The sequence below is a fragment of the Indicator indicator genome, chromosome 12 (assembly GCF_027791375.1).
Source record: "Indicator indicator isolate 239-I01 chromosome 12, UM_Iind_1.1, whole genome shotgun sequence".
NCBI classification, from domain to species: Eukaryota; Metazoa; Chordata; class Aves; order Piciformes; family Indicatoridae; genus Indicator; species Indicator indicator.
This window is the reverse complement of record NC_072021.1, coordinates 22,419,204-22,491,292: the sequence shown is the minus strand read 5'-3', so window position 1 is coordinate 22,491,292 and position 72,089 is coordinate 22,419,204.

Genomic DNA, 72,089 nt, shown 5'->3' with positions numbered 1-72,089 from the left:
GCACTTGCAGGGAGGAGTAGACAGAGCAAGTGACCCTAAACTGGCCAACAAAAGATTCCATCCCATGTATGTCTTATTCAGTATAAAACTGAGAGATCTCAAGGGTCAAGCCTCCTCTTCAATGGCCAGTGTCCAAGGAGGATTTTGTCCATTCTGCCTTCAGTCCCATCTGTGTGTTCCTGAATCCACTTTCAGAGTTCAGCTCCTGAAACTGTTTCCCAGCTGTCACTGAGTCCACTTTGGGCCTTCCCCAGTGCCTGCCCCTGGCATCAATTGTGTCACGGTGACACAGTTGCCATTGGGGTGTTTGGTTTGATAATGGCTTTGTATCTATCTGCACGTATTTAATTTTATTGTTAGTGTTTTCATTACAGATGGTTTAGTTTCTTTCACAGTCCATCAGTCTCTCTCCCTTACTCCCTTTCTCTTCTCTTTGGGAAGACAGGATTTCATAGAGAACCTATGTGGCTCGCCCACTTCTAACCCTTGATAGTAAAAACTGCAAGTATATTGCAAAGTAGCTAAATCAATTCTGAGGCCCTACCTTCTTACAAATGCATTCATTTAGGATACTTTGCATCAAACAGCTAAAAAAGAGGTGTTCCAAAAAGCTAAGCATTTCCTAAATGGCTGAAAATCATTCTGACAACCCACTAGAAGTCAAAGTTTCAGCCAGGAGAGATATCAGGGACTTTGCTCAAGACATGATATGAGCTACAGAAAAAAGGAATGAGAAGTATAGTTGTACATTTCATTAATGCTTCCTAACATGCAGCAATCTCTTAAGAACTGTCCCTGGAGGTGTTCAAGAAATGTGTGGACATGGCACTGCATGACATGGTCTAATGGCCATGGTGGTCTTAGGCTGACATTGAACTGGATCTCGGAGGTATTTTCCAGCTGAAACAATTCAATGATTCCACAAGAAGTAGCTCTATAACAACAATATATTCATTTCATATTTTGGCAGCTTTCTTGGCTTGGAATTGTTTCTTGTTATGTGTCTGTCCTGTCAGCACAACAATCTGTTGCCATGAGGCTGGCAGATCTGATGTCCAAAGACTCCACTGAATAACAAACACATGCTGAGTTCAGTGGCAGAGGCTCATCCAAGTTTACTGCCCATAAGGTACAGCCCCAATTCTCATGATTTAGCAGGCAAGGTGCTAAAATACCTGGCAGGAAACAGACACAACAGTACCCACCTGTATGATTTTACAGGACTGCTCATCAGGTACCACCCTCATTAGCACATTTGTGTGTAGACAGCACATCTATTGCTCACAGCTTCTACAGAGCTTGTTGGGATTGATGATTTCAGCCAAGCTTTTCTGTAATTATAGGGACGAATCAATGCTTCAGGCACAGCATGCAGAATAGAGGACAGCACTTTACTGCAAAAGATATTTTAGGGAAATACCAGTTCTGTGAATACATCATGTACTCTTCTCTAAAGTGAACCCTACACTGCCTTCAAATATGCCACTAAATTATAAGGAACTGTTTAAACCACTAAGGTGGTTTAAACCCAAAGCACCTCATAGGGAATGCAATAAATTGCAGACCGGACCAACATCATGAGGCTCAGCAAAGAAGACTGTAAAGTTCTGCATTTAGGACAAAATCATTCCACACCTCAGCGTGTAGAGCAGCTGAAGACAGTCCAGCAGATGGCTCAGGGGTCTATAGCACAGATCCAAATGAAAGAGATTGAAAGTTTGGTTTTTTTTCCAGCCTCACAAAGTGTTGGCTTAAAGAATGACTTAGTAGCTGTCCGTAACTGTATGAACTGCAGCTCTATGGACAATGAGGACAAACTATCATGGTAGTGCTAGATGATAGAATGGAAGACAGTGTCCCCAGACTGCAGCTTGGAGAGCTTGTGTTGGACATATGTAAAAAAAAATAAAATAAAAAAAAAAAAAAAACCAAAACCAAAAAACCCACAAGAAAACCAAAACTAAACCCAAACCCAACACTAACTCCCTCACTAGAATCACAGAATGGTAGGGGTTGGAAAGGAACTCTGTGAATCATCTAGTCTAACACCTCTGCAGGGTCATCTAGAGCAGGTTGCACAGGAGTGTGTCCAGGTGGACTTGGAAATTCTCCAGAGAAGGAGACTCCACAGCCTCTCTGGCAGCCTGTTCCAGTGTTCTGTCACCTTGAAAAGAAAGGAAAAAAAAAAAAAAAAGAAAAGAAAAGTAGTGCAACCCAAGAACAGTTCACTAGAGAGGTCACAGAGTTCTCAAGACTTGACTAGAATTCATTGTTGATTTGATTTAATGTTGGCAATAGTCCTGCTTCAGTCAGGAGGCTGCACCAAATGTCTTCCATGAATGTCTTACAAGCAACATTTCTGTGAAATTCTCAGGCAATCCACATCTGAAATGGAGGCAAGACCCTTGAAAACCAAAATTCTCTCAAAAAACACAAATCCTGGGATCAATTTCATAAGTATAGCAGTTAATGATGTGGAATACTCAGTAGATGTATCCTGGTATTTGGTGTCTGTATCTTTAAAAATTGCTCTTTTTAGGAATTTTCCAGATTTCAGCCTTTAGTATTTGACACAAACAGTTACCATCCTCACTCCTATGTCCAGGAGATGCTAACCACTTTATCACTTCTGCTCCCCACATCACTCTGGCTTCACAGACACTTGCTAGCTTTCCTTTTATAGCCTTCAACTGGTTACCATAAGTGAGTTTAACTTTGAAGGATGATTCCCCACTTCTATTTACCTTGGGACGCTGCTGATTCTGTTCTGTATTTGAAGAAGACTTTGTGTCCCTAAAATCTTGTGAGGTTTGCATTTCTTTCTTCCCCCCTTCATTTATGTCAGATTGTCTAGGAAAAAAAAATTACCTCTTACTACAAACTTTGCTTATTTCATATTTTCAGATGACTCCAAGCCAACAACCTCACTTGTACCATGATCATGTCGATGTTAGCTCTACCATCTGCAGAAGACACATTCTGAAGACGATTTAAATACACTTCTTCCATTTTCAAGCATTTCTAATGAATTTTTCCTTTGGTATTGAAAATAATTAAGCAGACAATAGATCACTTCTCTTTCTGTTGTACAGGAACGAACATCTGCTAGAAACATTTTAACATTTCCATGGTTTAAAGCACCAGTAGCCACAGAGGGAAATACACCCTTTTCAACCAAGCTTTTAATGATTCTTTTGATTGAAAATGGAGCTAGCATATTACCAGAAATATGTAATGCTTTTATTCTACCAAGATATATTATTTAACAATGAGTGAATTTTGCAGAACAACTCCATTTAATTTGTTCTTTCAGTCTAATGACCCATATGAATGATTGTAGATACTGCTGTGGCACATACGTTGCTTCTGTCAAAGCCAGAATATGTAATTTTCTTCCCATCTTTGTCAGGGAAAACACTTCAAATGCTTAGACCTCCTACAAAAAAAAAAAAGATTTATAAGTTATTTGTTCGCATTGTGCCATGCATCTTGTGGTCAGGTATGAACAATTAAGGAAAGTCTTCTGCATCAGCTGCAGTAGTCACAGTAATAACCACTACTGCCGATAATCCATGCAGATTTGTGTCTCCAGTGAGTGTAAAGTCTCTTCTTTATAGGTGCTCAATCTCTTTTTGTTGGAGGAGTGTTACCATCTAAAGTGCTGTTGAGTTGTGGTCCATATAATTCATTGAAATCCACACAGAAGGAATAGGCAAACATCACTATTAAGATGGATCACACTGCTAACTTCTGACCAATTGTGGTGGAGGTCCTGGATACCCCTGACTACCTTTGCATGGAGCCTCCATTCACATCTCTAGAATTATAGGATGCACTGGATTGGAAAGAACCTTAAAAGGTCATCTAGACCAACCTCCCTTCAGTTGTGAGTAAATCTGTGTTCATCTGGGCACCTCACTGCCCTTGGACCCGTCTCATGACTGTGGTTCTTGTCTAGGGATCTGGGCTCTCAGCTGAACCTGGTGACTGTAACTGTATGCGTTTGCTTTCCTTGAGTCCTGTGGGCCAAGGTTCCCTGTTGAAGAGGGGACAGCCTACCTTGCTGTCACCCCAAACTCCAATTTGCCTTTCCTTGTGGAGGAGCCCTAGTCTTGCTTCTCCCTGACAGCTCTGACTCTCTGGAGTCCTGAGGCAAATATGATAGAGCTTGGCTTTCAAGCTGTGCAGGATCTGCACGTCATACACCCCTCTAGCCTCACACTGACCTTCACACCCTGAGAAGATTATGGTCAGCACACAAAGGCAGGTTACACCCCTGCAGGCTTCTCTTACTCCAACCACTTGACTAGGGAAATTCTCAAATGCTCAGTCTCAGAGCTTCTATCCAGACCTTCTCTGACATTTAAATCAAGATCACCTTTGTGGTTCAGACATGTTCCTGCTGACCTGTGATGGATTCAGACATGTTCTGTGTTTCATTCACACTAGAGTGAAGACCCATCAGCTGTTGGGCTTGGAAGAATGTTTCCAGAGACTTGTGATATGGCTTCTCTCTAGGACTCATCAGAAAGATCTCGCCACCAGCTCTTGAATTTTCAACTGACCATTAACCACATTGCATCTTTGCAAAGAGACATTCTGGTCTGCGTCTCTGGTGAGCGTCTGCTGCCTATCAAGCTGTTAATGGGTCTTTCACAGATCTGCATCCTTGCATTTATTTATTTATTTATTTATTTATTTTACTTAAGAAAAAAGTGCAAAAGCAGATTTATGAGGTAATAGCATGTTTTGACAGGCAGAGCCCATTATTTTTACTTCAGGAATGTAAATCAGTACTGCTGAGGACAACACAAATGGACTTTTCTTCAAGTAATTTGCAGAAGTTGGGCTCAACTGTGTTAAAAGGCTTCTCAAAGCAGATTTTACAATGAAATGGGCTATAAATAGCTACTCCATTTAAGATCTATTCTGAAAAAGTTTGGTTGATGATCAAGCTGATCTTTTACTTACCTAGAAGAAATGAATGAAATAAACAGAGTTTGCCTTCTTTAAGGAGGTATTCCAGAAATAAAAGATAACACTTTGAAAACAGGATGGTTAGTCAAGGTAACGTTTTCCTTCTCCTTTCCCTAACTAAAGACTCCCTAAGCCTCGAATAATGTCTTCTATTCTCAAATATAATCTGTCTTGGAGGACTTGCAGAAAGTTGCCAGCCTGTTAGCTGGTTTGTACACACATGTTGCCTATCAGAGCCCCACACCAGTGGGCATTCTCTCTAGCTGCTAACAGTTCACTGCTCCTTTGAGTGAGCAATGAGGATACTGTCCTTTGTAGGACCTCCTTAAGCATTCCTCTTCAGCAGTAGCTTCACACATATTCCTTGCATAAGCAGGGGAAAAGGGTGAAGGCACATCTCAGTAAGCAACTAATTCACAGATGCTCCTTTGGTTATGTCTATTTCAGCAGTTACTGTTATGTTTGGGAGACCTTGGCACCACTGGCAGCAGAATGGATATCTGCATGAACATTTCCATATGCCAGTGTCTTACAGACCACCCACAGATGTTGCCAAGGTTCCCCTGTGATTGACCTTTAGAGGAAATGAGGAGGAAGATTAGAATGACCTGAAGCACTTGTGGCTTTCATCCAACAGGTTTACAACCCGACGATCAAATAATCAACAAAGACAAATGTCCTTCTTCAACTTCTCTTTCTTTCAGCTTTTAGATGAACTCAGAGCCCACTCTCAGGCCTCCTTCCTCCAGTTGAAAACTATTATTTTTGTTCTTATTCAATAGAAGCTGTCTTAGGTTGGACTTGATGATCTTGGAGGTCTTTTCCAACCAAAACAATTCTATGATTCTATAAGAATCATAGCTCTGGTCCTTGTTTTTCTGCAATGAAGTTAAATATATTTTTGGAAACAAAAAAAAAAAAAAAAAAGGGGGGGGGTAGGAAATAAGGATAAAACCTGAATGACTTTTTAATTTTGGAGTCAATTAATATTGTAGGTGGAGTGGTTTGGCTTGGCTTCATGTTTTTTAACTCCCTCTTACAACAAACCAGCTCATTTACCAACTATGCTAGCCTGTAAAAACTAAAATAGAAGCAAACTCACTGTTATCATAGCCTATTCTTGTTCTCAATGTGCATAACATAGCCTTTTATCTGTCAGTTTTGAATGTATCTCATGTACAAAAGATCAATTAATTAACATTTTTTTCATTTGAATGCCTCTTGATTGTAATTCTGTCACAAAACTTATTTAAAAAATTATTCAATGTATGCATGCACATAAATCTGCCAGTATGCAAATATCTTCTTTTTTTTTGGTATGCACTTTAAACTGTGCACTAAATATAAAATTATTGCATACATATATATTTTAACTTCCCTGTTTGAGATACAGAACATACACAGTTCTCCCCAGCAACATAGCTGTAGGTCTTCAAAACCACAGGTAAAGTATTCAGGTAGCAATGAGTAGTAAAAAAAAAAGTATGTGGAACAGGTCAAGGAAGGCTTGCTTCTCCCTCTACTCAGCCCTAGTGAGGATGTACCCAGAGTACTGGGTCCAGTTTTAGGCTCTCCAGTTCAAGAGAGACAGAGAACTACTGGAGTAAGTCCAGTGGAAGCTATGAAGATGATGAGGGGACCAGAGCATCTCTTTGAGGAAGAAAGGCTGAAAGACCTGGGGCTGGAGAAGAGAAAACTAGAGAGGATCTTATCAATGCTGATCAATATCTGAAGGATGGGGGTCAAGAGGTGATTGTGAGGAGTGTGAACAAAGCAAGTTAAGGTAATAAGACATCAAGTCTGGTATAAGCATGAAGCCACACATCCCATATAAAACTGATATCCATGTAGCAAATAATTATGATGGGAAATAAAAAGATTGCCAGGTGCTGGAAAGGCTGTACTTGCACTGGACAGAATCAATCTGATTATAAAATTTAAGATAGTGACAATGTGAGTTGTAAAGATGAAAATAAATGTTCTACAAGGTGTTTTTTTTTTTTTTTACTGACATCATCTTACCACTGAACATGGCATCGTGATCTGTGTAACCACTTATGGCTGTTCTCTGGAATGAAAATTTCCTAAAGAAATCCACAATAGACTAACATTATCTAAATGAAGAATAGGAAAAGGGAATTTAGAGCATAAGTTCAGTTTCTTCTGGATTTCCAGCCAACTAGTTAAATTGTGTGGAAAATGACAACCTGGACTGGAGAGTCAAAGGTGACTGAATGGTGTGATAACACTTATTAACTTGAGCCAAAGCTGGTGGCACAAAGCCATAATCTCATACTACAAAGACCAATGCAACTTCCATATTATTTTTTTTTTCTTGATGTGAGTTTTCCTGAGCATTTAAAATATGAAATAATTGACTGGTCTTGGTTTTGGTGACTTCAGAAGACAGGGGGACTGATGAAAAAAGCTCTTCAAAATGGAGATGATAGTGATTTAATTGATGTGCTGGAAAGAACTCTTTGATGGAGTTGTAAAGATGAATATGACATTGGGACAGCATTTTTGGATACTTGTATACCAATATATTGAACTGTCTGGGAGTGTCCCTGGGCACCAGAACATGATCCATTTATATTAGCAAAAGGTTGGAGAGGTCCTTGGTCTATGCCAATGAAGGTCTCCAAAACACCTCCCAGGCACACAGCTCAGGCAGAAGTGTGTTCCAGGGTTTGTGTCCATTTGGCAGTTTGCATGAAGCCACCATGCATCTAAAGAGGTTCCTAGCACAGAGGCAGCTTGCGATGTGCCAGTTGCCCTTATTGCCCAGGAATTTTTCCAAGTACATTTAATTTGTGAGTGCACAGAGTGTGTCCCAGGGTGAAAAAAGGCATATTGCATCTGCAGTTTCTATCTCTGCAAGCTGATGGGAACTTCTGCTCTCATTTTGCTGGTTACAAAAGTCTGCAAGGGGCCCTAATGCACAAAACCCTGTGTTTATGTGCATTGCTAAATCATAGCCCATGGAGATGAAAGGCCTTAGGTTTTAGCTAACATTCCTTCAATATTAATGACAACTTGAATTACTTTCCCACTACAAAAGGTGACAGTGAAAATTTGAGATTGCAGAAGGAAGGCTGAGGACGATGAACACAAAGAACATTTGCAGCCATATCTCTTATTTTACTTCCTCCAGTGTAGGACAGTTATAAAGGGTCATATTCTGACAGCATTCTCCAGGAGAAACTGGCTGCATAAAAAAATGGATGGATGGCCAAGCCCAAAGACTTGTGACTGGAGTTAAATATAGTTGGTGGATGGTCACAAATGGGCTAGACATTGGGTCTTATTTTCTTTAATATCTTTAGCAATGATTTGGACAAGAGAATTGAGAACACCTTCACTAATTGGCAGATGACATTAAGCTAGGAGAGTCTTAATCTGCTTGAAAGTAGGAAGGCTCTGCAAAGGGATTCAGACAGGCTGGATCAAAGGGCAGAGGAAAATGGTATGAAGTTCTACAGGGCCAAGAGCCTGGCCCTGCACTTGGGGCATGATCACCTCATGCAAAGCTACAGGCTTGGGAAAGAGTGGCTGGAAAGCTATCTGCTAGAAAAGGACCTGGGAGGTGTTGGTTAGCAGCTGGCTGAAGATGAGCCAGCAGTGTGCTCAGGTGGCCAAGAAGGCAAACAGCATCCAGACCTGTGTCAGCAACAGTGTGGCCAGCAGGATTAGAGAAGTGATTCTCCACCTAAAGGCACTGGTGAGGCTGCACCTTGAATACTGTGTTCAGTTTTTGGGGGCCTCACTACAAGAAAGTGCTGGAGAGAAGGGCAATGAGGCTGGTGAAGGGTCTAGAGAACATGTCTTCTGAGGAGTGGTTGAGGGAACTGGGGCTGTTTAGCCTGGAAAAAAAGAAGGCTGAGGGGAGGCCTTCTTGTTCTCTGCAACTACCTGAAAGGAGGATGGAGCAAGGTCGGAGGGAATCTCTTCTCCCAAATAACAAGCAATAGGACAAGAGGAAAAGGTTTCAAGCTGCACCAGGGGAGGTTTATTCTGTTTGTCAAACCCTGGAACAATCTGCCCAGGGAAGTGGTGGTATTCCCATCCCTGGAGGGGTTAAAGTATGTGTAGATGTGGCGAAGAGGGACATGGTTTAGTGGTGACTTGGCAGTACTGGGTTAACAGTTGGACTTGATGAACTTACACGTCTCTTCCAACCAAAACAGTCCCTTCATTCTACCATTCTATGATTCTATATACCGGCCTGTCATTGTTGGGTTAACAGTTGGACATGATGATCTTAAAGGTCAAACAATCAGGTCTTCCAACCAAAACAATTCCAAGATTCTATGATTCTACCATTCTATGATTCTATGCATTGAACTTGAGTGGGTCTTTAATTATTTCAGTGAGACTGAGGGTTAAAAAGCACCACTCAATGGATTGCTGTATGAAATAAAAATGAAGAGCTGGTATTTCTGTCCCAGGGCAGAGATAGTGAAGACTTCAGAAGCAGGCATCTAGCACTATTCATGTCCTAACCTGTAGTTTTCATGCTGGTGGAGCCTGGTAGTGACAGCTGTGACTCACACACGCAATAGGTTACAAGACCTTCACCAAAAATAGAAGCTGAAGTATAACAGACTGCAGTAGTAACCTGCTCAGCTTAATAAGAGAGATTTGTTTCAGCATGTGTAACATTTCTCCTGGTATGATTAAAGGAATGATGTGGCAGTAAATGTGCTATGAATGAACTGACAAGACTCTACGCACCAGCCAGCAAATGACTGCAATATGTCCCTTTTATTACAGCAGGCATCAGCAATGAATATTTATTTAGAAGTGGATTTCCAAGACATGTAACAGACCTAAAGGTCATCGACTCCTGAAGCTTTTGGACTTTTTAATATTAAGCTATCTTTCTTTTCTAGGATTGATGAGTAACCTCTCTGCTTCACTTTCCCTCCCAAATTCCCTTGAGAATTAGGTTGTTTTTATCTTGCTGTCCATGTTCGTTTGATGAAAGGACACAAGGAAGATTTGGATTTTTGATGGCTTTCTCATATGGCTTCGAAAAGATAGACTTTGGAGATGGAAGCAGCAAAGAACAAGGGCAGAGTAAGACACTAAGGCTAAAAAGTAATCTTCTGGGGTTTCTCTCCTTCTCATGTACTTTCTTTGTCCCCAAATTGTGAACCTCTGCTCCAGTTCTTTCCTTTGCACCAAGGCAGAATGAGGGATACCTACACCACTCTGGAGCTTGTTTGCCTCAGGTCTTCTAATAAACATCCATGGAGTTTTCACAGCCTCTCTAGACAACATTCACTCTTCATTTTCTTTTATGGCATTTAATTTCTCTTCTTTGCTGGAAGTTGAACAGATTTCTTGTTCTAATCACCAAGGACACAGAACTATTGATCTCCATATCCTGCCTCTTCCTTTGAAGAACATGTACTTGGGTTTCTTTTGGTTTCTCTTTTCTAGGGTAAACAGATCCAACTGCTTTGCTTTTTCTTCACATGTTGTTTTCACATCCTTTGCTCATTTTCACTATTGTTGTCCAGAGGTTTTTCAGTATATGTGGTCTCTTTATTTCCACCGTGCCTTTTCTCAAGGAGCTGCAACTGCTGAAATACAACAGATTGGCTTACCATTGACCAGTAAAAGAAGAAAATAAGAGATACTGACCTTCAGAGCATTCTGAATCTTAACTCCTAGAAATACCTCAAAGGAATGAGAGGATAATTTCGTCTCATTGGCCTAACTGCTCCTTTATCCAGTCAGTCTACTCTGACTGCTGAAAAGCCTGAAACATGACCAAAAGGAGGCTTCATAGTAGGACATGGGACTGAGACTATGGAGAAATGAGCCCCTAAACCCACTAGAAATCAACTTGGACCACCCTCTTAGCTCAGAAGTCTGGAGTAAATTCTTTCCCCCCTCCAGTGAGCAACCTGAGCAAAGCTGGGAGATGGACAGAATTCTTCACTCCAGGGATGGGCAGTACCCAGTGCCCACCACAATCTTGCTCTCCTAGTGCCCTCTGTGCTGAGTGACTGGGATGGCAATTCTGATCCTCATCACATTACTGCCCTGAAAGGCCTCTGTGTAGAGACATTTTGGCTCTGAGAAAGGTCTTCCTTGCTAAGGGAGTAGCAGGATTTACAATGGCAATGACCTGTGGCCTTAGGCTGCCCAGAGGTGGGTTTCATGTGAAATGGAGTAGTCATCTGGGCCATCAGGTCAATTAATGCAAGGAATTATTCTGCATTTTGATGATCAGGTTTATAGCTGCACTGAGACACAAGTATTGGCCAACATAGCACCTGCCAAAATCAAAAAGTTCCCTGCTTGGCAGCAGCAAACAAAGTAAAAGACAGAGTCACTTGGCACTTCAGCTTAGACCCATTTCTGGCTTGTAGATCACAACAGAGAACCCATGGGAGAAAAAGTTATTGCCTTGCACATTTGAAGCACTTCAAAGGGGAAAAGCCAAATGCAACATCCTGCCACTGTGAAATCCAGAAACACTCATGTTCATTGTCACTGCCAACAGAAGTGTTGTGTTACAGTGAGGTCAGGCAAACTGTATTGCAGGTAAAGAAAGATTTTTCTTAGCAATACAGGTTTAGAAGAAATCCTTAAGTGCATAGATGAAAACGTTGAGGACAGACATAGAAGATATTTTTTTTTTTTCAAGACAGGCATTTTTTCTAAAGCATCTTGTTTAGTGTTGCCTTTTGGATATAATAGAGAAGGACCATCCAGAAGATGGTCAAAACCCTGAATACCTTTTTCAGGTTGCTGGCTCCAGTCTGAACCTTGTTCTTGGTGCCTTTTGTGAGTTCCAAGAGCTAACGAAGAAGATGTGAGTCTGAGAAGAGTGATTTTCAAATGAACTCCCTATTCTCAAGAGAAAAGAAAAAAGAAACAACAAATGACTTGATGGGAAAATCTGATCATGGATGGCATGGAACTTTTCATTCTTAGAATTAAAGAACTGTTTTAGGTGTAAAAGACCTGTAAGATCATCGACTCCAACCATGATCTAACTCTACCAAGTGTGGTGATAAACCATGTCTCTCAGCACCACATCTCTGTGTCTTTTAAACACCTCTAAGGATAGGGATTCGACCACCTCCCTGGGCAGTCTGTTCCAGCATTTGAGACCCCTTTCACTGAAGAAGTTTCTTCTAATGTCCAATATAAACCTCCCCTGGTGCAACTTAAGGCCACTTCCTCATTCTTTCACTTGTTAGTTGCAAAAAGAGACCAACCCCTGCCTGGCTACAACCTCCTTTCAGGCAGTTGTGGAGACTGAGAAGGTCTTCCCTAAACCTCCTTTTCTCCAGACTAAACAACCCCAGTTCCTTCAGTTGCTCCTCATAAGACCTGTTCTCCAGAAGTGTGCAACATAAGTCAGGTAAAACCAGTCAGCCTACAGGTATGCAGAGGAGGAAGAGCTGTTGTGTGAAGCTCTCTGTCCAAGCAGCAAGCCACAATGCTGTTATACTTTGCCAAAGACTGAGATATTATTATTCTTTTAATTAAATTCAAGTGTGCTCTGCAGATACTATTTACATTCTCTGCTGACTGCACACAGACTTGTGGCAAAGACATTAGGAAGCACTAAGTGGGGATGGTTACCAGCACAGCTTTCTAAGCCAGCAGGGAACATCTGGATCATGAATGTTTTAGGGAGATAAAGATCATGAAAAGTGACGGAGTTAGAAGCTAAGTCTACATCCTGAATCCAGAGAGGACAGCTCTCAGTTCACAGGAGAGGACAACAAGGCTGTGATTCATGAAGCTGAATCATGGGGAGCTGATTTAACCCTTTTGAGGATACCAGCAAGGCAGAACTGTGAATCAACCTGTCCTTCTTCCTGCTTTTCAAAAGACTGGACAGTAGGACATCCTTTGGGGCTATATAACTCTAAAATCTAACCATCATCATCATGCTTATGGACTGGAAAAGAAAGCAGGGAAATGGTGCACGCTTTTTCTGATGGAGGAACTTCATAGAAGTGGAGTAGGTAACAAGGGTAACAAAACCAAAGCAAAAGACAGGCATGCAGAGATCCTAGGAGAAGGTGGGGTGATCTAGACCCTTGACTGAACATGGTCATGATCTGTCCTGCTCCCTTTTGGGGATTCTCTGGTGAAGCTCCTTCTGGGCAGCCAAATTATGAGATCAGCTTCCAGCTACCTATGCTTTAGGGAGTATCTGACCTCTGCTTGCTTCCTAACACTCTTGTTGAGCGAGTTGCTGAAGGATGGCAAGTCGGATGTCACGGATGCAACCGAAAATGTCATTTAATTAGCCACTAAGAGACAGTTAAGAAATTAAACCAAGACACTTGGCTGAAAGAGCAGAGCCCATACTCTCCTCAGAATAAATACAGATGTGTCATTTAACAGGTCTTCTACATCTTCAGGATGGATGCCCAAAGAAAGATAGTAGTATCTAAGCCTTCTTTACAGAAAGATTCCTTCTCCTCTGGCCTTGTGCACAGAGGAGCTTTCACAGCCCTCTCCTGCTCCCAGGGTAGGACATCAGGACATCCTTCACTGGCTTGTCTTCACACTCTTGCTGGAAGGCAGTGAAGGATCAGTGAGAAGTTAAGGGCATTTAATCTCAGGCTTCTGTCATGCTGGGACAGCTGAAAGAAGCAGATGCTTGCAAAGCAGATGATCGCCCTCAGGAAGGTCTAAGAAGACCCTGCAGAGGCCATGGAGCAGCTCCCAGGGCTTGTGATGGGCAGGAGCTTCCTTCCCTACCCAGTTTATAAGGGGTAAAGATGTCCCTGGTAAGTAAGAAGGACAAAATTGCATCTTTCTCTACAGAGAACCTTATAGCAACCTTCCAGTACTTACAGAAGGCCTACAGGAAAAAGAGAATGACAGAATGAGTAGGTAATGGTTTCAATCTGAAAAGGAGTAGATGGGATTAGATGTTAGGAAGAAATTTCTCACTGTGAGAGTGATGAGCCACTGAAACAGGTTGCCCAGAGAAGCTGTGGATGACCCCTCTTTGAAGTGCTCAAGGATAGGTTGGATGGGGCTTTGAGCAGCCTGGTCTAGTGGAAGGTGTCCCTGCTTGTAATAGGAGAATTGGAACTAGATAATCTTTAAGGTCCCTTCTAACCTAAACCATTCCATGACTCTATGACCTATGATGCCTTTCTAATAAGCCAGTGAATATCTGCATCTGGTGTAAAATTGCTGTTGCCTCATTAACTCTTAGTAAGAAACAAAGCTTATGTGATGTGCACCAGTCACAACCTGGCTACACAGCTCTCAAAGGCTTCCCTTGATTTTTATGGCAAATCCCACAAAATCCTTTCCTTGAAACAAGAGCTAGATTTCAAGTTCAGCAGGTCAGTTTCTTTTTGGGGAACTTATACTGAGCAGTGAACTTTTAATGGGAATCTACAGCCAGCCTAAAAGTGGAGCCAAAAAGACTGCAGTTCTGAGAACACTTCCTGCTGACCTTATAATTACCAAGAACAAGAAAAGCACAATTGAAGTCAAACACTTCTGCCTCTTTACAAAACATGGAGAACACAGTTATTATAAACAAAGACTAAGTCTTAAGCTTTCCAAGAAGCATGTAATAAATCAATGTCTTTTCCCTTGTTTTAATTTCACACACATGATTTATGAACCTGTATATTTAGGCTGTTTATTTAGTGCTCTGGCGTGCAGGCTACTCTTGGCACAATAAGAGAGCTTTCTCTGAATGCATGCTCAGATACTATTTTGATTTGGTTTTATTTTAATGATTTAAAGAATCCATCACTGCTTTTCAAAGATCAGATCCGAGTTAGCAAGGTCAAAGATATGTTTTGTGTTAGTCTCAATTCTGCTGCAGCATCATGTTGGAACTAAACCTGATTCTGTGAATGGCAAAATCTCTCCTTCATAGCATCTCTTTGGTTCCTTTGTTAAATCTCAGCTCTCTGTTGATCTTCTGCATCCCTCCCCCCTCACCATGTGCTCCTATTTCTTCTGTGTGGAATTCTTGGCTTGTAATCAGGTGCCATTTTGGAGCTGAACCAGGGAGAATGCAATTGTGCTCTTCAAGTTATCCCACCAAAGAGCATCCTTCTGCTTGACCCACCAAAATGAGAATAAATATAGATGTGAGTACAGGTTTTGATTCTTTTTGAATTGCTAGATTTCCCTTTAAACTAGTAAATCTCTCTGATAGCAGCTCTCAACCTTCTGCATATCAAGATTATTCCTTGCTTACACACACCATGGATACCACAAGGACTGTCCTCTCTTGTCACTATGGGAATACAAGGGAGTTCTGACAGTTTTCTCCTCCACATCCCTTTTTCCCCAAACTAGGCCTGATGTTCTGCATTTTTTTTTCAGTCTGATTGTTCAGTGGATCAGTTCTCATGGCATGGTCCATGTACTGGTAGAATTTAACATCACTGACTGTCACTTGAATGTGGGTTTCTGAAAAGCATTAATCATATGCTAATATTAAGTTGCATTTATTATTTTTGCTTTCAGTATTTTCCTTTTTGCAATCAATGTTAAAAATGTGTCAGCTTTTTTGACTGCTCTGTAAACTGTTCAGAAATCGTCCCAGAATGACTACCTTCTCCCTCCTCCACTTGACTCCCCCATGACTGTGACTATTGGGTGGCACCCATAAGAGAGATCGTTTTCCTCAGGATGCCTCTGGCAACACTACAGTCTATTTGTCAAAATGTTTCCAAAAGTGCCATTTTGATCTTTTTCACAGGGAAAGCCTTTCACCTTACTGCTTCACAGCTGATCTCACATGAGGAGTACTCCTTGACTGGGATGAACTGTCAAAAACAAGGACAAATATGTTCCTCTTAGCTAACCTGTGGAATACAACTTTGTTATAGATAAGGCACTTCAGTGTAAGGAGATCTAAGTCTAGATTGTTTAGACAAAGTAAATACGTTTCTCTTATAAAATTGTCTATTATTGTTCATTATTTGACTAGTGAGTAAACTATCAGTGTCTTAAAGAAATGCATTTTCCCCTCTTCAGTGAGGTGAGTTTTGTAATTTCAGGAGGATGCTGAGGAGGTTATGTATGGTTCTAGGTAAGACATTAGACCTTAGATGGCATTTCAGTTCCTAAGTAAACTGAGAAAGGGGTGGGGTAAATTATCCCTCACAACAACATGAGTACAATGTCACTGCTGAATAAGGTCTCCTGCCTGTTTCTGAAGGTTTGCTTTGGATGCATTGTGTGAGTGAACAGGTAAATTGTTTTGTGCAAGTACAGCAGGTTAGCTTTGTGCTGAAGAACTTCTTGCTCTGCTGAAACATTTTGTCAGAGAAACTGGAAAAGGAAAGGACAGCTTGACAAGGACATGATGTCCTCTCCTATTCTTTGAACAACATCTTTTGATTGTGGTTGTCTGTAATGCTTAGTCTCAGTCCAGCAGGTAGAAACACAAAACACAAACAGAAGAATTTTCTCCCCACTTCTGTGGACCTAGCCTGGACATGAATGTGTTTGCTTGGATTTGTTGTTGCTCATTTTTTATCTGACAGCAGTGTTTCAACTAAAATTGGAATCACTCTGGGCTCACAAGATTCTCCACATAGGAAAAGAATTGCCTTCAGACAATGGCTCAGCTCATTTAGCCTCATAGGTATCTTCCCCACCTAAAGATCAGTAGAATCCTTCCTGTCTAGAACAAGGACATTCATGACTTACCCAAGATAGGTTTGTATCATGTAGCATTGCAAAGGTACCAAGATATCAGACACGGATCAGTAAATGAAGTATCATGTAGACCCAGTTCAGGACTGAATGTGACACAGATAAATTCAGTGTATCCAGAATCAAAGCTCATTCTGTACTATGGCTGGCACCATATCTGGTGATATCTTTCAGTTTCTTAATAAATCCACCTGAAAGTAAGGTATTTTGTTCCCATTGTTGGGATTAGGACACTTTCCAAGACCCTTCCACCTCAATTCTTAAGACCTTCCAGACTAAAATAATCCATGCTAATGTATACCAATTTATTCTTGCATCAGGGCTCCCCCTCTCCTTCAAGAGTCCTTCTCTCTGTTCCTTGTGTTCACTTTTATTTAAACTGTAATAATTTTCTCTCTCAGCTTTCAATTTCTAGACTGTGTAAAACACAAACACCTCTAGGCTTTTGTTCTGTGGTAACATCTCCATGCCAGTGATGGTCCTGGATAAACTTTGCAGCACCTGCTTGAAATCATATTGTTTGGTGGATAAGGAATTGCTTGGATGGTTGCATCCAGAGGGTAGTGGTCAAAAGCTCAACGTCCAAATGGAGACTGGTGACAAGTGGTGTGCCTCAGGGGTCCACACAGGGAACAGTGCTATTTAATATCTTCATCGATGACAGAGAGAGGAGGATGAAATGCACCCTAGTAAATTTTTCTTAATGATGCAGTTAACACAGCTGAATGATAGGATGCCATCCAGAGACTAGATACAAGGAAGAAATTTTTTACAATGAGGGTGGTGAGACATTGGCCCAGGTTGTCCAGAGAGTTGGTAGATGCTCTATCCCTGGAAACATTCCAAGTCAGGTTGAACAGGTCTCTGAGCAACCTGCTCTAGTTGAACATTCCCCCACTCACTGCAGGAGGTTTGGACCAGATGACCTTTAAAGGTTCCTTTCAATCCAAACCATTCTGTGATTCTGTGTTTCCTGTTTGTAGAAGCCAAGGATGTTGTACAGTTCTGCAAGAGGCCTCATTTCAGTCTGATCAAAGACCTCTCCTGAGAACATCTCAGCTGAGGCATCTCTGAGATGTTTGCCTTTTCAGGATTGTGTCATTCTGTGATCACCAAACACAACATATCCTTTTTACTCCATTTTCAACAGACAAGCTCCAGCTATCTAGTTGATTCTCTTGTTATTAATCCCTACATTCACAACCTTGCTTTGTCCACTACATTTTTCAGTCCTCCATTCAATTCACCTTACTAACACACCAATCCTCTCCTGAACCGCCTATACCTCCCAGCTTTGTGCTGTTGACAAAATTCATTAGTTAATCCCTATTTTTTAAGCCAGGCTTATCAATGGAAACATTAAATAAGATTAGTCCACAGACAGAACATTGTGAAACTCCACTAAAAGCTGCCCTACAAACTACAAGTTCTCTTCTCTACAGAACTCCAGGTCATTTCTTTTTAGTAGTTACTTACCACATTAGTGTTTTGGAAATGATCCACATTTTCTGCAGTTAATAATATCCCATGTGGCACAATATTGATATTGCTTCATTGAAGTCTAAGTGGATTATATCTAAAGCATTTTTCCCATCCATAGGGACTGGTTATCCTTTTTAAGGAAAGTTATCAGACACAAACAGCCTCTGATAAATCTGTATTTCCTCCCATCTTGATTCATTTTCACCTCCTCATGGTTGTTGTTCTTCTTTAATTATTAATTCTTTTTGTTTGTTTGTTTTCTTGAAGATTTATTCTAAAGCTTGCACATGTGTGGGGCTGGCTGGTTGCTTTTCTGCACTCAGATATGGACAGTGTATTTATTATCTGACATTCAGATGGTACCTCCCCCAACTTCATACATTTATTAAAGAGCTTTGAGATGGAGCACGGATTTCCTGAGCCAGCTCTTTCAAATATCAAAATGCTGATTATCCAGCTCCATATCTCCTTCCTTCTCCCCAGCTAAATGAAACTAGTTTAGAGACTTTTGTTTCCACTTTGGTAATAGAAATTTCCATGTCCACCGTCCTCTTCCCATTAATCATCTTGTCTTTCCTTAGCAGGTTCTGCATCAGAGTCCTTACAGAAAACTGAGCTGAAGTAGACCTTTAACTGTGGGGTCATATTTCCATTCTCTCTAATGTCTACCGTCTATTTCTTACATCACTTTTTCTTTCTATTTTCATGTTTAAGTACTGATGAAATCCTTGCTCCCTATTTTAATTTTCTGTGCCAGGATTAATTTGAATTTACTTTTAGCAGCACCTGTGCTATCTTGGCATTTTTTGAGCTCTAAAATGCAGTTTCTTCTACTGATGATTTTTCAGCCTTTGTAAAGTCTCTGCTTACTCCCACTTTTCTCTAAAAAAATAAAATTGTAGTTTCTTCCGCTGATTTTTTTTTCTTTTTGCAAGGTCTCTGCTTACTCCCACTTTTCTATTAAGGTGATTTCAGTTGCAGATGTTGCCCTTCTCAGAAGCCTAATAAACTTCATTTTTGCAAAACACAGGTTGGTCACCTACAGTTTCACCTGCCTGGAGACAGATTTAGCGGCCCTTGTAAGTCTTGGCCTAAAATGGGAAACATCTCCTTCATCTTCTGTTATGTTACCTTCTGTGTTTTGTTAAAGTCAAATATAAATGTTTAAATTAATTATTTCCGTAGAAGGCATGAAGTCAAAGAGCAACCACTGTTCATACTTATGAACATATCACAGAATCACACAGAATCATAGAATGGTAGAGGTTTGGGAAGGTCCTCTGAAGATCATCTAGTCCAGCCCACTGATAAAGCAAAGTCACCCAAAGCAGGTTACCCAGGATTGCATTCAGGTGGATTTTGAAACTCTCCAAAGACAGAGACTCCATAGTCTCTCTGAGTAGCCTGTTCCACTGCTCTGTCATTCTTAAACAAACTAAGTTTTTCCCTATGTTTAGGTGGAACTTCCTGTGCTCCAGTTTGTGCCTCCTGCCCTTTATACAATTACTGCAAAGAGATTGGCTCCATTCTCTTGAGCTTCACTCTTTAGATATTGTACAACATTGAGAAGATCTCCTCTCAGTCTTGTCTTCTTAGACTAAATAGTCACAGGTGTCTCAGCCTTTCTTCTTCAGAGGTACTCCACTCTCTTCAACGTCTTTCTAGCCCTCCGCTGGACTGTCCTCAGTAGCTCCCTGTTGCTTTTGAACTGGGGAGGCTATAACTGGACAAAACATTACAGATGTGGCCTCACTAGGGCAGAGTAGAGGAGGAGAAGAATTTTTTATTGCTTCTGAAATAAATTAGCAATGCACCATTAAGATCTGTTACATTTCTATAATCATGTGACAAGGCATAAACACATGAGAAGGCACAGGAATACAAAGTCAGAGTCAGCTGAGAAGTGGAAAAAGCAGTTCCAGCTCTTCTTGTCCTGCCCAGGGAAGTAGTGGAGTCTCCTATGGAGACATTCAAAACCCTCCTGGATTTGATCCTGGGTAGCCTGCTGTAGGTGAGCTTGCTTTAGCAGGGGGGTTGAAATAGATGATCTCCAGAGGTCCTTCCCAACCCCTATCACTCTGATTCTTCAGGTCGCAGCCCACATTGAGATCAAATTATAATGCAGAGCAGCACAGGAGTGTTTAAAACACTTTCCATAAATGGATCATTTGGCCTGTGTTCAACAAACGTGTGGAGGTGGCACTTTGGAACATGGTTTAATGGCCTTGGTGGTCTCAGGTTGACAGTTGAACTCAATGATCTTAGAGGTCTTTTCCAAATGAAACAATTCTTACGATTCTATGATTCTGTGTTGGCTTCTACTGCTTCTGAAATGACATCACTTTTAGGTCAAGAGGTCTGGCTCACTCAAGCAGCAGTTCATTAATATCTTATGCCAGTGGACTATGAAAACTGTTTTGCGAAGTTAATCACTGTCCCTTTTGGTATGTATCATCCTCATGAATGCACATATCCTTATGATCATTGCATCTCCAGTACCTAGCCCAAGTACAGTGTTACCTCAATGGTGTGTAGATTTGTATCTCATTTTATCAACTCCATCTGAAAAAAAAAATTAAAATAAATACACTAAGTCATTAAAAAGAGTGAGCCAGTCTCACTCTGAATTCACATTCTTTAATTAGACCGATCAATGGACTTCAGCTCCAATCTCCAAGCAGATAAATAACTAAAACAATTTCCAAAAAAAGTTTTATTCTTATGATATGCATCAAATCAAAACACAAATTTCAATTTTATATAAAGCTTTCAGCATACATTATTCAAAAGCACTTTGTGAACTGACATAAGAAATTGATCCAGAGCTTATTGGTAGAAGTACTTCTACTGACTTCATATTAACTTTGGATCAGGACCGAAATGCAGCTGGCCCACTAGTAAAGTACAGCCACTTCTGATCAATGGTGGAGGGGCCATTCAACAACTTTTCAAGCCCAATCATCATGTAAAACCTTAGGACATGTTATCTTAATGAGATACATCATTGATTTGAATTCTTCATGAAATTTAAGCAGGAAGAACCATAGAATCATAAAATGTTTCAACTTGGAAGGGACCTTTAAAGTTCATCTAGGCCAATCTCCCTGTACTGAGCAGGGACATCTTTAACTAGATCAGGTTGCTCAGATCCCTGTCCAATCTGACCTTGAACTTTGTTTCCAGGGATCGAGTCTTTACTACTGCTCTGGGCAATCTGGGCCATTGTTTCACCACCCTGATTGTAAAACAAAAAGTTATTCCTTACGGATAACCTAAATCTCTCCCTCTTGTCATGCCACAATAGGCCCTGCTAAAATGACTATCCCCATCTTTTTTGTAGCCTCCTTTTAAGTATTGAAAGGCTGCAATAAGGTTTCTCCAGAGCCTTCTTTTCTCCATGTTGAACAATCCCAATTCTCTCAACCTGTCTTCATAGACAGAGGTAATCCAACCATCTGATCATTTTTGTGATGTCCTCTGGGCCCATTCCAACAGGTCATAGAATCATAGAATCACAGAATGGTCGGGGTTGCAAGGGCCCATGTCCTTCTTGTCCATGCCCACTTCCTTCTTGTGCTGAGGGCTCCAGAACTGGATTCTGTACTGCAGGTGAGATCTCATCAGAGTAGAGTAGAAGGGGAGAATCCCCTCCATTGACCTGCTGGCCACGCCACCTTTGATGCAGTCCAGGATATGTTTGGCAAGCCCAGGATATAGTTGGTTTAGATAGATAGGTAGATAGATAGGTAGGTAGGTAGATAAATAGATAGGTAGGTAGGTAGATAGGTAGACAAATAGATAGATTGACACAATCCTCTAGCTTACTACTTGACCTAAGCCTAAGTCTAACATGCCCTTTCTTAACCATCCTCATCTGTCCTTCTTGACTAGAAGTGATAAGGAGCTTAAACTACTTCAAGATGGAGGGATTCTCCGTAATGTAGTATCCTGGCCACAAATTGGAGCATCTGTTCAGTTCTGAAGCAGAGGAAAATTTACCTTGTGGATGGCTTTTTTTGCAGCATCCAGCCTCTTCCTTGGAGGTCTGCCATCAGTGCTAGCTTTGAAATGGCTGAATAAAAAGTACATTTTAAGGAAGTACATGGAGTAAAGGTGGGTCTGAAGTATGAAATGGCAGAATAAAAAGTACATTTTAAGGAAGTACATGGAGTAAAGGTGGGTCTGAAGTATGAAATATGCCCAGAAACAGTGGCACAAACCCAAGTGTAATGTCCTCAGGTTGCAAGGCCAAGTCTCAGCGCTACTGTGTGTCCTCTCCATTTAGACACATTGCATAAGCATGTACTCATCTCTCCCACTCACATAATAAAAAGTACAATGCTGTCATAATGAGAGGCAGGGTCTATTTGCATTTAATATTTGTTTCATTTATTAAAAAGGCTGTTCAGTCTGGAAAGAATTAGTGATAAAACCCCTCTATAAAACATGCAGCTGTAGCTCACCACAATAGAGAGTAAAACCTAATTTTTAAGAGGAAAGAGTAATTTTTGCAATCCCTGAGCATTTATGCAAGAACAAGGATGAGATGAAGCAATAGTACAAAGGGAATCCACCAAGGAAGACAGCCTCCATTATTTGGTGGGACATAACTTCTAGGAAAAAAGGCTCCTCAAAATGAGGATTAGGTAAATTCAAGAAAATTCCACCCATTGCCTCTCTCATTTATCCATCTGTGTTGTTGGTTGTGGTAGGGTTTTTTTTGTTTTGTTTTGCTTTTTAAACTTTAAAGGTTCTCTGCAGTACATCTTGACACCCTTTCTACCCTCTCTTTCAGGATATTGCCTGAGATCCCTCTTTCCCCTGCAATATCATGTTTCTTTTTGACTCTTCCTTCATTGGCTTTATGAAGCTTGAAGGCTTTTTTTTTTCTGTACACAGGCACAGATTTGCCTGGCAGGACAGAAAGCAGCTTTAATCCAGCTGCATGATTATCACATTTTTCTAGGACATGAGAATGGTAGATTGGAAACCTCCCAATCTGAGACACCTGAGTCCAAGACACCCACTTCCTATGCAAGCAAGCAGGCTAAGCATAGAAGCATAGAATGGTTTGGGTTGGAAGGGATATTTAGAGGTCATCTAGTCCAACTCCCCTAAAGTGAGCAGGGACATCTTCAACTATGATAGGTTGGCCAGAGCCCTGTTCAACCTGACCTGGAATGTTTCCAGGAATGGGGCCTCAACTAACTCTGTGGGCAACCTGGGCCATGGTTTCTCCTTTAAAGACATTATTTCTTATTGTTTCCCAACAGAACCCACTAAAAAGATTGTCTTGGTTTTTCATATAGTCTCCTTTTAAGTACTGGAAGGCCACAAGAAAGTCTGCCCAGAGCCTTCTCTTCTCCAGGCTGAACAACCCCAACTTTCTCAGCCTTTCTTCGTAAGAAAGATGTTCCAACCTTATGATCATTTTTGTGGCCATCCTGTGGAACCACTATGATCATCATTATATTACAAAATCCAGAGAGTCTGCATTCCTAGACAGTCAGGACAGTGTTATTGGTGATTGTTGCATGCACCTAGAACAGGCTTTTGAGATGAGCTTCAGTGGAGTGTTTGAGGAAAGCATGCCAGCATCGTAAATCTCACAAAATGCTGGGAAGGAACTGCTCAGCTCTGCTGAGACAGCAGCACCTCTGACTATGCACAGGAGAAGATATTAAATAGAGAATCACAGAATCATAGAATTGTTTCAGCTGGAAAAGAGCTCTAAGATCATTGAGTCCAGATGTCAATCTAACACCACCATGGCCATTAAACCATGTCCCAAAGTGCTATGTCCACACAGTTCTTGAGCACCTCCAGGGATGGTGACTGCACCACTTCCCTGGGCAGCCTGTTCCAATGCTCTTTCTGTAATGAATTTTTTTCCCAATGTCTAACCTAAACCTCCCCTGGAGCAACTTGAGGCCATTATCTCTTGTTCTATCATCTGATACTAGGGAGAAGAGACCAGCTCCCACCTCACTCCAACTTCCTTTCAGGTAGTTGTAGAGAGCAATGAGGTCTCCCCTCAGACTTTTTTTTCTCGAGACTAAACAACCCCAGTTCCCTCAGCTGCTCCTCAGAAGACCTGTTCTCTAGAATCTTCACCAGCTTCATTGCTCTTCTTTGGACACACTCCAGCACCTCAATGTCTTTCTTGTAGTGAGGGGCCCAAAACTGAACCAAATGTCTGAGGTGCAGCCTCACCAGTGTCCAATACAGGGGCACAATAACTTCCCTCCTCCTGCTGGCCATGCTATTTCTGATACAAGCCAGGATGCTGTTGGCCTTCTTAGTCATCTGGGCACAACATTGGCTTATGCTGGGCTGGCTGTCAATCAGCACCTCCAGGTCCTTTTCTGCTGGGCAACTTTCCAGCCAGTCTGCCCAAAGCCCGTAGAATTGGGGTTGTTGTGACCCAAGTGCAGGACCTTAATATTTCATAGCAAAAGCACTGGCATTTACAGACCCAGGTGCCTAAAATAACTACGAAATCTTTTTACAGGTAGTTTTCTAGAGAATATGTCCCAACCTTCCTCAGGAAAATGGACCTAATGGCTAAAATGTGGATCCCATCTCCAGTGCTCGAAGCAACAGAAATTCAATCAGTATTGGCAACCTGTACTACAAGCACCTTGTTAGCCAAAGAGCTTTGTGTGGGTCTGTGTGATAACTTGTTTTCTTATTTCTTGCTCCCACTATTGCTAGATGCAGTCATGACACTGAGAAATTTTGGGAGAGATTTAGTAACATAAATAAGGGCGAAAGAAAAGCACATTTCCATGATCACAGACTATCTGCCAGCCATTCAGATGGGAGGGGAGGAGCTGATTCAAGCTACTAAATTTAATTAAAGCATATGCTCTTGGGCTTTCCAGCTGAATATCCTTAAATCTCCCTTACTTCGTTTCCTTTCCAGGTCATCACAATGTTTAAATCACATCGAAAGGTTCTTCTGTCATTATCAGGCTAATTTTTTGGGGTAAAATTCAGATTTTGGCCCCTCTCCAATTCCTCCAGACAAATTATGCAGAAACCCTCATCAATAAAGTATTAAGGCCATTTTCCAGAGGGCAACAAAACTGAGATGCTTGAAGTATCCATCAGGAAAGATGGTATCACCTATTAAAAGTATGAAAAAAAAAATATAAGACAATACCATAAGTTGTTATGGAAAGGTAGTTGGAAGATCAGAAAAATCAAGGTGTGAAGAGCCTGTGGTCATGGCCCAAGTGGGTATCATTGCCACCAGCAATGGAGGTTCTGTCTATGAAGGCAAAATTTAGGCTCCTGGAAAAGAAACCAAAGAGAAGGACCTCTATTGTAATGTTCTCTGAAAAACACCCTTATCTCTTGCAGGTCCACAGAGAGTGGTGGAGATGCAGAGTATGAATGTAACATGGTTTCAGCATCATCTGAGAGCCTCAAAAAGAGAGCATCAAGAGCCAGGACAGGAGATATCTGAGACATTGCCACTTCAAATCAAGGGGGCTCGGGGTGAGCTTTCAGTATGAGGAAGGAGGGAAGCCTTGGGTCAACAGACCTTAGTGTTCACCAGCACAGCACTGACTGATGCTAACAGAACTGAAACAGGTAGGAAAGGAAGGGAATACAAGTGCATTGGGTGACCTCAGTTACCTCTATGGAGACTGAGCAAAGGTCACATCTGAGTCTGAAGCAGCAGCTAGTTACTGATTCCAGAAGATATGTAACCTCTGGGTTGATATAAAAATCTGCTTCAACATCTCATCATGAAGTGAACAATGCAGCAGATTCCATGAAGTACCTTGCACCACCATCCCTGTGGGAGCAACGGGAGCTGAGCAGTCTATCAAAATTTTGCCTAAATTTAGCAGTGGAACCATGTAAAAAGAAGCTTTTAAAAAACAGATAAAAGGGGAAGCTAGAGGAATTAAATCCTTACAGGTGTTGACAGTCCTAAAGGGTGTTGAGCTGGAAATATGGCACTGGTGTACTGCTGCCTTTTTCTTCAAAAAGCCTGGAAAAAAAAAGTAAGGCAGCATGGTTGAACAGAAGGATAAAGGTTGCTCTTAAAAATTAGGTGTTCTTCAAAAGGCTAACACCTTATCCCCAAAAAAGAAAACAGAATTGGGAACTCTAGCAGATTAAAAGTAAAAATATAATGAGACAGGCCAAAGGAGACTGAGGAGCAACCAACAAAAGCAAACAACGCTAATATTAAGTTTTTCTTTCAAAACATCAAGAGTGAAAAGCCTGTGTGTGAGAGCAGATGATAACAACTGGCAGAGAAGGTCACCACAGTGTAGACAAGTGAGTTCTTTGCACTGGTGTTTACTACAGAAGAAACAAGGGTGATAAATATCTCAGGTCCTCTTTGAGGAGAGGATTTCAGCAAAAAGGCTGCTTGGTATGGAATTAAAGATACAGATTAAAATGACAGAATAAAGACAGACAAAACTGCAGGGCTGGATATATTTACCCAAGAGTTTGACAGAAAATAAAAAATTAAATATCTGAATTATTAACATCAATGTGCAGTGTTTCACTTAAAACTGCCCTGGTATGTGAAGATTGGAGAGGATCCAAGAGATATCCAGGAAACTACAAACTTATGAACCTGACATCTGAACCAGGCAAACTAGCTGAAACTTTGACAAAGGAAGGGATAAAGATTTTATTTCCAATTAATTGCTGTGGATGCTCTGTCCTTGGAACAGTTCTCGCCTTGTTCTAGGCGAGGATGAATAGGAATTTGAGCAGCCTGGTCTAGTGGAAGATGAAGGGGAGTTGGACTAGATGATTTTTAAGGTCCCTTCCAATCCAAACCAGTCTGTGATTCTATGACACTGAGAGCTGAATTCTCCCTCAGTTCACTCTCTGTGGTGCTCCTTGCATCCTTTGTACCTATAACTCCTGAACTACAGCTCCTCTACATCATCCAATTTTTCCTCCTGATTATAGAGGTGCAGCAGGCACTGCATTACTGAACCGAGCAAATTATCAGCAGCGTTTAGTCATTAAGTTAAGTGGAATGAGGGATTTGTTCCAACCTCCAAGTTTACCTCCCCACCAGCCTGGGTTACCCTTGTTCCCTCTCCGTTGTGTTACGTCTGTTGCACTCAGCATGTGCTGCTTTAGCTCTGTCAACACTCGTTTCAATTGCCACTCGTCATTCCTGCTCAGAGCCGTGAGGAGCTCAATTTTATACCAGCAGCTTTCATAAACAAAGCTGATCTCTGGGACTACTGAGAGTATTGGACATGCTTTATTGATGAGGTGATTGACTTATCACTGTCTTGGATAGAAGTTGGGTTTTAAATATATTAGCTTGGGGCTTTTATTTTCATGATTCAGACACAGTAACACGTTTCTAGAAAATGAAGGGTCACATCTGGTGATGCCAAGATAAATCCAGGCATAATACCACTAAAATCTGCAGCTACTGCAGACATAGCGAGGTGTAACTGGTGCAGGCACGCACTGCAAAGTATTGAAAATCGTAGATTTTCATTCTGGTTTGGGTTGGAAAGGACTTGAAAGATCATCTAGTTCCAACCTCCCTCTGCCATGGCAGGGACACCTTCCACTAGAGCAGATTGCTCAAGGCCTCATCCAACCTGGCCTTGAACACCTCCAGGGAGGATGTTTCACTGTCTTGACAGCCTCACTGTAAAGAATTTCTTTTTAATAGGCAATCTAAATCTGCCCTCCTCAAACTATTCTGTCTTGTTTTATCACTACAAACCCTTGTAAAAAAAGTCCCTTCCCAGCGTTCTTGCAGACCCTGTCAGGTATTGGAAGGCTACATAAGGTCTCCCTGGAGCCTTCTCTTTTGGCTGAACAGCCCCAACTCTCTCAGCCTGTACCCACAGGGGAGGTGCTTCAGCCCTCTGATCATCTTCATGGTCATCCTCTGGACCTGCTCCAGCAGTTTAACGTCCTTCTTATGCTGGGGGTTCCAGAACTGGATGCAGTACTCCAGGTGGGGTGTCGTGAGAGCAGAGTAGAGGGGGAGAATCACCTCCCTCGTCCTGATAGTAGACAGTTTTTTTATAGCTTGTGATTCCTCCTTGGGATGTACTGGACCTGCCAGACAGTCATCAGCTTGGGACATGTATTGCTGCCATTGCAGTACTTGATGAAAACATCTGTTTTCTGTCAGAATCTGCTAGGTCCTGGAATTCAAGTCTCTCCTGGACTTTAAATAGAGTGATATAAGGTTGTTCAGGGATTAGCTGGTGTTCTCCAGCTCTGGTTATTGTTGCTATAATATCTTTTTTATTAAATTGCTCACAGGTAACAACATACAGATATGCTGCCATAAGCTCTCTGAGCTGTACCTTTTTCAGGGAATCTTAGGTCACCGTCACAGATCTCTGGAAATAAGAAATAAGACTCAGCCCTATTTTTGTAAAGCATTCAGACCAACTTCTCTTTGTTCCTGTGCTCCTTGCAGTTGACTGGCTTGGTGTATAAGTCAGTTGACTGGGAAACAGCACTTTTATTAAAGAAAAAAAGTATTCTTCCAACTGTGCAATTGTCCAATTAATCCAAGATTGAAAAGTTAAGCACTGCTAAAAAACAGCTGTATTTTGTCTGGTAGTCTTTAGAAAAGCTACAGTCCCAGCCCAAGTACTGAAAATAGCAGGAAAAAAGGAGGCTGTAATCTGGAGGGGGGATAATTTCTCATTGAGATCTGAAAACAAATTGGAGTAAATGGAGAAGAAAACACTGGAAAAGATTTTTTTTGTTGTTGTGGCTGTTTTCAAAATTAGAGGCTCTTTAAGCACAGGAGAAGCTACAATCCCAGCCCAAGTACTAAAAATAGCAGGAAAAAAATAAGCAAAAGAGGTTGTAATCTGGAGAGAGCATCATTTGTCCTTCAGGTCTGAAAACAAATTGGAGCAAATGGAGAAGGAAATTTTGGGAAAGGTTGGGGGTTTTGTATTTTGTTGGGTTTTTTTTGTTTTGTTTTTTTTTGTTTATTTGCTTGTTTCTGTCGGTTTTGTTTGTTTAAGACTACTTGAAATAGTTTCTAGACTACTCTAAAATCTGAGGAAATGTATTTGTACATACACCAGACAAATATTCAGGCTATCCTCATGTTATTGCAGTGCTATGTTGCTCTTCATCCTTCCCTTACTGCTGTTTTAGAGAAGCTTTTTCTGCCATGTTTACAGGGATATTGGGAGTGACACAATAGCTGTGTGTTAATGGGCTAAATTAAGCAGACATTAAAGTTTTGGACATTTAATGACCTCTTTTTTTTTTTTTTTTCCCTGAACCTATCAATATTTCCAGTCAATCAAAAACAGGAAAGAAATTAAGAGTAGTTTTGATTTTATAAGAAGTGATGTTAAGACCATGAAACAAACTATGACTAATGAAACCCACAATTTTTTTTTTTTTTTGTGTTCTCCTACTCTGTGGAAATGTTCTGGAGTATTTAATAGGAATGAAGCCTGAGTGGGCTACAATAGGATGTAACACAAAAATACATTTGTTTGTTTGTTTTTTGTTTGTTTTGTTTTTCATAAACTGAAATTAAATAGGAGAGAGATTACTCTTTTAATATTCTCTAAGATATTTGACTACTAGCTACAACAATCATTTCTGGTTTTCTACAAAACACTCAGTAATATTTTCATAAGAGCATGACTTGTTTTATCATGTGTCAAACAAATCACAGGAGGGCTTGGGTTGGAAGGCAACTTAAAGATCATCCAGTCCAACCCCCCTGCTACGGGCAGAGACACTTTCCACTAGATCAGGTTGCTTAAAGCCCCATCCAACATGACTTCAAATACTTCCAGGGATGTGGCATACACAACTCTGGGCAACCTGTTCCAGTGCCTCACCACCCTCATATTGAAGAATTTCTTCTTTACATCTAATCAAAATCCACCCTCTTCCTGTTTAAACCTGTTACCCCTCATCCTATCACTATACTTCCTTATGAAGAGTCCCATCCCATCTTTCTTGCAGGTCTCCCTTTAAATACTAGAAAGCTGCTATAAGGCCTCCCTGGAGCCTTCTCTTCTTCAGGCTGAACAATCTCGATTCTTTCAGCCTGTTCTCATAGGGGAAGTGTTCCAGGCCCTTGATCTTCTTCTTCTTGGTCCTCATTAACAACTAATTAGATGACAGAAAGCAATGACATTGACAATAGAGGTTGATGAAAAGCCAGGAGGCATCATTATAGTGAAAGCAAATCAACACAGCTTAGAAAAAATAACTGAGAGAACAATAGGTTAAGCTTTCTATAAATACTTTAATAACAGAGTTATTAAAAGGTTATGATTGAGGATGAATCACAAAACAAACCAGTGAGGCAAAAGGAAACTCTTTCCAAACACTGGAAGAAATCCCTTAAAGATACAGTGAGCCTAACTGGGTAATCATCTCATCAGGAAAGAGGTGAGAGCAGCATTGCTGAATTTATTTAAATTTAAATTTAAAAAATTCAGGGCAACCTCTGACACATCCCATTTCATCTTTGTAGAGGAATAAGGGAGGTTTTCAAAGCAGAATCACACTGCTGCCTTCACACCTGAGTCACCTTCTACACAGATCTGACCTTTGTGAGTTTCACTCATCCTGGAATGAAATCACTGCACCCATCTTATGAAAGGCCACGTAGCAGCTGGCAAGTGGGCAACTTCCTCCCAGGAAAAGACCCCAAATTTGAAGATTAAATTGGTGAAGTTTTGGCACTAAGTGTTTTCGGTCCCCTCCATACAGCTGACTTTATATTTTCCATCTTCATAGAATCACAGAAGTGTTTCAGTCAGAAGAGACCTCTAACTCTACGATCATTGAGTCCAACCATCAACCTAACACCACCATGGCCATTACACCATGCCCTAGAGTGCCATCTCCACACATCTTTTGAACACCTCCAGAGACAGTGACTCTACCACCTCCCTGGGCAGCCTGCTCCAATGCCTGCCAATTTCTTCTATCAGTGAACAATTTTTTCCTAACATCCAATATAAACCTCCCCTGGCACAATTTCAGGCCATTTCCTCTTGTTCTGTCATCTGATATTAGGGAGACAAGACCCATCCCCACCCCACTCCAACCTCCTTTCAGGGAGTTTAGAGAGCAATGGGGGTCTCCTCTCAGCCTCCTCTTCTCCAGATGAAACAATCCCAGTTCCCTCAGCTGCTCCTCACAAGACTTGATATAGATGCTATTGCTATGGGATGGAATAAAGCTGCTAACTGCTAATATTTCCCCTCTCAATTCAGAGAAAACATCATCTCAGATGTTTGCCTGCTTACGCAAGAAGCTTGATTTCCACCCTACACTAAGAACCTATCCTTGTTCCTTATGATAACTATAGCAGATCAATAAGCAGCTGGTAGTAAGAAGGACCCTTCCTGACTCATACAATACAAAGATTTGCAAAAGCCCAAATACCCTAGAAGAAAAATGTCCCAAGAGAACATAGGGTATTATTATTGCGTGAATAACACACTTATTGATGAAGCAGTATTTCTTTAACGACAAAATGCAAAAGCAGCAAGATGCAGACTGCAACCATTTGAGTTCTGTCTCGATGTAATCCTTATGATTGCTGTCCCTTGGAATACTTTGTCTGTGTCTTATATTGGCATATGTCTCTATATTACTTTTATTTACTTTCATGAGGCTCATACAGAAAGTAAATGTGATTTGTACTGAATATTACTGAATATTTTGCACATTGGTTTTGAACTGCCTCTCTCAGGATGAACCTGCTTTTTAATTCCACCCTAAACTGCCACTAAAAAACTACACAGACACAATGTGTTGCACATGTAACTGTAGCTGAGGATTTTGCAGACACGGCAAACATGACAGCTGTATTTCCTTATCCATGCATTTTTACAGCCCTTTTCCTATGGGATTTTCTTTACAGTCCACAGAAATAAATGATTTACCAATGCAGCAAAAGACCGAAGAAACTGCTCTGATAGCGGTTTGGTGCTGTAAAAATTCTGAAGTTTATGGAGGCTCAGGTGGCCCCTCAGCCCTTTTAAAACTTTTTTTGGCAGGTCTACTGGTGCAGAACTATATTTCTGAAAAAGCAGCTGGCTTGTCAACTCCTTGTTAAAATGAATTGTTGTTTAAAGGCCCTATCAAGAAAATCCTTGCTTTATAACTCCTTTTGCAAAGCCAACCACCAAGTAAAGCTGCTGTCCCTTCTCAAATAAAAAGCAAACCCCTCCCAAGTACAGCATGGGTCGGGCCAAACGCCCTGTTCACTGGACTGCCCCATCAAAGCACTTTCTTGGTGAACTTCCAGTCTCAGTTTGCAATTTGTGGTGTTTTGAACAGCATTAATAGCTTTAGTAGCAGGGAACTGGTGAATTTATTTATCACTACTGTTGTGCATAGTGTGCCAGGGAGCCTGTGAGTAGAAAGGAGAGCAAACCTGTCCTCAAAGAGCTTATGCTGCTCTCAGGAGTAACAAAAAGTGCCTGTTAATGATTAGAAGAGAATAAGCTTATCCAATGCTGGAGTCTGAAAGGCTACTCAAATGATGAAATCAAAGGCTAACCACATCACACCCCGTTCTACTCCCATCAAACCACATTACTCGGAGTCCCACTGGGGCTTCTCACTGGGTAGGTCCCTGTGGCTGCATGCTTGAGGGGAAATAGCTGAGATGTTAATAGATTCGTATCAGAATGGTTTGGGTTGGAAGGGACCTTAAAGCTCATGTATTTCTAAACCCCCTTCCATGGGCAGCGCACCTTCCACTTGGCCAGGTTACTCGAGGCCCCATCCAACTTGGCCTTGAACACTTCAGGGGACTGGGCATCCACAATGTCCCCAAGCAACCTGTTCCAGTGCCTCACCAACCTCACCGTAAAGAATTTCTTCCTAATATCCAATCTACCCTCTTCTAGCTTAAAGCCGTTCCCCCTCATCTTCGCACTAGAAGTCCTTTCAAAAAGTCCCTCCCCAGCTTTCTTGTATCCTGTTTCAGGTAATGGAAGGCTGCTGCAAGTTCTCTCTGGAGCCTTCTCTTATCCAGAGTACAAGACCAATGTTTTCAATGATACGTATGAGGGGAGTAGCAGGGCTGCTGGAGTTTGGCACGACAGAGAAGGGAACGTGATGTGAGGTACACCTATAGCTTAGAGGCCGGAAGAGATGGTAGAGGGGAATCGCCAGGCATTCCAGGACAGAGAAGAGAAAAGCTGCCCGTGGAAAGGAGGTAAGAGGCGGGCATCAGTATATGGAAGCCTTCCTTGGCGAGTTCAGCTGCCAGACGAAAACGGAGGGGCGGCGATGCTGGGGGTGTCTGGTGGGTCCTCAGGAGAGAGCAGAGCTAAAACAGTAGCAGAAGAAGGAGAAAGACGGAAGCGAGGAGAAGGGGAAAGGCTACCCCGGGGTGTCGCACCCAGCACTACACTGAACTTCAGAACATTCAGGCAGGCGACCGCGGGGATAGCACTAGGGGACGCTGGGCAGGTCTGAGGAGGGGGAAGGGGGTGAGGGTGGTGTGCTGCGCCCTTCGCGGATTGGTTGATGGGAGAAAGAGGGCGTCGCTCTGCGCCGCGGTGCCTTGTGGGAGTTGAAGTCCTGATTGGCGCCGGCGAGCAGCGGCACCTGCGAGCTCGGGACTCCACTGGGCGGGGCGGGAGGCGACCACGTGATCAAGGCCGGGCCGTGCGGTCATGTGATATTTGGGTGCCGCCGGTACGGCGCAGCCTCCTGGCGGCAGGTGAGGAGCGCGCGCGGCGGCGGCGCGTGCCGGACCTTCCCCGCCCTCTTCGGGCGTGGCACGGGGGTGACACGGGGTGTGCGACATAGGGACAGGACTGGCAGTACACAGCGCGGGGTGTGCGACATGCGGGCAGGGCTGGGCTGGCACAGGCTGAGTGTGTGTGGCATAGGACCGGACTGGCCTGGCACAGGCTGAGTGTGTGTGACATAGAGGCAGGGCTGCCCTGGCACAAGGGTGAGTGTGTGTGACGTAGAGGCAGGGCTGCCCTGGCACAAGGGTGAGTGTGGCATAGAGACAGAGTTGGTCTGGCACAGGGGTGTGTGAAGCTTGGGGACAGGGCTGTGCTGGCATAGAGGTGTGTGTGCAGGCTGGGGACCGGGCTGGTCTGGCACGGGGGTGTGTGTGTAGGTTGAGGACAGGGCTGGTCTGGCACGGGGGTGTGTGTGCAGGTTGGGGACAGGGCTGGTCTGGCACGGGGGTGTGTGTGCAGGTTGGGGACAAGGCTGGTCTGGCACGGGGGTGTGTGTGCAGGTTGGGGACAAGGCTGGTCTGGCACGGGGGTGTGTGTGCAGGTTGGGGACAGGGCTGCTCTGGCACGGGGGTGTGTGTGCAGGTTGGGGACAGGGCTGCTCTGGCACGGGGGTATGTGTCCCCAAATCAGGGCCTGTGGCAACTCTTCATCAGGATTTGCACAGTGTAGGAACTGTGCTTGGCCTCACATGGGGTTGAGGGTGTCTGCGAAACCAGGGGACAGGACTGGTTGTATCTAAGGGTTTGAGCAAGTAGGGACACACATGCTGAGGGTGTTGTGCTTTCCCAAGGGGCATGCTTACATCCCACGTGGCTGAACAAAGGTGGGTGGTCTTTGTGCCCACTTTGCCACCAACACTCACTGTGACAATGTCCTGCAGTTGCTTAACACAATGAAGCATTGATGTGGAGATCTCCAGTGTGATGGCACCATTGGGAACTGCTCTGTGCCCAGTGTTGTAGTTAAGTCTGAGCTTGGTTTTCCCCTCATATGGTGTATAGTGGTATTTATTTATTACTACTTTTTCAGACTAATTCAGGAAGCTTTAACCATAAATGAATCAGTGAGATGGACTTGCAAGGAGAGGAAATAAACCTACTTTTAAATCTCTAAGGCACCACTTTTTGTAGTAGACTTTGAAGTGACTACAGAAACTTCTTTTTTTGCCTTTGCTTTTTTATTTCAGAGTGTTTCTAGACTATACTTTTTGTTACCAAGGTTGGATCAGATGATCCTTGAGGTCTCTTCTTATATTCTATGAAAGTGTTCTGTGGTTTGAAGCTTTTAATAAAAGCTCTCCTTAGCTGTGTGATACAATTAACCTGCAGCATCTGGCTGCTGGGGTGGCCTTTGCTGGGGAAATCTTGTGGTTCCACTGCACTGTTTGATGTCTTTGTGTGCATATCAAAAAAGCAGAGGGTTTGGAAATGTAAAAGCTCGCTTTCATTCTTCTAGCATCACACCAAATGCATGCTGCACAACCTCTGCTCGTTTGCATTTGAAGTATTCTGTGACATTTGCGGCTTGAGATGTGTCCTCGCGTTGGGGAGCGCTGCGTAAACAAGTGGTTGTCTGTTTGCAAACCCAGGGATAGCACGTGCCTGGGCTGGTGGCCTGAAGTTTTGCTCTTTGTGCTTCATCCTGCTAAATCCTGGTGTGTGGACTGGGAAGACTGGACTAGACTATGAGGGGGTTTTCTCCATTTTTTTCCTACATGTAGCAGTAAGCTTTCTGTTTTGTCTCGCTTTTACCCCTTTTTTGGCTATTTCTCTTTGCAGTGGGGCTGTGAATATATAGTGCTCTGTCCGTCCTTGTTGATCTCTGTATCACCTTGGTCTAGGTATTAATGCAGATGGTTCAGGTCTTTAAATCACTAATAATTCAGGTGAGCTGCAGTCTGACCCCCTCAGTGACTTCCTGCTCTTCCATCTTTTGCAGCTACAATGTTTTTGTCCATCTCATCTGATCTCCTGGTGGTCTCGAGGCTTGTTCTCAGGCGTTAATGATGTGTTGATTCCATCTCTCGAGCCTTCAGCAGAGCAAAACGTAGCACCTGTTGCTCTCTGAAGCCTCCCACCTTGCTGGTTTGCCTCTGTATATTAATGTAGTTAAAAATTAGCACAACCAATGTGGCTTTGATAAACATTGGAGAAGCTGAGCAGTGGCATTGGAGAAGGGACAGTGGTTTGAAATTAGAGAAGAATAGATTTAGACTGAATATTAAGAACAAGCTCTTTACTGTGAGGGTGGTGGAATACTGGAACAGGTTGCCCAGGAAGGGATTTGAGGCCCCATCCCTATTCAGGGTCAGACTGGAAAAGGCTCTGAGCAACCTGATCTAGTGGAGAATGTCCTTGCTTACTGCAGAGGAGTTGGACTAGATGACCTTTAGAGGTAACTGTTCTATGTTTCTGTTTAGCTGAGTTTGGCTACAGTGAATGGTAGAACAGGGGTTTTAACAGTGAAGTCTTTTATTCCTATCCTTCCTTGTAAAAGAAACCTTATACCTTTTTCTCAGAATTCAGGGTTCCCTTATTTTGGGTTTGTGTGTGTTAGGTTTAATTTGTTTGGGGCTTTTTCTGTGTTCAGGGTTTTCTTAAAATGATTTTTGACATCTTGTAATTTGCTCCTTATTACATGACTCTGGAACACCTCATAACACAGCTTTTCTATGAAGACAGGCTGAGCTGATTTGAGTTCTGCCTGAAGAAGAGAAGGCTTCAGAGGGACCTTAGAGCAGCCTTCCAGTGCTTAAAGGGGGCCTACAGGAAAGCTGAGGAGAGACCTTTCATCCAGTATAGTGACAGGATGAGAGGTAATGGCTTTAAACTGAAAAAGGCTGGAGTTAGATATAAGGAGGAAGCTCTTCACTGTCAGGATAGTGAGACACTGGAACAAGTTGCCCGTCGTGGGTGTTCCATCCCTGGAAGTGTTTGAAGTCAGGTTGGATGGAACTTTGATCAACCTGATCTAGTGGAAGGTGTCTCTGCCCATGGCAGGGAGTTTGGAACCAGATGACCTTGAAGGTCCTTTCCCACCCAGGCCATTCTATGATTCTACGTCCAGGTCTTCCAACCAGCAAGATGCCTACTGTGGGGCTGGAGACTCTGCTGAGAATGGAGGAGAAATAATACTTCTGTGTCTTGATAAATTTGCACACAGATACCACAGCTCCTAAAATGTAATTTAGTTTAAAAAAAAAAATAGGCAAGCTGAAAATGAATGAGGCTATGCTTCCACTTTCTTATAAATGTATATCAAATGGTATTTTGAATTGCTGGTTCTTCAGGGAAGTCAGAGATATTTAAATAGCAAGTGGGAAAGGGTAAATAATATCAAGATAAAAATAATGCTTTCGATTCCCTGCCTGTGCCATGAACACATTCTGTGAGATGAAAATGGAAAAAACTTTTGACAAAATCTAATTTATTTCTCCCATCTTTGTTATCTTCCTCCCTGTGTTAGTTTGTGCAGTGGGGTGGGTAGGTGGCTCTTGCTTGGCTTCTTATGGACCTTCTGAAGGTTACTGGTGCTGCAGGGGGCTATGAAAGTTTGTGACATGTTGGGATTTTGTGTGAACTGGAGGAGCTTCTGCCCATATTTGGTGTAAGATTGGAATTGTCATCATCATGGTGAGGGCTGCTTGTGCCAGAGAGGGATTTTGCATCCAGGTCTGATCCCTGTGACAGTAGATGGATGGAAGACTGGGTCCTTCCACCCAGGATGTGGTTGGTAATATCTCCCTGACCATAAAAGTAGATGCATTTGTGTACAGCATGATCCATTTCATCTATTTTTCATCCAGATGCATAAGAATGAGTTTAATGCATGAAATGAATCATCAAGTGCCTGCATGCTGATGTTTGTTGGGGAAATATTGCTGAGAGAAATATCCTTCCCCTGTAGTCTGCCCTAGTGAGGCTGCATGTGGAGTGCTGGGTCCAGTTCTGTGCTCAGTTCAGGAGAGACAGGGAGCCACTGGAGAGAGCCCAATGAAGGGCTACAAAGCAGATGAAGGAACTGGAGCATCTTTGTGAGAAGGAAAGGCTGTGAGAGACCTGGGGCTTTCTAGGCTGGAGAGGAGTAAGAGAGGATCTTCTCAATGCTTGTCAAGAGGATGGGGCCAGTCTCTTCTTGGTGCCCAGTGACAGGACAAAGGGCAGTGGGTGTGAACAACAACAGAGGAAGTTCCACCTAAGCGTAAGGGAAAGTTTTTCCTTTGATGGCGGTGGCACCCTGGACTAGGTAGCCCAGAAAGTGGAGTCTCCTCTGGAGTGATTCCAAACCCACCTGGATGTGATCCTGTGCAGCCTGATCCTGGTCTCTGCTTTAGCAACAGCACTGGAACCCTATGGTCCCTCCAAATCCCTTCCACCCTCACCATTCTGTGATTCTGTGAGACCTTCTCCTCCAGCAGCATCACCAACCCTTCAAAGTGTATTCTTTTTATGCATTTTGAGCATACTTTTTGACACGTGCAAATAAAATCTGGCCACGTGCTCGAGCTGACATTGCCAGCAGCAGCTTGAAGCATTGCAAAGATGGAGGGAAACTCATGCCCATCATGTGGTGTTGAATGCCCAGAAAGCTGTGTTAAAATTAATGCTATTGCCCTACTACAAAGAAGCTGGAAGCTTGTGTCCTTGTGCTGTCAGAAAGGTTATTTGTGGTTTTTACTCATATATTTGGTCTCTAAAGGACTGTGGTCAAGATAAGCATTCTACTTTTTTTTTCTGTTTGCCATGCAAGTGCTGGTATGTAAGATTAAAATAACGCAAAAGAGTTAAATTAATCTGATTTAACACTTGCAAGGAGGTTTCTATTTAAAACTTTTCTTTTTCTTCCTAGTGTCACTAGTCAGGAAATTCAGTAGGCAGGTGCCATCTCTTTGTTGCCGTGCATGGGCATGTCTCTGCTTTTCAGTGTTTCTGATGATGGAAAAAATAGCATTTAACGGAAGTAGAGGGGGAAAAAAAAAAAGATGGATAGGGCTGGGGTTTTTTTCTTTTTGTTAGAAAGTGAAGACTCTGGTGGTGATCAGTTATTTCTTCATAGAGTCATAGAATGGTATGGGTTGGAAGTTACCTCTGGAGATCAAGTCCAACTCCGCTGCCAGAGCAGGATCACCTAGGGCAGTTCACCCAGGAACACACTGGAATGGATCTTGGAAGCCTTTAGAGAAGGAGACTCCACAACTTCTCCGAGCAGCCTGTTCCAGTGCTCCAGCACCCTCACAATGAAGTTTTCCCTTGTGTTTAGGTGTAATTTCCTGTGGTCCAGTTTGTATCCATTTCCCCTTGTCCTATCACAGGACACCATTGAAAAGAGACGATCAACTTCTTCTTGACACCCATGCTTCAGACATTTTATAAACATTAAGATCTCCTCTCAGTCTTCTCTTTTCCAGGCTGAACAGCCCCAGGTCTCTCAACCTTTCCTCATGACACAAGTGTTCCAGTCCCTTCATCATCCTCATAGCCTTTCAAATATATTCTGAAGATGAGGACAAAAAAAAAAAAAGGTTTATCAGCAGAGGGATTTTAATGCTCTTTTGCTGGGATGCAGGGCTGTGGGAAAAAAACTCTCTCAAAGACAGTTTGGGTGTCTTGGTCACTCATCTGCTGGGGTGCTGCAAGCAAAATCTGCAAAATGTTCTCTAGCTTCTCCTTGAATGAAGTTGAAGTCAGCTGTGATACCTTTTCTTATTTTTTTTTTTTTTTTAGTAAATCTGCTTTTTTATTTTTTTCCCCAGTAAACACTCACATTGGGTTAGGCAGCGATTTCTTTGCTATCTGTGTAATCTCTTCCCTAAATAAAAGCAGAAAATAACTGCAAAATGCTTTATGCTTTTCATTGTGTAGCATTTGTTTTGTTCTTGTTCTGCTGTCAGCCCTGCTGCAAAGCCACATGTTGCAAGAATATGATTTTTAATATTTTTTTTGAGATTATCAGGGACTTTATTTATCCTCCTTTCTTTCCAGCTCACATTTATTGTGATTGCAGTTTTGAACAACTTGGCCATGTATTTTTTTGCCTTTGTCCCCTGTAGGGCTCCTCCTTCATCTTGTGTGTGGAGTAAGGGAGTGCAGGAGACAGACATGCTGTAGGATTTTACCCAGCTCTGTTGTGCTGTAGGTTCCCATGGTCTTTATTGCAGTAAAATAAAACATTTTCTCCTTCTATGAAGGACTTTGATCATGCTCAGTGCTGAAGCTTGTTGGGTGTTTGAGTTTGTAATGAATCTTCTTGTGATTCCTCTGCGTGGAGGAGGGAGGTGCCTCCTTCATTTTTCTCCATGTGAAAACCAGGCAGATTTGGAGGTGTTGTGACCCATTTTTTTGGATTAATCCATTTCTTTGCTGTGTGAGATGCCAGAGACTTAAATATGGTGCGAGGGAACTCCCGAACTTGCTATTAATGGCTGCTTGGAAAAAAAATCTCACATGAGGAGATAGCTCAGAAGCTCTGTAGTGGTGACACATACAGTTATGAATGTTGTTTTTCTTCTTTTTTTCCCTTCTTTTCCCTGAAATTCCCATACTTATTTACCAGCATGTGACATCAAATGACTAACTACAGTCCTCATACAATGTGCTTAATGTCCAACTCATGTGCCCAAATTTTGGGGTGTTTTAGGGAGGAAAATGCCCCCAAGCTATTTGGGGAAGACATGGATGATGCCTCACAGGGTTTGTAGTGGCTTTGAGTTTAGGCAAAAATAACTGTAGGGAAAGTCCAGTCTGTGCTTTGCAAAGGCAGTTTTTAATGCAAAAATGCTACTGCTTATTAAAATTTTCCCCTTGGATTTAGTCCTTGGTTAGATAGGCAGTGTTGAAATGTTAAATGTGAATAATTTGTTTGGAAAACATATTAACAGCTAGAAGAAGGGCTTTTTATCAGAAGGAGCAGTGGTTGCAACTAACTGTAGATAACTGTGATTACTTTTCACCTGATTTATTAGCAAAGCCTTTGCATCATCCTATGTCCCAGCCTAGAGATCTTAATGCTCTGAGCTCTAATTTTGGAGAGGGGAGGGAGAATGCTGCTGTGCTTCTCATGGGTGATGGAGAAGGTTGATGAGGCTGCAGGAGCTGTACTGACTCACTTGGTAGCACCGTGGTTCATACACAGATGCTTTAATGCTCAGAGTAGTTGTGGATGCCCCATTCTTGGAAGTAGTCATGGTCAGGATGCATGGGGCTGGCAGCCTGGTCTAGTGGAGGGTGTCCCTACTTGTGGCAGGGAGGAAGGGGCTAGATGATATTTAAGGTCTCTTCCAACCCAGACCATTCTGTACTAACATGGACACAGCATATTTTCTTCATTTGCTATTTATTGAAGTTTCCTTTTTTGCCATCTGCCATGTAGATACATCTTCTGTTGGGGGATGCACAGCTTGAGCTTCTCCTTGCGAAGTGAAGCAAGAGCTAAGCCTTTGGTGGCTTTTGACTTCTCTTTTCCCCACAAAACAATTGATTTATGATCCCTTGTGACACTACTAGCTTTCTAGACTCTCATGAGAACCTCCTAATTTCTGAAATGCCCAATTTGTACCAGTTTAAACACACTGTTAAATAGCTTGAGAAGTGATTCATCTTGCATAAATGTTTTGATGTCTTTTGCCTGATGTATCCCCAGCTGCTCTCTTACCTGAGTGGCTGATTCTGCTGGAGAGTTCCTAATGTCAGTCTCATCAATTATTCTGCTGCAGGTAGTGACCAGGAGCTGATGCTCAGTGGAAAACATATGAGAAAATAAACTTATAGCATATATATTATTAAATAACAGTTAATATAATACAGTGCATAAGATCATATATATATGGTTATAAGGGCAGTCTTTATGTCCAGATGGAGATTGGTGACGAGGTGTCCCTTGGGGGTCCATACTGAGACCAGTGCTTTAATAGCTTCATCAATGACATAGTGGGACTAGATGCACCCTCAGCAAGTGTGTGGATGAGACCACATGGGGTCATGCAGTTGACATGCCTGAGGGATGGGGCAATCCTTCATATCAATACAGGCTAGAGGATGAAGAAATTGAAAATATCCCTGTGGGGGAACTGGTGGATGAAAAGCTGGACATGAGCCAACAATGGGTGCTCACAGTCCAGAAAGTCAGCTGTATCCTGGGCTGCGTCCAGAGCAGCATGGGCAGCATGTTGATGGAGGGGATTCTGCCCCTCTACTTTGTGATCAACTGACTGGAGAGCCACAAAAAAGATCAGAGTGCTGGAATCCCTATTTAAGGACAGGCTGAGAGTTGAGGCTGTTTAGCCTGGACTAGAGAAGGCACTGGGGAGACCTTGTTGCCATTTGGTACTTAAAGGGGCCTATAAGAAAGATGGGGTCAAGCTTTTTAGCAGGGCCTGTTGTGACAGGAAAGGGGTGATGGTTTTGATGAAGAATTATGGTCTTGATGTTGTTCTTGCTCCTCTTCCATAACCCAGGTCATGGTCAGTTAAGGGCCAGGTAGACATCATCTTGATGGATGTCATCTCAAAGCCTACCAGCCCCATGATAAAGCCCTTGTAGTTGACTGATGTTCTCTGGTGGTTCATTCATATCCACTATTTGCCTTCTTGAGCAGGCTGAGGCTGGCTATTTTGTCTGGCCAGCCACACACCACTTTGTGAAATTGTTCTTCCAAGCAGATGAGGGTGACCTTGCACTTGCTGATTTGGTAGCCAGGCTCTGATGCTGGCTCCCTGTGTTTCATCTCATAAATAACTCCGGTTTTCAGTTGCATTTCCCAGACCTGTTTACACCTTGCCAGAAATAATTACAACCTCTGAGACCGGGGTTTGCTGGGCAAGGGGGAGGAGGGCACAGGAAAACCTGCAATCCATGTTTTTTGTGCGCTTACATCGACGTGGTGCTGTCAGCAGGACCAGAACCTCCCTTCTGTGACATGAATCAAGCTGTGCCTGTGTTCGCCCAGGATCACTTCTGCTCTGTGCAGGAGGTTTCTTTCTTTTCCTCTCTTCAGCATCATCTTAAATTCATGTCCCGGGCGATGCCTCCCTCACCTGCTTTATTACCTCTCAGTGTGTTTTCCCAAGCATGTCTTGTGCTCGGGTAAACCTCTCCTGCTTTCCTTGACTGCAAAACAGGCTCCTCTTGCATTCTTCTCTAGCTTCTGTGTGCATCCTTCCTCCATCCACGCAGAGATACTTTTCTGCTTCTTAGCATGGTGGTTTTTTTTTTTTTTTTTTTTTTTTTTTTGGAGCCTTGGGCATCCTCCTCGAAAGGTGGATAGAAGCCATCGCTCCTGGTTCTGTATCCGAGCTGGTGTTTGCTGTGGTTATGTGTGGAGCTGGTGGGGAAGGCAGGAGTATTTTTAGTGTGCTCTTCTGTGTGCTGCTCGGGGGGCCGCCCACAGTTGGGTATTAAAATAATAGCGAGGACATTGGGTAAGCTCTGCAGCAAAACGTTGATATGCAAATTGCCATCTTCAGAGCCAACCTCAAGGCGATTTTTTTGGCAATGCACACAAGGCTCTCCCAAGCTGTGTGTTTTGAATAAAGATTACAGCAAGGGATTTTCACCCAGAGGGCATGCTCGTCTCGTTTATTCAGAAGCTTAGCAGAGCTGGTAATTCAGTGTTGGAAGCCAACAGGGTGAAATGTATCCACCTTTAAAAAGGTATTAGATTAGCGTTGGCAAAACAAAATGGAACATTGCCTCCGTAACTTGAATTTCCAGGGTTGCAGAAGCAGTAAATACAGTATTTCATTTGCAAGTAATTCCTGAGCACTGTCCAGGAAAGAGGTGGCTCTAATGGCTGCAGAGCTGGTTTAAGAGATTTGAAGGCATTGTATGGTAATAAATGAGCTGGATGACTCGATGCTGCTTTAACTTTTATCTTCGCATTGGTGATAGGCAGCTTGGCTGGTGGAAACCTTGCAATAAAAAATCGGGTAAAATACGGATTCCTTTATTGTTTGATTGTTTTACTTTCCTGGTTACTGAGTTCATGGTGGTAGTACTGGGAGGGAAATGGCAAATTTGGGAGAAAGCAAAGGAGTGGTTTCCTAGTTCTTGCTTTACAACTGTCCAAGCTGTTCCTGTGTCTGTCAGTAGAAGTCAGAGCTACCACTTCTTTCCATCTCCAAGTTCAATTCTATTCAACAGCTGCAGCTGGGTAGCTATGTGAGTTTTTACATAGCTTCAATAAGGACAGGGATCACAGACAGAGATCAAGAGAAGCTATTATGACATAAGACCGCTGTCCAAAAGATAAAGGACTGAAAAGCAGGTGGCAGTTTTAACTTCTTGGCAGTATGTTCTACAGTGGCATTTCTTTATTCTTACCCACTCATACCTAATATTCCTGCTACATCCTTTATCCTACTTTTGGACTTCGTTTAGAATTATAGAGTTGTTTTGGTTGGAAAAGACCTGTTGAGATCAAGTCCAACCATTAAGCCACCACAGAAAAATCCATCACTAAACCATGTTCCTCAGTACGACATCTGCACAACTTTGAAACCACTTCAGGGGTGCTGATTCCACCACTGCCCTGGGCAGCATGTTCCAGGCCTTGACAACCCTTTCGATAAAGAGTTTTTTTTTCTCATGTCCAAGATAAACCTCCCCTTATACAACTTGAGGTTGTTTCCTGTTGTCCTATTGCTTGTTACCTGGGAGAAAAGACCAACCCCCACCTGACTCCAACCTTCTTTCAAGTAGTTCTAGAGAGTGAGAAGCTCTCTTCTCAAGCTCATTTCTCCAGAATAATCAACCCCATTTCTCTCAGCTGCTCCTTATAAGACTTTTGCTCTAGATCCTTCACCAGCTTCATTGCTTTTCTCTGGACATCTTCCAGCACCTCAGTGTCCTTCTTGTAGTGAGGGGCCCAAAACTGAACCCAGTATTTGAGGTGCAACCTCACCAGTGCCCTAAGTCCTGTACATTGTTGGGGGGGAAAGAAGTTTTTATCACAAGAAATACGTTGCTCTAGGGTTAGAAGCTGGCAGCCAATGAGAAAACTTCTTGTGAGTTTTGGATTTTTCCTTGGCTGGGTGTGTTATATTTTCTTTTTAGCTTTCTGTACTTTTTAGAGGCTGGAGGGGGATGCTCTTCAGTGGATATAAAAGCAGTTGGTAGCTAATTTTTCTTTCCTTCAGTGTAGCATGGGAAAGCCAGGTGGCTGAGACTGTTGGAACACATTCCCGTGACTTTGATACAAGTTTGTGTCGATCAGCTTAGTTCTCTTGTGTCCTTTTACTTTAATTATATGTTCCAACACCATAAGACTTTTAAATATCAAATTTTGAGGCTATTCTTTGCCAAAACTACACGGTTTAAGTGCAAATCCTGTTGGCAGGCATCTCGATTGCTGTTGACTTCCCTCCTTGGTAACCCCATCCTCTCTTGTCTGCTTTTTCCCCTCCATAAAAGTCAAATAGCATTTGATAAAATAGCAGAGCCTTGTAAAACATTAAAAGAAAGTACATAGAAACTCAGAAAGTGGTGGTCTCATGAATGTTTTGTTCTGTGAAAATCACAGTGTCCTGCTGCCATCTTAACAGTGCTGAGTGAGCAAAAGAAAAACATCTTTCTGTATTGGTAAAGGCATGTCTAGAGTCTTCTTTGTATCTTTCTTTTGCTGCATCCTGCATCTCAGTGGCATTAAACACAAGCTGCCTGTTACATCTCCAGAGCCCTTCTCGTGCTGCCTCATGCCTTGTTGAATTGTTGCGTCTTCCCTCTAAGGCCATGAATCTCTGTTCCTGACTTTGGAATGCTTCTTGCCTCTGTCTTTCTGTACCTCTTTGCTCCTGGTGATATCACCATGAACATTGGTAGGGATTCTCTGAGTTTCCCCCAAATCTTTTTTTTTTTTTTTTTTTTTTTTTGATGACATGTTGTTGGGAAACCTCGCAGCAGAGTGTTGTGCCAGCGTTTCTCTTTCTCCAGGTGGTCTCTATGTTTTCTGGTGTTTCACATCCAATCTGTGTTCTCTCTCTGCATTAAATCTGCTATTTTAAGGTCTTCAGTGCAGGAACCATCTTCTTACTTTGTATCTTTACAGCATTTGAAGTGATACAGGTGTGATTCCAAAGCGATGCAGATAATACCTTTCAAATTGAGGCTGTGGTCATTAACACTCTTGTGGATGCTGTCCTTTTTATATAGATCTATATGTATCATAGAATGCTTTGGAAGGGATCTTTAAAGGCCATCTGGTCCACAGTCCCCTACAGTGAGCAGGGACATCTTCAGCTAGATCAGATTCTGCAGAGCTCTGGCCAACTTGTCCTGGAATGTTTCCAGGGCTGGGGCATCTACTACTTCTCTAGGCAACTTGGGCCCTTGTCTCAACACCCTCACAGGGCAGAATTTCTTTCTTGTATGTAGTCTAAATTTCCGTTCTTTTAGTTTAAATCCATCACCCCTTGTCCTGTTACAACAGACCCTGCTAAAAAAAAATGTCTGCAACTTTCCTGTAGGCTTCTTCAAGTGCTGAAAGGCTGCAATATGGTCTACCTGGAGCCTTCTCTTCTCCATGCTGAAAAACCCCAACTCTCTCAGCCTGTCCTCATAGCAGAGTGTTCTACTCTCTGATAACTTTCATAGTTGTCCTTGCAGCCTCTCTAATAGGTCCATGTCCTTCCCTTGCTGAGGACTGCAGAGGTGGACACAGTGCTCCAAATGGGATCTCTCCAGAGTGAAGCTGAGCAGGAGAATCCCCTCTTTCCCATTGTGGGAGGCACACTATAAAGATGTGAAATCTATCAAACTCTTTGAAAAGAAGGAAGACAGACATGACTTTAACAATAAGCATGATGGGCATGCTTCCTTTGATGTGGTTTGCCTTCTAGGCTGCAAGTGCACATTGTCCAGCTTTTCATCCACCAGCACCCTAAGTCCTTCTTTTCAGGGCTAGTCTCCATCCTTTAATCCCTCAGCCTGTATTGACACACACAGGTGTGCATACTTATATATTCAATGAGTAAATAAATAAATATACATTGACAGAATTTAAGGCCCTGTAGCATGTTATCATTCCAAAAAATCTCACAAATAATAGAAGCCAGATGTTTTTGTGTCCCCCCTCCTTGACTGTTTTAGTAGTTCTGGTATCAGGTGCTTTGTGTATGGAAACTGAAATGGTGAACTCTGATCTCACTGGGTAAGAAACATTTCTGTGAAGCTGTGCATTTAGACTACTTCAGTCTGCCATAGACTGTGCTGAGGATTTGTGATCCTCAGCAGGCATTTGACAGATCTTAACTAGTTATGCTATGTGTTGTCAATCAAAATTAAACGCCTACCTCACTCCTTCCTACTTTCTCTCTTTTCCAGCTTTTTTTTTTTTTATTTAGGTCGGTCATTAAAATTGCACATAACCATAGAAACGAGGAAAACCCGCCCCTTACATTCCAGATCTCTAGTGTGATATTCCTGTACTGACATCATGTGAGTTACAGACACGATGGCTTAAAACAAACCCAAAAAAACCTTCAGGTAGGCAAAGTTCCCGTGAATTCCTCCCTGTAATGGAGCTGTTCCTAGGAATGCCAAGCAAAGATCACATTTCTTTTCCATTTCTGTATACTGTCCAGCAGAGGGAGAGACCCTGCTGTAGAGAAACCACCTGAAAAGATAGAGAAGAAAACAGATCCGTGGGATGGGAAGGGTGGGTGGATGAGATAAGGAGAAGATGGGTTGGTAAGGAGTTGCATGCACAACGTAGTGCATGTTGATAATTTCAGTGCTGGTTTTCATCCTCCTCAGGCTGCCTGCACCATTGGCTTATCTGAGAGATGGGCAAAATAGTGATATTTCTGTAAAACTGAGGCACCAGGCTTCTGTGCTTAAGGACCCAAATCACTATGTGGCAAGATGAGTTGTGTCAAGGCTTTGCTTGTTCTGAAAAAAAGTTGTGGGGTTGTGGTGGTTTGTTTTTGTTTTTTTGTTTTTTTTTTTTTTTTCATGTAGAGGCAGTTTAAAGGTGCTTAACCCAGGGCTTACATGAAGGTCATGGAAGGTCTTACCTTACAGCCATGAGCAACCTGAGATTCTTGTGCTGGGCTCTGTGTGCTGGACAAATAATAATGATTTCGTTTGGAGCAGGATTGCTCCATGTGAGATTGTTAGAGACAAGATTATGAATAATGGGAACTTGATAGCACATGGAGAGCAATATAGGTGGTCAAGGAGTGGCTTTAGTGGGCACAGTAGTTGGCAGAACTGGAGGGATCCTCTACTGCTTGCCTGTTTTAGGACCTCTGAACACACTGAAATGTGGTGTACGTCAAAGAAGGGGAAATTACGGTGCTGGTGCTAGAGCAGGTTGTAGCTGTAGACTGAGTACTTACTTCTGCTTGCCAGAGGACTGGAACATGTCTCCAATGAGGACAGGCTATGAAAATTGAGGTGATTCAGTCTGGAGAAGAGGAACCAGGGAGACCTCATAGCAGGCTTCCAGTACCTGAAGGGTGCTATAAGAAGGCTAGAGAAGGTCTTTTTTGAAGGGCATGTAGTGGTAGCACAAGGGGTAATGGCTTCATACTAAAAGAAGGGAGAATCAGATTAGATCTTAGGAAGAAATGTTTTACAACAAGGATGGTGAAACACTGGCCCAGGTTGCCCAGAGAGGTAGTGGATGACCCATCCCAGGAAACATTCCAGGTCAGGTTGGACAGGGGCCTGGGAAACCTGCTCTATTTGAAGACAGCCATGCTTGGTACAGGGGTGTTGGACTAGGTGACCTCTAAAGGTCACTTCCAACCCAAACCATTCTATGATTCTATTTGAAAAAACTGAAATAGATCCACAAAACTGAGTAAAAATGCTCCCAAAACTGCCAAATGCCAGTAAATGGACTTTCTGTTGAGTTGCCAATGTGTAGTGTGACCCAGCAGACAATGGTACTTCATACTGATGCTTCTTTAGATGTGTTACAGGAGGAATTTGTTTTATATAAGGAATCCTGCATCTCTGTGGTGACAATGCACATGCTTCCTGTGTTGCTGCACAGTGATTATGAAGAGTGAGAGCTGCCTCCTTGAGAAATTGTATTATGTCTTGATGTTTGGAAGGTCTCCAGGATGGAGATATAGATTGTTCCTGAGTAGTTGGATGCTTTCTCTATAGGAAGATTTGATTTCTCTCTCTATAGGAAGATTTGTCTCTTGGGAAGATGAATTTTGACCCTTGGCCAGAGAAATAACGAGGAAGAAGTGTTGTGTGATGTAGCATGACAAGGTGTTGCTGAGCAACATCTTAAAATTTAAAGGTCTTATTTATTTGCCCTCTCTTCAAAAGTTGGCAGTAGGTACTGTAACTTAAAAGCTCCTAATGATTTTTTTTCCCCCCACCCCCATGTGCTAGAGCTTCTGCTGTTGCCTTTGAAGCATTTTGATATAGATGGTGCTCATCGAAGAAGAGAAAAGGGTAATTGTGTGGTTTATCTAAGGGTGTGAAAGCTCAGGGCAGGGGCTCCCTCAGCATTCTTTGCTGCTGTCTCTAGCTCTAGTGTCCTCTTGACTTTCTCCACCATCCTGTCTCAAGGAGAGGGAAGAAAGCTTTGATGCCAAGTCTGGAAGGCTAAGTGATGAGTGACGAGGCTCCTCTTGCTTGAAACAAACCAAACAGCCAAAATTTTCAGCAACTTCCTTAAAAACACACCTTTTGAGGAACAGTTACTGGGAAGAGTAATACTTCCATGTCCTTAATCTTTAACAGTGTAAGAGAGCCTCTACTTGAGTTGCCTAAGCCCTTCTTTTTCATGTTCTCTATTTTATTTTTTTTTTATTAAACCATAATAAATGGCATTAAAATTAATGTGAAGTTCTTCATAAAGCTTCCAAATTTGGGATAAAAATTTTAGTTGTTAAAGTGTGTGTAGAGGAAATGGGTTTATTAAATCATTAGCTAGAGTCTCTGGATTTTTACGGGTGCTGTCCTAAAATATGCAGTTGTCTAAATATGTTATCTCTGGCTATTGCTCTGCACACACCCATGTGCAGATGTACTCTTGTGTGAATAACCATTCCTCAAGTATATATTTTTTTCCCTCTTTATGTTTTTATTTTGTTAAAAATCAATGGCAGAGATGGCATAATGATTTTTTTTTTTCAGTCTTCCGCTAACTTTGCTTTATGACAGATTGGCTGCTGATACAAAGACCTGAGTCTTCTGTGCAGCCTTGTGGTATACCATCCTGGACAAAGTTTTGCTCTATGGTGCTGGGACCTCTTCCAGTGCTGGGTCCGCTCGGTTGTTCCAGCTGCATGTTTCTAGCTCAGCAATCCCTGCAATTGCATGGATGTTGTAGGACATGAGGGAAAAATACTGACACATCCTGCTTACCTGGTTAAGACTGAATGTAAAATAGGAGAACACTAAGCAAGAGGACATGAAAATTATGTGAAATCACAAACTGCAGAAAACAAAAATTACTTGCTGGGCATTCTTCATGTTTGAAGTGGGAGGAGTGGGCTTTTCATATGTGTGTTTCATTGTCAAGAGGTTTTGTGTGGTCTAAAACTTGGATGGTCTTTGAGGTCTCTGCCAACCACATATAATCTATGATTCCATGAAAAGCAAGGGTAGCCTGATGCAGATGCTGGTGATATCCAAGGAAGTGGTGGAGTCACCATCCCTGGAAGGATTTAAAAGATGTGTAGATGTGGTGCTTAGGGATGTGGTTTAGTGGTGACTTAGCAGCGTTGAGTTAATGTTTGGATTTGATGGTCTTAAAGGTCTCTTCCAAGCAAAACAAGTTTTGTGATTCTTTTTATATATTTCTGTAACAAATTCATGGGGTATAGAAACTTCAAAATGCAATTGCATCTAAAGAAAGGGCTAAAACCTCTGTCTTGGGAATGTCTGAGCTTCAGACTAGGGGAAACAGAGAAGATTAAAAACTCTGTGAACTTTTCACTTCTGGTTTTTATTTTTTTTCTTTTTCCCTGAACAGAGACAATCCTGCTGAGACAGGCTGGGGTCTGTTGGGGTGTTGCTGCCTCGTGCCAAACAAGTGGCTCCGTAACACAAGGGAACAAAACTGAGGGTGAGATATTTTTTCCTGTTATCTTTCCTTAATGACACTTCCTCTTTCAGGTTCATTCTTGTATTTTGGTTGTTTTCTTCGATATTCCTTCATGTCATTGCAGGCGATGCTATGTTTTGTAGACTCAGCCTGTGGAATGAATGAGCAGGAACGTTGTGGGCTCAGCACTTGCAGATGTTCATTTCTGGATAGTGTCTTCTGCTCTTTTGGTAGTTTCCTTGTTTTAACTGGCTAATATTGAGTGATTTCCATCCAAATCCTTCCTCTGATAGCTGATCTTGCCTGACTTGGCTGGTTCATAGAATCATAGAATTATTTGGTTTGGAAGGGACCTGAAAGATCATCTAGTTTACAACATCCCTGACAAGGGCAGGGACACCTGCACTCGACTGGTTTGCTCAAAGTCTCATCCAGCTGGGCCTTGAGCACTTCCAGGGAGGGAGCATCCACAGGTTCTCTGGGCAACCTGTTCCAGTGTGATACTACCCTCATAATGAAGAATTTCTTCCTTTTATCTAACCTAAATTTAACTTTTTTCAGCTTAAAAACATTATCCCTCATCCTATTACTACACTCCCCAGCTTTCACTAGGCCCATTTAAGTACTGGAAGAATGCCCCAAGGTCTCCCTGGAGTTTTTTCTTCAACCAGGCTGAAAAACCTCAACTCTCATCCTGTCTCCACAGCAGATGTGTTCCAGCCTATGATCATCTCTGTGACCCTCCTCTGGACATGTTCATTAACCTCTGTGGTAGCCCAAACTCATGGTGCATTGACTTTGAGTTAGGTTTTCTGGACAAAGCCAGTCTTAATGGATGCTCTCTTTCTGGCCAAAGCCAATGTTGATGGGTGCTCTATGATAGGAACAGATGGTCAGTAAAAACTTAATTATTCAAGGTGTAACAGATTGCATTTGTGAAACCTATGGATTTTTTTAGCAGCAGAAATAGTTTTCTTAAACTACATCTGTTTTTCCACCTGGAATGCCATTAATTGCAATTAGTATTGTGGCTAGAATAGTTGTTTCATATACTTCAGCTGAATAGTAGGAAATAAGCCTTTTTCTTGGGTATTTTCTTTTTGATGTCTATTTTGTCTTTGTAGAATACTTGTGAAAACATTCTAGAATTAGAAGTCAAAAATAAAGAAGAGTTTTATTTATTTGTAAAAATAATTGGTTTTCTTACGCTTATTCATAAACTGGTTTGGGTTGGAAGAGACCTTAAAGATCATCCAGTTCCAATCCCCTACTGTGGGCAGGGACACCTTCTACTAGACCAGATTGCTCAAGGCCTCATCCAATCTGGCCTTTGAGCATCTCCAGGGAAGATGGAGATGTTCATCTACATCTTCATCTACAACCTCCCTGGGCAACCTGTTCCAGTCTCTCACCACCCTCTCTGTAAAGAATTTCTTTCTAGTATCTAGTCTATATCTGCCCTCCTCAAGCTTCAATTCTACAGTCTTTGAAGCAAGTCCTTAAAAAGGATTTTATTTCTCCCTCTCCGTTTTCCATAGCATGGGGAGCACTGGCATGTTCCAGCCCCAATCTGTGTGCAGAGCTGAATGGATTTGTAAGGTTCAGTAAATAGTGTGCAAAAATGATGGCTATTAACATCCTGAGTAATCACCAACAACAGAGTAAATAGGAGGTTAATGAGATTAAGGGTAAAGAGGAACCTAAGCATTTGAGTGCACCACCCCATGGCCCCCTAGCTGGTGGCAGCCCTGTTTCTGTTGACGAGCCCAGCATGGCTATAGACACAGTAGTCATTTTGCTGCTGTTCCCTATGCAATGTTTAATGAGTTCCTAATGTTGGCATTTTCCTTCAGCTACTGTATAATATTATTAAATCCCCCTCCTTGCAAGAGGGTTTGAGCTTTTTATTTTCCCTTCATTTAGAAAATAAATCTGTTTGTGTTTTCTAGTGCTGACACTCGGTGTCTGAAGTTTTCTCCCAAGAATGTGATAACCACCTAGATCTCTCCAGAGGGCTGCCAGAGGAATTGGCCCAAGACTTTTCTGGGAGACACAGAATCACAGAATGCTTTGGGTTGCAAGGGACCCTAAAGATCATCTATTTCCACCTCCTATTAGGCCAGCTTATTCAAGGTCCCATCCACCATGGCTTTGAACACTTCTGCCAGAATATCATACTCAGAAGTGCATTGAGATTTAACCCTTATTTTCTTATCTCAAGCTTCATCTTGACTTGATTTCCTTTGTCCTCTGCCTTTCGCTTTCCAAGTACTCTCCATCATGCACTTCCCATTATATCTTGCAGGGAAAGAAAGACCTGTTTCCAAGCAAAAGCATGACTTTTTGACTGTCGTATCCTTCCAGCCCTCACCCTTCCCAGATTAGTGTTTTGGTGTTTTGTTTTGTTTTTGTTTTTGTTTTTTTTCCCTGGACATGATGCTTTCTGTCCATCTTCCTCTAGCATCTTCTGGCAGTCCTCAATATTTTCTCAATGTCATTGCTTCAGAATTGTTGATTTTTCTCCACCCAAAACTGCAGTTGCATGGCTGATTCAAAGCTCTGGGCACCGACTCCCCTTACTGGTCAGTTGACAAACTGCAGCTTTTTTTTTCCCCCTATTTAAAATGAAAATTCCTCCCTGAGAAACCTATTTTGTTTACTCAAGATAAATCTTGTCCTTATGACCCTAGCTTTTCTTCTTACTGTGGTTCTGATTAAACCAGCAACCTTCAGCTTACACAATCTGTGTAGAGTATGGGCACTGCATACTGCCTAAATGAATTATTTGCCTCTTAGCTTTTGGGTTTGTTTGTTGAAGGTCTTTTTGTGTTCTTTGTTGGCTTTGATGCTGTTTTGTGGTGGGGTTTTTTGGGTTGTTTTTTTCTGTTTTTCTTTGTGGGTTTTATTTTAATATTGCAAGTTATTTTTCTCCTGATTCAGTGGAGTAGGACAGTGATTTCCCTCGCCTGCCAGCTCTCTTGCATTTGGGCACAGATGACTAGTTAAGGGATCAGGAGCAAAAGCATTCTCTTCTATCCTTCCATCTGCAGGGAATAATGAGGTAAGAAAGAGAAAGACCCAACAGATCAGTACCTGGCTCCAAATCTGGTGTCACCAGTATAATTTTAGTTTTTTTTTTTTTTCATGGTCAGTTTACAGGACACCAGGACCTGCTGGTGACAGATGAGGGGCATCTAACTAAAAGAGGTGAAAGCATCCTTTTGTTGGAGTTAGCAGGGATGATCGAAAGAGGTACATCTGTATGAGAGCAAAGAAACCAAAAGTTTTTGATGTGCTAGAAACCACAGAAGCACATGAGAAAATTCCTCTGTGACCTAAGGCTTCTCCCCTCAACAGGGAATCAATAGCCCAACTGAATTGGATCTGCATCAACTCATGCAGCATGGGCAGCAAAGAGGAGATGGAAGCCATTGTGCTGCAGGAAAACTATGACATGATGTGTACAACTGGAGTGCTGCAATAGATGGCTAAAACTTCAGAAGGGATAGGCCAGGAAATTCCTGTGTTCCAGCACCTTCATCATAAAACATTTCTTCCTGGGAAAATGAGAAAGGGTTTTGATGGGAGCTGTTCATCCCTTGCCTTGCAAATACATGGTAGAAATGTTAGGAAGAAGTTCTTCAGTACAACAGTAATGAGATTCTGGTATGGCTTGCCAAGGGAGGTTGTGGGATGCCCTCTTCCCAGAGGTGTTCAAGGCCAGGATGGATGAAGCCTTGAGCAACCAAGTCTAGTTAAGAGGCAACTCTGCCCGTGTCAGAGAGTTTGGAGTAGATGATCTCTAAGGGAAGAAAGTAGGTTTTGGGTTACTTGACTATCTCCTTCTTTCCCACAGTTGCTGTTATGGTTGGTAACTCAGAGACCATTTGAACTGTGAGATGTGCTCTCAGTGGTGAGGCTTTGCCCATGTGTCACATTCCTGGTTAGTGTGTGAAAAGCTCATGGTGATGCTTCCAGATGTTGCAGTGCAGTTGGACAGGTTGCTGATATGCAGAAGAGCAAGACTGTCATAAGGGGCAGAAGGTATTAAAACCCACGGGCACAATTGCTTGTGGTTTTATTTTGATCTCCTTGCCAACAGAGAAGTGATGGAAATAGCCAATATGTTTTAGTGAGTGGAAGGGAGGGATTTGCACATGTTCCTGTGCGAGGGCAGAGAAACTCTGAGCTTGCTGCAGCATGTAACTGATATTTGTGTCTGAGTGCTGGAAATTCTGCAAGAGATGCTGAGACTGGAGAAATCTATTTTGTTACCTCGCAAGTGGGTGATTAAAACCTTCCATGTTTTGTTCTTCACTATGGGGATCCTTAAGTTGTTATGCTTGTTTTCTTTAGTGATCACATTAAAAGCATGGAGTAGCTTCATTATTTAATTATTTATCTCTGGAAAGCCTTTCCCTTTGCCTGTGTTCTGCAAAAGCACTTTAATTGATCTTTCAGATGGTTGAGAAGAGGACGGAGAAGAAAGTGTTTAATGCAACATATAATTCTTTCAGGTTTTGCCTCAAAAGAAGCAGCCACTTTGCTAAGATTTATGTCTCCAAACAGTTTATGCAGACGGTGCAGCTCTGGTTTATCTGCCCACTGCAGCAGGCTGATGCAAAGAAATGCCTTGATCAGTGGTATGAACTGGTTCAGGAGAACTGCCAATTTGCTTCAGTGATAAACATGGTGACAGTTTCTTGCCACCTTGATTATAATTGTTATATCTTTTTACATTTCTGATTTTATATTATACCTGAAGCCGAAAAATTAAACTGATGCAAGTCCATTTCTTGCTGTGCACAAGTCTCATGCAAGAATCTAGAGCACAAGTCTTATGAAAAGCAGTTGAGGGAACTTCGGTTGTTTAGCCTGGAGAAAAGGAGACTCAGGGCAGACCTTACTCTACAGCTGCTTGAAAGGAGGTTGTAGTGAGGTGGATATCAGTCTCTTCTTCCTGGTAATAAGTGATAGGAAAAGAGAAAAATGTCCTATTGTGCCAGGGGAGGGTTGGATAGGATATTAGGAAAAAAGAGAGTTGTCAAGCCCTGACACAGACTGCCCAGGGAAGTGGTGGAGTCACCATCTCTGGAGGTATTTAATGATGTAGTGCTGAGTGGTGAGTTGGCAGTGGTGGGTTAACAGTTGGACTTGGTGATCTTAAAGGTCTCTTCCAACAAAGATGATTGTACACTGAAGCATTAAACCAGGACTCTTTCTTAGGGATTTTGGAGTATGAGGATGCTTCAGAGGCAGGTGAGATGATTTTGCTTGTCTGATTCTCCAAACATGGTCCTGCATTGTGGAGTTTATGCAAGCCTGGCAGCTGAACACAGATTGCCTGAATTGCAGAAATGTCACTTCAGTGTCAACACCTCCTTCTTGTCTGCTTAAGGTGAAACAGCTGGGGAGATTCACTGCTGTTGTATGCTTACCTTCAGGGTTTGAGGTCTGAGTTTCTTTTGTCTGTACATGGTGGCTGCGTTGGGATTGTTTATGGGCTGGGATCATCTTGGCTTGTCTCTGCTGTAGCCAAAGGTCAAACACAATAGCATGGACCAGGTCTTGTTCAATGTTCCTGGTATGGTGTGGCTGAGATGTGGGTGACACATGTATTAATGCACACCAGGTTTCTGGTGATATCTGGGCATAGAATCATTTAGGTTGGAAAAAAAACTTCAATGTCATCAAATCCAACCATTAGTAGACATGATCTGGAAGATCTCAACTGAGAAACTGCCTGAAAACTCTCCCTAAAATAATGATGGGATACAGTTCATGGCAGGCTGAAGTCAGAGCTTCACAGAGGTGTATGACAGGATGCAATTGGAGTGATGGAGAAGGCAGTGAGCTTGAATGCCACAGCAGAAACCTCTTGCATGTAGGTGGATCAGAACCACACAAATACGTATCTACTGTTGAAGGTCCAGCTGGAAATCACCAAGTTTCAGCATTGCTGTAGGATATAGGCATTGTGAACTAGAAGCTGTGGAAGGGAAAGACATGAAGGCTGATTGCTGACTTTGGATAACTTTAAATTTATTGGAGAGTAGAAGGAAGAAAGGAGATACGAAGATCATCATAGAACCAGTTAGGAGTCTGGAAGCAAAGCCAGGCTCACAGAAAAGGTATTGCAGGGCTGCAGATCTTGGGGAAGCCTGTTGTCATACACAGACAACTTTGCAAAGCTCTCTGGAGCCTGGGAAGACTGTGGAGATGTGGACCATGGGGTTGCTGGCCCTCTCCTGTGCTGGTGAGTTTGTCCATGTATGGCAGTTTAGGCTGGGTGCCTAACACTGCTGCTACCGAAGCTACACCTTTGGTGTTCTGAGTGTCCAACCCAATCAGGTGGACACAGGAAGCAGCATATTTCTACCCAGAAATCCTGCCCCCTATAAATCCATCTGCAGAGTCATTCTCTTCCTCTTTCTTCTCTCTCTGTTCCCGTGGGAGATGCTTCCCTGTTGGGTAACAGTGGGGGAATATCTCAAAGCCTCTTAGGCCTGTCCAGACCTAATGCCAGGAGGAGGAAGGGGGTGAGGAGAAGGCAGTCTCAGACCTGGCCAGCCTGAGACTAGCCTAGCAGTGAAGGGGGGGATGAAGAAAGAGCCCTGGGGGGTTTGGGTATACCCTCAGGTGGGGAGAAGGGAAGAGCTGGGAGGCCTTTGGGTGTGATGTAAGGGACTCTCTATGCTTTGGGATATCTTTGTCACTATGCTTGTAGTTTTTTGTAGTTTCACCAATTGCTTTTCCATTTAAACTTTCCATCACTCTTCAATCTGTTTGAGTGCCATTCTTGTGTCCCTCTCGGGGCAAGAGAGGATCTGTCTGGCCTCAAACCAGCATACTATGCAAGTGAGTTAAACTTGAAGAGATTCAGCTTTTTGGAGATTGTGTGAATGTGTCAAGTAAGCAACCCCCATGTTGAAATAACTTTTGATATTTGGAGGTTTTCAGCTGCATTTATTTGAAATATGGTGTGTGCCATACCTTAAGAGTGTATTTTCAATGTATTTTTGGCTCCTTCTAATTTAATATTGGGCTTGAGAAAGAAGAGACCTTGTCTGAGACCCCTCTCCAAAAACAAAAAAAAAAGGGGGCAGAAAGAAAAAGGATAAGAAAAAGTGAGAAGTGAGCGAAAAGAGCTTGTCATGAAACCTAAATTCACTTAGAAACATATAGCTTCAAAAGGTATCTTTAGAAGCTAATCCTGTACTTTTATTGCAAGGATGGTGCTGTACTGCTGCACTATATCAGAGAACCACCTAGCAGCAGCTCCTCTGTCCTGATCGACTACCTAGAGCTGGAGGTTTTTGTATTTAACCCAACGAATATTTTATCTTGGTGTCTCCAGGGATAAAATGAAGGAGCAGATGCTTTGAGAGGTTAATATGGAGTGAATTAGGTGCTTGGATAAGGCATTAAAAGCTGCAGTCACTGTAGTGAAGTTGTATCCCAGTGCTGGAAATGAGAGGTGAGATGCTGCTGTGCATCCTCCTGTTGTAGATCCCTCCTACTGGTGGGCTGCTGTGGGTCTGGTGCAAGCATAGGGGCATCCATCTGGATGGCAGGATGAAGACAGCTGGTTGGTTGTACAATTTGCACTTAGCTGAAAGATGCCTAGATCAGATAAAAAGGGCAAAAAAACCCCAAACACTCAGCCCCAGATTATAAAATGGTTTAGGTTGGAAGGGACCTTTAAAAATCATCTAGTCCAATCCCCCTGCAGTGAACAGGGACATCTTCAACTAGAGTAGGGCGCTCAGAGCCTCATCCAACACCACCTGGAATGTTTCAAGGGAAGGGGAGTTGACCACCTCTTGGCAACCTGGGCCAGTGTCTCACCACCCTCAGTGTGAAAAATGTCACTGTTAGATGTAGTATAAATCTCCCCTCTTTTAGTTTAAAACCATCACCCCTTGTCCTGTCCCATCATGCCCCGATGAAAAGTTTGCCTCTGCCTTTCTCATGGGCCCCCTTTAATATTGAAAAGCTGGAAAAAACTTTCCCTGGAGAGCTCTTCTCTTCCAGAAGCTACATCCTTTTATCTTTCCCCCTTGTCTCCCTGCCATGAGGCAGGGATAACCCAGCCTACTTGGCAAGGATATGGCCAAGGAACTAACTGTGAAGCAGAGGATGGTGTTATTTTCTAAATGTCCTGTTCCTACAGGACCACCACCCAGGTGGGAGCAGGGAAACATCTTAGATAGTCACTAGCTGGGGATACTGAGTCCCGTTTTCCCACTATCAGATTTATTCTGGTGACCTGGAGCAGCCCAGTCCTTGTTCTGCTGGCTGGGTTTGGTACTGATTTTTTTTTTTTTTGCCACCTTCTCAGAAATCACCCTCAACTCAGCTTGCTTTTTATAGAAACTGGCTTTTATCATTTGTAATCCTAAAGGTTCTCCTGCAATGGAGGAGGTTTGGGCTGTTATTTTTAACTGAATGTTTCATTGATCTGATTTACAGCAGGAGCTGCTGGCAGCTGGATTAGCAAGAGAGCAGAGAATCAGCTGTGGTGTGGGGTGGGCCAGTAAAAGTCAGGACTCCACTCTCTTTTAAGTGGATCCATGGACTTCAGCCTGATCTAACATTTTGGCATTGGTGTGCTGGTTGTCTGCATGGTGAGCTAGTTCCAGAGCTTGATTGCTTCAAAACAAAACCCTACCCAAAGAAAAGACTTAGATTTGGGTACATGAGATGTGGCCTTAGCTCTATGAGGCAGCTTGCTGCAGTCGCTAGGGGCCGAACTAATCTTGCTTGTATACTCAGTTGAAGAAGCTGAAGAAGTGCCAGCCTTTGGGAAATAAAATCATAGAATCATACAATTGTTTTGACTGGGAGAGGCCTCTAAGATCAAGTCCAACTCTTGACCTAATATCTCTATAGCCATTAAACCATGTCCTGAAGTGTCTATATGTTTTTTGAACAGCTTCAGGGACGGTGAGTCCTCCACCTCCATGGGCAGCCTGTTGCAATGCCTCACCATCCTTTCAGTAAAGAAAGGTTTCCTAATATCCAACCTAAACCTTCTCTGGCACAGTCTCAGGCCATTTCCTTTCCTATCACCTGATACTAGGGAGAAAAGACTGATCTCCAGTTTACTGCAACCTCCTTTCAGGGTGTTGTAGAAGGCAATGATGTCTCTCTTCAGCCTCCTTTTCTCCAGACTAAACAACTCCAGTTTCCTCATCCCCTCCTTAGAAGTCTTGATCTCCAGGCGTTTCAACAGCTTTGTTGCCCTTCTCTGTACTTGGTAGGACCTCATTTGGTGTGCTAAAGTGGAAGATGCTTTCTTCTGAGTAGTGCTCCGATATGAAAACTTCCATTGCTGATGCTTTCCTACATGATGAGTACACACCTGAGCTAGGGGCACCTGAAGCCTTCAGGGATAGGTTTGAGTGTTCAGCTCAATCCTAACCAAGTGTGTAAATAAAGCTGGAAGCCAGTTGAATGGTGAACTAGAAAATTAAATACAAATACGATGTTTGGGACATGGGTATGAAAGTGAGAACAGATGAGAACTATTAGGTTGTTTCCAGCAGTGGAATTTTGTTTGGTGGTCTGAAGTCTTTCACTTCCTTTAAGGCTTTCTGCTGTCACTGTCTTGCTGCCTCTGCCACTTCAGTATCTTGGTTGAGTTATAAACATCAAGAGTACAGCTTGCTGTTTTGGGCTTTTCTTCTCTACCCAACAGTCAATGAATGTGTTCAGGAGGCACGTAAGGATTTAATATCTTCATGTCCTCCAGGGAAGCAGGAAAATTCAGCAATTATCCATGGTTTTGGCATTGTCCATCTAACCAATTAGTATGTGTCCAGGTTTAGCTTACCAATATATGCTGCTGGTGTCTTCTCTGGTATTTGGGAGGATGCTTTGGGGAATAAATTGAGACATGGATGGGGCTTGAAGCTACAAAGGGAAAATGTCCATGTCCAGAGGATGTAAAAAGATTGCTTTGTGGTGAGCAGGGGTTATTGTGACAGGAAGCATTTTTGCAGGGGGCATGAGCAGGGATGTTCAACCACTGTGGCTCTGAGAACCTGTTGCTCTGCAGTACTCAATGCTATGCAGTGTAGAAACGTGTGGGGTTGTTACTACTAAGGCATGGGCTGAACAAACAAAATGGACTTGAGAACTACTCAGTTGAAGAAAAGGGATTTTTCTTTTAAGATCTCTTCTGGAAGTCAGATGTTCAGGGCATTTCTCTTGGTCTTCCTGATCCAAGATGTTCCTGTCACACTGGGTGCTACTGTTGGCGGCACTAATGCAAGTCTTGTGCTTCATCATAGGATGTCCTGGACTCCTGAAGATGAATATGCTCATTTTGTGGTGAAGATGACTCTTGTCATGAAGACTTGCTCTCTGATTGCTTTTCTCCCTGAATGCCCAGATCTTCTCCTTTTTCTGTTGAGATGTTGTTTGGAAACTTTTGTTACTTTCCACAGACTTCAATTTGCCAGTGACCTTTCTTGCCGCCTGAAAGCAGTGTTCTTGGTGCTGTGAGCAATATAAACTGTCTGAAATTATACCTCTCACCCTCCATCCATCTCAGCTCATCTTTGCAGGAGGATCGTGCATTATCACTTGTAGTTTGCCTTTGGAAATCAGGATGGTGACAAATGCTGGTGGTAGAAACTGGAGAACATGGACTGCTTTAGCTTGATCCATATGTAGACAAGAAAGAAGAATGGATTTTAATTTTTTTTTAATATATATATATACATGTAGTTTGAAGAAGATGCAGAGGTCTCTCCAAATATATTTTTCTGGGATTGTAGGCAAAGATTTTTATATCAGCTGATTTTCATAGAACGGTTTGGGTCGAAGGGACCTTTAAAGGTCATCTAGTCCAACCCCCCTGCAGTGAGCAGGGACATTTGCAACTAGAGCAGATTACTCAGAGCTCCAAACAACCTGACCTGGAATGTTTCCAGGGATGGGGCATTGACCACCTCTCTGGGCAGCATGGGCTGGAGTTTCACCACCCTCAGGGTAAAAAAAAAAAAAAATCTTTTTGGAATCTAGTCTAAACCTTCCTTTTTTTAGTTTGAAAGCATCACCCCTTGTCCTGTCACAACAGGATCTGCTAAAAGAAAAAGATTGTCCTTATCTTTTTTTTTTTTTTTTTTTTAAGTATTGAAAGGCCCGTTAATTACCCTGTAAGTAGTGAAAGGCCTCAGTAAGGTCTTCTGGGAGCCTTCTCTTCTCCATGCTGAACAACCCCAACTCTCTCAGCCTGTCCTCACTGCAGAGGGGTTCCAGCCCTCTGGTCATTTTTGTGACCCTCCTCCAACAGGTTGGTGCCTTTCCTGTGCTGAAGACTCCAAAGCTGGACACAGTGCTCAGAGATCTCACCAGAATGGAGCAGAGAGCCTGAATCACCTCCCTTGACTTTCCTCTCTTACAACTGGAAATGCCAGTGTAGGACATTGCAATAGAGGCAGCTGTGACTTGGTTAGATGCTGGACTGATGCAAACTCTGTGGTGTGTGCTTGCCTTTGCGTGCTTTCTCTGCACCTGGATTATTTCCATCTCCATGAAATGACTTTAGATTGGAAACCTACAGGTGTGTTGCTGTGTTTTTCTTAGTAATCACTGGCACTCCCTTAATTTTTACCTCGCAGTTTAGTGGAAGTGCTGTTGAAATCCAGCTGTGTTGGTGTTCAGCAATTCTACTCTGACTTGACTGCAAACAAGACTCTGTGTTAGATGGTGAAAATCTTTAGAACAGAAGCGCAGCATTCAGGCAATGAATGGTGTAGGTCTAGACTTTGGAGTAAAGTAACAAAAATTAGGTCACTGATGTAACACACTTCTGTTAGTCCCCTTCTCTACTTAATTATGGTCCAAATTTCTAGATCGCATGGGAAGGTATTGTGGGTGGATGGATTTATCAGCAAATGACAGGCTTATCAAAGAATTGTAGAATGATATGAGTTGGAAAAGGCTGAAGACCTTTTTGTTTCAATCCCTGTGCCATGAGCAGGGACACCTTCTACTAGAAGAGGTTGCTCAACCTGACCTTGATGCAAAACACACTGTGTAATTTGACTACATCTTGTGTGAGGAAATCCAAGTGTCTAAAGTGGCCTTAGGGCTGGAGCAGTAGAGATTGGCTGCACTAGTGGTAGCTACACAACCAAGATTGGTGGTCTTGTTGTTGGGGACACCCACAAGGATGTCACAAAAGAAATGTGTAAAATACAAGCCTCAGAAGGAGGATCTTCAGCTGTTGAAAAGCAAGCAGAGGTACCTCCTTTCCTACAGATGTGGCTTTCATCTCCTGACAGATCTTCTGCTACCTTCTTACCACCTCTGATTCCATCCCCAACACAAGCCAAATCATAACCCTGGCTGCTTACCCATTTGTCCACTCATAGGTAATCCACATGCTGGGTAGTTGCTGCAAGTGTTGTGTTTTTATCTTCTTCTCCCACTGGTGTTTACTTACCTTTCTTTCCTTGGTTCAAAGCTTAATATTTCACTTATCTGTTGGGTTGGTAATTATATTTTAGGGTGTTTATTTTGCCTTTTTTCTCTCCAATTTGTTTGAAGCTGGCCAACAGCTTCAAGTTATGGGAGCAGTTGAAAGGTCAGGACAACAAGACTGGTATATTGGAGAGTCAGTATTAGACCATTGATAGGTCTTCTATCACTGTAGTTCTCTATGGTGATCATCAGCATGTTGCTGGGAAAGGCTGAGAAAGTGGCATCTGTCATCCCAAGACCATGGGAGGCCAGCCTTTTTGTTTGCAAATATAGGCAAACAAAAGGATGACTGTCTGGAGGCAGTTCCACAAATAAGAAAGACTTCTCTGTTCCAGATCATCTCCTGGTGGGGAATGTCAAAAAAATGCATCTTCTGTGACTTCTTCATCCTTTGTGACACAGCATCTCTCTTGACTTTTGGTAGCCTATTTGTGGAAGTATTTAGAGAACATATTCTGCTATATATTCTCCCATCTGTCTTTTTCCCAAACTCGCTGGCCTTGGTGTATGCTTAAGAATAGACTCATGTTCTGCGTTGTGTTGAGAAGGCAGTTAAGAGTTTATTTTTTGACCTTCCTGTTTAGATGATTATATTTTTAGTATCTTACATGATGGCTGTTTCTGACTTGATTTTGTAGTGTGGACTTTCTTTTCCCATTTAAATGCAGGGAGGAAAAGCTTTATCAGCATCTTCATCTGAGAGATATTTTGGGGTGTTCTGTCACCCAGACCATGTTGTGCAAGAGCAACTTTTCATGGTGCTTAATTACTCTTCTACACTGTTTATAAAGGACTTTTTCAAGGGCTTGTGACATTTACCAGTCCACAAGAATGTAAGTTGCTTGGATGTATAGACCCTGAATATGCATGCAAAAAGGGACCTCAAAACATCACACTTTCCCTACCCCCAGAGAAGTGTGAAATCATGGTTTGGGTTGGAAAGGACCTTAAAGACCTTTAGATGTACTTACTCTGGCTGTTGGTCATACCTCTGCAAGCCCTTTCCTTGCACATCTCAGTGCTTTGAACAATCAGAAAATCTTTGACAAAATGTTTAATTAGGTGTGTTGCAGTCTCACTCTGTGGATTTGGCAATATTAATGATCTGCTTCTGCTAGCTTCCACCTAAACTGAGGTCATGGCTGGAGAAAAGATCATTGTAATTCCCAGACAAAGGAGCGTGGGACCTGGAGTCCCTCTGGGCTTGTGCATCATCCATGGAGCTGTTTTGATCTTTGTCTCTGCTACCCATGATGTCCTGTTTTACAACAGGAAAACTCAGTGGAAAATGTTATGCTGTTAGTAGCCCTAGAATTCAGCCAGCAGTGTTAACTGCATTCATGATTATGACTTGGATTAGGCTACCATCATTTCAAACCCTATGTGTTTAATTCCTTTGCGGAAAGCGTCTCGTTGGTACAACAATTCCCAATCCAAATCCTCTTTAGAAGTTGTGAGACCAACCATTATGGGAATTCTTACTCCCAAGCAGCAAGTGGTAGGACAAGAGGAAATGACCACAGGTTGTTCTAGGGGAGGTTTAGGTTAGACATAGGAAAACATTCTTCCCTTAAGGGTTTGGAAAGCATTGGAACAGGCTGTCCAGGGAGATTGTGGAGTCCCCATCCCTGGAGGTATTTAAAAGATGTGTGGAGTGATGCTGAGTGACATAGTTTGGTGATGGACTTGACAATGTTGGAGCAATGATCTTAAAGGTCTTTTCCAACCAAAACAATTCCATAATTCTGTGATCTTTCCACTTGGGGATAGTAATTTGTACAATTCTTCCTGTTTGTTAGGTGCCTTTCACTTTGACCTGGGAGCACCTTTTTGTGCAGTCTTTTGGCATCTTTGAGATGAAGGGAAGTATTGAGGGAGAATAATTGATAGGACTTCATGCCATGATGCCATTTAGTTAGTGTAATCATGCTGGAATATTCAATAGACCATAATTTTGGAGTTAAAAGGGAACGTTGTCAATGGCTTATGTCAGATGAGATTTATTATTTTTTTTCCAAAGTTTTCTTGCTCTATGTGAGATAAATAAATGATTATTTCTCTCTTCTCAATAGCTGGTATCAAATGTGAAGTCCTTCAATTAAAATGTTTCTAGATTTATTTTTCTTTCTCCAAATAAGACTGTGTTATTAGCTTATGTTCTTACATTTATTTATTTATTTAGTTAGTTTGTTCCCTCTTCAAATAATCCTAAAATCTGGATACAAATTGTTTCCCTCTGCCCACATCCTGAAGAAAACATCTAATTCCAAAAATAGCTGAATGATGTTACATTTTGTTTGTTGTAGGAAGAAAAATAGCAAGTCGGAGGTGAACAACAGAGTGAAAATTCTTTGAGAAGATGGAAATTGCTTTTTCTTTTTTCTGTTCCCCCCCCCCCTTTTTTGTGTTGTTAGATCTGTACCAGCTGTGCTTGTGACCTGGTGATGGTGTGCAAGGCCTGCAGCTATTACTGGGCTGGTAGATGACTAACAGAGGTCTGTAAGAGCATAAGCAGAGTTTTTCTGCATTTTGGGAGGCTACGGAGTTCATTTCCCCAGCAAAGCAGGATTGAGAGAAATGAATGCTGCTAAGAAGCCTATTTTTGATTTCCTCAATCAGTCTGGAAAAATCAGAATGCCCTTCCATCCAGCTTAGGTAAAATAGAGGTAATTCAAGGCAGCTTGACTGTCTCTTTTCTCAGAGATGGTCCCTTTTAAAATCTTCATGGTTATTTGGAGATGCCTGTGTGGTGCCTGCTGCCCTCTTACTGAATGGAGGGACTCAGATTTGGTGTCTTCAATGCTTTCTTACTCAGTGTGGTCTTCCTTATTCTAATTTCTGGGGAAGAAAGCACTAGTCAAATACATATTCAGAAAGGGTTGCTGGAACAGATCAAGTGTTCCTGTATGGTAATTCTTGCACTCCAAAGTTAGGAGGAACCTTTGATCAGTCTTCTGCATGAGTATCTTAATATCAAAAAGGCTGATAATGTAAATGGAGATTTCAAGCTTGACCTGATTCATAAATAGGATAAGTTAAAGTGATGAACATGATTGAGTTATTTGCTGTAGCTGCTTCCAGGGCTGGATTGATTTGAATTTCTGCTGATGAGGTGCTGAGGCCACTGGGAAGGACATCCCTGAGCTTATTAACAGAGTGCTAGGGAAGCAGGAGCATTGGGAGCAGAACAAGACATGAAGAGTGGGTAGGTGGTGGTGGGCTGGCTGAGCTCTTGTGCTAGGTTAAACCTGTCCCAGTAGGGGATGGAGTGAAAAGAGTTGAAAGAGACACTTACAGGTCATCTAGTCCAACCCCCAACCCTCCAGACCCAGTTCTGTTTTGAGCTCACCTTGGCTACCCTACTTGCCATGTAAAGCAGGTGTTCCAGTGATCCACTGAACTGAAGACTCCTGTGTCATCAGCCAGACTTCCTTCAGCCATATGATCTGCATGGCCACAATGATCCCTTGAAAATAGGATGTATCATCAAAGCCAGAGGGGAAGAAGAGTCTTTCTATGATAGATTCAATGTCCTGGCCATTTTTCCAGGCTGACAGTGGAGCTCATGTCGCTGGGTGATCTGGCAGCGTTTGAAAATCATCTACCTGATCTGATGAGACCTTGCTTAAGTCTGTATCAATGGGACATTGCAAGTGGAAAGATTTATTTTTTTTTTCCACAGCTGTAACGGTTTAGAATATTAAAAATATTTATATTTGTTCAATAGTGTGTATATGTTTTAAAAAGTGTGTGTATAAATATTATAAATTGCTTATGTATTTATGTCTAATACATATATTGGAGGGTTTTTTGCATTGACAAGTTAGAGCAGCAGCTGGGGAGAATTGCCTAAAATAAAGTAGCACTAAATCAAATTGATTTTTGATGCTTCCTACCCATTATAACCGAAATGTAACTCCCTCAAATCCAGCCTTTGCTCTGAACCAACCACCTCAGTGCTGAACCCCTAATGGGCAAGTTCTTGGCTTGAGTTAATTATTGCAGCTTACTTATGTACAAGTGTGAGACACTTTGGAGACAGTGGCAGATTTTGGGGATATGTTGTAGTAGTTTTCCAGTACCTGAAGGAGGCCTACAGAAAAGCTGAGAGACTTTTGATCAGGGAGTGCAGTGGTTTAGGTTGGATATTACAAGAAACTTCTTCTCTGGAAAGGTTCTCAAACACTGAAATTGGCTTCCCAGGGAGGTAGTTGAATCCCCATCCCTGGAGGTGTTTGAAAGAGGCACAGATGTGGTGCCTGAGAGACAGGGTTTAGCAGCAGACTTGGTAGAGTTAGATAATGGTTGGTATTGATGATCTTAAAGGTCTTTTCCAACCAAAATGATTCTATGATAGAATGAGAGGTAACATTTTTAAGCTGGAAGAGGGTAGATTTTGGTCAGATAGTAGGAAGAAATTCTTTACTGTAAGGGTGATAAGACCCTGGAACAGGCTGCTCAGATGAGTTGTGGATGCCTCATCCATGGAAATGTTCAAGACTGGGTTAAATGGGCCTTCGAGCAACCTGATCTAGTGGAAGGTGTCCCTGCCAAAGGCAGGGGTATTGGGGCTAATGGTCTTTGGTTGAGGAAATGACCTTAATCTATGATTTTTTTCAATATTTCACACTAGATGATCTTAAGGTTTCTTCCAAGCCAGGCTATGGTTTGGCTTTCTGGTTTATTGGTTCTGCTGTAACTGGCTGTATTTTTGTAAGAATAGCTTCTCCTATTCTCAGTTTGCAAAGGAAAAGATGGATAACTAGAGTCCAAGGTGCACCTGCTTTTGGTTTTCTGCTCACATCTGCATAGGGGCTCAAAACATGTCATTTGCTGCTCTTGATTTTTGTCATCATTAATATTCTGACAATCTCAGTTTGTCCTTTAAATGACACAGTTATATATCTGCCTTGACATTAACCTCATGGAGGCACGTGTGCACAGAACTGCAGTGTGTTTGCTCTGCAAGCATTCAGCCCCATCCATATATCTCCTCTACCAACTCTTGCTTTACTTAACCTGCAAAGAATTAAAGCACTTAATGGCCAGGAGCTTTGGCAACATGAATTAAAAACCTTTTATAAATCAGTATTCGGTAGTCTTCAGTGCACTGTGTAAAGGTAAATAGCTGCTGCATCTCCCCCTCCTGCTGCTTCATGGCTATGTCCTTGCATTAAATCCTTGGTAAACTTCCTCCTTATTGTGTTTCTTCTGTAAATCCTGCAGCTTGTAGCAGGCTCCTAAATCTTGCAATTTGGTCAAAAAAATAACTTTGGTATTTACTTGTTTGTTACTTTCAACAGTCATTTGTATTTCACTAGCTTTGCCAGCTCTCTGTATATATATATTATTCTTTACACAACTCTGTGTGTGATTTTATTTATATATAATATATAAATTTTTTTCTTTTAATTCTAAAAAGCTAGAAAGTCTTAATTGAGGGGAAGCTGAGAGAACTGGGATTGTTCAGTCTGGAGAAAAGGAGGCTGGGGGAGACCTCATTGCTCTCTACAACTACCTGAAAGGAGGTTGCAGTGAGTTGGGGGTTGGTCTCTTTTCCCTGTTGTCAAGTGACAGAATGAGAGGAAATTGCCTCAAGTTGCACGAAGGGAGGTTTAGATTGGATATAGGGAAACATTTCTTTCCCAAAAGAGTGGTCAGACATTGGAACAGGCTGCCCAGGGTGGTGGTGGAGTCACTGTCCTTGCAGGCATTCAAGAAACATGTGGACATGTGCTTTGGGGCATGGTTTAATGGCAATGGGGTGGTGTTAGGCTGATGGTTGGACTCAATGATCTTAGAGGTCTTTTCCAGCTGAAACAATTCTATGATTCCATAAACATTCTCAACCTGTTGTGAGGCAACGCCTCATTTTTATCAGAGTCAGGATGTAGATGCACAAGGTACCCTGCACTTGAACGTGCTGCTGCAGAGGCATTGCAGGAGCTGTTCCCATTTCTGCTCTTCACTTGGGCACCGTGTGAGATCATCTGATCGTCTTTTAACTTCTCCCACGTCCAAGCAAACCTGGTGCTGATGAATAACATCAGTGATCTGTGCTAATTTGCAAGACTGAGGTTGACCTTGTGCTGTAGTTTTGGCAGGGGGATGTTACCGCATCCACACTTCTGTATGCATCTGAATTATAGCCCCGTTTATTATTTCTTTCCTCCCCATCTCATTCCAGAATTGCTGCTTTTTCTGGGCTGTTTTTAATGGAAAAAAATAGTGCATTTCTTCCTACTCAAAAATCAGAGCGGTGTCTGGTGCTGGGAAGGGCTTTTACAAACACTGCTGCTGGGAACAACCTCCCATAGCAACCTTCAGCTTGAAAGCTAAAATCACATCACCCCATCTGACAGCTTTATTACTAGATTGGCATGTGAACCCTTTGGAAGCCATCTAGATGACAGCAAAAAAGTTCCCCTAGATACTGTCTTTAGTTCTATTTTATTCTTTTTTTTTGAATATTTTGTATTTTGTGGAGTTTTTATCACTTTTAAGTTTTGTTTATTTTTTTACTTTCAATCCACCACACTTAAAAAAAAAAAAATTCCTTCTCAGATTCATAACAAGTGATAAGGTGAGAAGAAATGGCCTCAACTTGCACCAGGGGAGGCTTAGGTTGGATATTAGAAGCAAATCCTGCACTGAATGGGTTCTCAAACACTGGAGAACAGGCTCTCCAGGGAGGTGACTGAGTCCTTGTTCCTGGAGCGTTATGGTAGCGAGGAATGTGGTTTAACACCAGACTTGGTAGTTTGATAACAGTTGGATATGATCTTAAAGGTCTTTTCCAACCAAAATGATTCTAGAATGTTAGAAAAGTGAGAGACACTGTTCTAGATAGTGTAGAAAATCACTGTCATGAGGGGAGGACACAGGATCATGACCACCAGTGGACCTGATCATGCAATTTCACATTCTCTGCTGCTACACAATGGATAAGATGCAGACTTTGCTAGAAACCTCTGGTAACAGTGAAACTGGCAGGACTGTGCTTTTTTTTTTTTATTTCTTAATTCATAGAATGGTTTAGGTTGGAAGGGGATTTAATGATCAAGAGTCCTTCCCCATCTTTCCTTTGAGGCCCCCTTTAAGTACTGAAAGGCTGCTATGGATCTCCCTGAAGCGTTCTCTTGAGGCTGATCAGCCCCAACTCTTTCAGCATGCTCTCATGAGGGAGTGTTTTCCAGCTCCCCAATCATCTTCATGGTTCTCTTCTGGACCTGCTTGTTTATTTTGTGTTATTTTATTTATTTTGTTTATCACAATAGTGCTGAGGAGTCCCAAAGTTTTGGGGTCCTTCTCACCCAAGGACTGAACAAATGGGTGGCAAGAGCTTGAAGGAAATGCATTTGCCATCAGCACAGCATCTGGCTTTTGAAGGCATGAGGGTGGATGGTGCAAAATGTTCTGTGGTATCTTGGACTTCTGCCTGTTCTCATTGGGCAGTGGCTGCTAGGCAGGTGGTCAGTCAAGGGGTCTGGATTTGCATCCGAAGTCTATCTAAACCAGTCACTGGTGGGGCTGTGCAGTAGCTGTTCTGCTCTCACCATCCCTATGAGATTTGAGTTGGCAAAATGGGTGTTTCTTGTGTTAGGAAGTTAACATTTCATCTGAGCTTCACAGGGTTGTCAAGCTTGGCTGAGTTTTGCTGGAGTAGCATCTCCATTTGCTTTCACAGTGGAGGTGATTCTGGCCCTGATCCATTGGCCCTCAACATAAATCAAGGCTGCAGTGTGCCATTCCTGTTATTCAGCCTACCTGCAAACTCATGTCAGACTTCCATACTGGCTTTGCTTTCTCAAAGTTTCTGTTAATGCAGAAAGGACTTGAAGGGTGGCTGAAGGTCCTGGATAACCAAGGGGAACTCCTGAGACCTGCTGTATAGGACACAACCAGAATGTTCCAGATCCAGTCTGAGATGAGACCGGTGATGGAAACGTTTATCTCCTGGGCTTTTCGTTGAGCTTGGCATTTCTGGTCTGATGGACTCTTCCTCTCCATTAGAAAACTAATAGCAAAATACCTGCTTCTAGTCTTTATTCATCAATGTGGACATGTGGCCCACTCTGAGCTGGTCGCTGCTGGAGCTTCTCTGTCTGCAAGGGTAAGGGAGATAAAATGCCTCATGCTGTCGGTATGAACTTGTATGATCTCCCTTGATCATATTTCACTGGTGCACATACAATCTTGTCCATGCTTGTGAACCACCAATTCCACAGGAGGAGCAGCATCCCCCCTGCTTGCTATTGGAGCTCCAGATTTCTCTTCTCAAGATCTCCTGGGGAGGAAGGAAGCTCAGCAAGTCTATTTTAGGTGGAAGATAAGGGGTGCTTTCCCTGCTGGCTATAAGTAAGGACTCAGACCCTGGGAAAGCTATGGTGATAAAGATTTTTTTGAGCCCATGTGAGGAGCTAGCTTGCTATATCTGTGGCTCCCTCCAAAGCTTTTCAAGCTTTTCTAACAGTCTTTGTGAGTGTCTCTATCCTCCTTTTTAAATCCAGTTCCTCTCCATCCCTTTGCACTTTATAGAAAAGCAAGTGACTCATTACTCAGCCTACGAGGAAACTTTAATGAATAAATTCATTTATGAAAAAGAAGAAAAGGAAGAAAGCAAGCAGAGGTTTTTTTCTGTCTGGGGCAGAACGATGCTTTTGCTGTCTTGAACTCTGAAAGAATAAGTTGGGCTGCTTCCTT